The sequence below is a fragment of the Hypanus sabinus genome, chromosome 17, assembly GCF_030144855.1.
Source record: "Hypanus sabinus isolate sHypSab1 chromosome 17, sHypSab1.hap1, whole genome shotgun sequence".
Classification (NCBI taxonomy): Eukaryota; Metazoa; Chordata; class Chondrichthyes; order Myliobatiformes; family Dasyatidae; genus Hypanus; species Hypanus sabinus.
The window spans coordinates 66532764-66604852 of record NC_082722.1 but is presented as its reverse complement, the minus strand read 5'-3'; the positions used below and the strand labels follow the sequence as shown (position 1 = coordinate 66604852).

Sequence of the window (72089 nt, the reverse complement as noted above, 5' to 3'; positions counted from 1 at the left end):
AGGTGAAGGGTGGTGGCAACTAGGGTGGGCACAATGATACAGCCCTGTTTGACTGTTGTCTTGGCAATGGGGGTTCTGATTCAGCAGCACAGTTGCTGAGTACTGTGACTGACATGCCATCATGCAGTAGCTTCAGTGTTTGGAAGTACTCATCAGGACAGCCGTGTCTTGACAGTATATGCCAGAGAGCTTGGTAGACTACCGTATCAAATACCTTCGTCAAATCCGTGAAAGCCAAGTACAGGGGTTGCCCTTGTTCACAGCATTTTTCTTGGAATTGGAATGCTGTGAAGATCATATCTGTAGTACCTCAGTAGGTTAGAAACCACATTGTGATTCAGCAAGTACTTCTTCAGATAGCAGAAGGAATCAGTTGACAAGGATGCGTGCAAGCTCTTTGTCTGTTGTTGACAGGAGGGAGGTGCGTCTGTAATTGCCACAAGCTGCCTTATCTCCTTTCTTTAGAACAGTCACTACTAGAGCATCCTGAGCTCTGAGGACTGTTGATCCTTTTCCCAGACTTCAGGAGCAAGGTGTGCATGTGGTAAAGGAGTACTTTCCTTAAGGATCTTTGATGGGATCCCATCAGAGCCAGTGGCTTTGCTACTTTTCAGGCATCATGGACCTCTCTCACATTGGAAGGTTTCCCTATATCTTCTCTCACAGGTCTCTGGAGGAATTGGTGAGTAATCTCTGGTTTAGCCATATTGTCATGGTTAAGGAGTTCTTGAAAGTGCTCTTTCCATCAATCATTGATATCTGTCCGATCCTTTAGCAAGTTCTTCCCATCTTTTGATCACAGGGTATTTAATCTGAAGTGACTTGGATCATAAAACCATTGGTGGCACTGAAGAACCCTCTCATGTCACCTGAGTTGCCAGTCTCTGGATTCCCGAGACTTTTAAATCCACCAAGAATTCTTTAGCTCCCTCACCCTGTGCTGGACACTTGTCTTGACGCTAGAGTAAGCTTATCTTTTGGCCTTGCTGCCGATGTCAATCTGCCATGCACAAAAGGCATACCTTTTCTTGAAGATATGTACATGTCTTTATCATCAAACCAATCCCAATATTTTCTGGACTTGTACCCCAAGATGTTTTTGCAAGTATTGAGGATTGTGGACTTAAGCAGACCCCAGTGCTCTTTGATATCATCCGAATATTCCTGTTGGATGTTTTTCCCAAGTAAAGCCTGAAGGTGCTATTGGATGGCAAGCTCTCAAGTTTTTGTCTTGGCCGGTCTGTTTCTTATATAACCTCTTCCTCTTTTTCATGAGTCTGATGGACATGATGGAGCAGATCAGGCGGTGATCTGTCCAGCAATCATCTGTGTCAACCTTGGGCCTTGTGATGCCGATATCATGGCAGTCCCTCGCTTGCAAATTGACAAAGTCCATGAGATGCCACTAATTAGATTGGGGGTGCTGCTAAAATGCCTTGAATTTGGTTTTCTCTCACAAAGAGAGTGTTTGGGATGATAAGATCATGTTTAGCATATTTGGTGAGAAGTAGTTCTCCATTTGAGTTGATGTTGCAAATGCCTTCCTTTCCTATGGTACCCTTCCAAAGTTTGAAGTCCCAACTGACCCTGGCGTCGAAGTCCCCTAACAGAATGATCTTATCCTCCTTGGGGATGCTTGTCAGTGTCGCGTCTCAGCAAGTGTAAAGGGACTCTGTTTCCTACTCACGTGAATCCAGAGTCAGAGCATTAGCACTCACGATGCTTGCCATCCAGTAGTTGGCGAGCACTGAACAGATTGCCATGAGACATTCGCTTCCTACGGGAAGTTCAGAGAGTTGACTAACAGGCTGGTCCTTTAATGCAAACCCAACACCGTGGATCCTGGGCTCGTCAGCTGCCTTCTCTTTCCAGAAGAAGCTGTAACCACACTTCTCCACACTCAGTCACCCTTCGTCTTCCAGACAGATTTCAGAAAGACCAGTTTGGGCAATCGGGTATCTCCCCTGCATTTTCTGCTAAGGGCCACATTGTGGCTGCCCAGGCATCAGTCTCCTCCTGTTAAACAAAGCCATGCACAGGCACTCTCTGTTAAGGGAATCCACCCCTGGTTGCTATCAGAAGAGGAAGGCACACTTGGATTGTTTTCTCATGGGTCAGAGGCCAAGGGATGATGTGACCGAAGTATGTGAGAGGTACAGATAGGGTGGATAGACACAGTTTTATCCCCCCAGGATGGCACTATCAAGTACTAGAGAACGTAGCTTTTAAGGCAGTGGGAGGGGGAGTGGAGAAGTTTAAAGGAAATTTGTGAGGCAAATACTTTACAGACAGTGGCGGTAGGTGCTTGAAAGCACTGCTGGGAAGTTGGAAGAGGCAGATATGATGGCAGGATGTAAGAGGCATTCAGCCAGACATTAAAAAGTAAGCGACCACGTGCAGGCAGATGGGATGAGCTAGATTGACAGCATGGTTGTCACAGACATGATGGGCCAAAAGGCCTCTTCCTGCGCTGTACTGCACAGTCTTCTGTGTTCTAATAGCACACGCGTTTCTAACATTAGAGTGGGAGGCCACTTGATTTAAAGCTGAGTCATTCTGAATGTTACGTTGTCACACAGGTCAGAAGAAGGAATACACTCTGAACTTTACTGCGTCTTGGTTGATGTAAGGACAGTGACCCAATAATTTTGTCATCCTCACGCAGTCAACATGATGACAGACCCACCAACAAGACTGACTTCATTGCTCTTCAGTACATGGCAATTAAGAATGGATGATAAATGCTCGCTTTGCAAGTGAGATCCATGTCCATATCTCATCAGTGAATAAGATGGGACAAATCAGGAGCTTATCTAATTTACATTATTTTAATATTTTATTTTAGTAGTTGGTCTTTTGCAGTGTTTCAAGCACATCCTGGAAACCAGTCTCTCTGCTATGGTCTCTGTCCATACTTCAGTAAAGCAGCTAACATAATCAAAGATCCCACCCACCCAGGACATTCTTGCCTCACCCTAGTACATTATGTGGAAAATTCAAAGGCCTGAAAGCACTTTCCACCAGGCTCAAGGACAGCTTCCATCCCACTGTAATCAGAATCTGCGTTATTATGACCTTGCTCTTTATTGCTGACCAGCATTGCACTTTTTCTGCAGCTTTTACACTTTATTCTGCATTGTTATTGTTTTGCCTTATTCTAGCTCAATGCAATGTGTAATGATTTGATCTGCATAAACAGTATGCACAAGTTTTTCCACTGCTTCTTGGTACACGTAACAGCAATAAACCAAAACGAATACCAGTTCAATTCTGGATGCTAGTCCGACAACCTCACTCAATCAAAGGTCACTGTGGATGGTGGTGAAGCTGTAACACAGATCAAAGCAAGAGAAATAGCAATCAAATACCTGCGTGTTCTTAAACAATCAGAAAATGCTGAACTGAGAAATGTTTTAAGATTCGCCTGCTGTTCTGAGCTTCACTCAACACAAACAGAATTTCCCGGTACAATGATCTTTGATGTAGTGTCAAATCAAGTTCTATGAAATGGACTATCAGTTCATACTAATAATTATCAGCTACTTGCACTAATGAAGCACATTTCACAATACAAAGTGTCTCGAGATCCTTCACAATAGTATCTTCAGACTTGGCCTTGACAGACAATTCACAAGAAACTTCTTTAGCTAGAGAATGATAGGAATGTTAAAACAAATCATTTTAAAGTAATTAAGGAGACCCTTAACATGCTAAAGAGATGGAAAGAAATGGAGGAAACACAGGAGGAGACTCAGGGGTGCAGAAATGATAGGGGGGAGTTGTTGGGCATGGTAGCGTAGTGGCTAGTGTAATACTCTAGTGATCGTTCAATTCCCGTTGCTGTCTGTAATGAGTCTCTGTGCAATTGTGCGGGCTTCTTCTGATTTCCTCCTGAATTCGAAAGGCATATGGGTGAGGGTTAATAAGTTGTGGCAAGGCATATTGGCACCGGAGGCATGGCTACACTTGCAAGCTGTCCCCAGCGCATCCTCGGACTATATTGGTCGTTGGTGCAAACAACGCATTTCACTGTATGTTCCGATATACATGTGACAAATAAAACTTCCTTCCTTTCTTCCTTCCTCATCATTGACTGGTTGGGCCAAACCAGACTGTCTAAAGAAGTGGGCTTTAAGGAATATTTCTAAGGGATGGGGAGAGGCTGAGAACCTTATTCCAAAGATTCGGGGACAAGTTTTTAACACTGTCAGCTGCAAACTGGTGTGGAGACAGTGAGCATGATGGTCATGGACGAACAGGACTTGGTGTAAGTTTGAATGTGAACACAGAATGTCAGACACATTTTGATAAATTCTACACCAGAAACATGATCAATTCAATGGATGGATTTCTAGTTAGCGAAATGGAGTCAATGGCAATTTGGAGAGATGAATCTAATTATGTTGTGAATTTATGACAAACATTGTGCTGAAAATGTGGCCTCGGGCAAGTTGCCTTAGGGCAGTACAAGCAGCTTTGGTCTCAATTTATGTATTCCTGCATCTCTTAAAGTGTCATATCTGAGCAGACATTTCCTGGTTATTAGTTCTTTTAACAGGCATTTTCAATAACCTGAGGAAGCCTTAATGTGTTCCATGTTCAATGAAGACCAAATGTAGATACTCTCATAATGCAGGGAAATGTAGCAGATAATTTTCGCAAAACAGTATCCCACAAATGTTGTGACACGCAGTACTGTACAAATGTATTAGGCACATATGTATAGGTGGGGTGCATAACACCACATGGACAGATAGGGAGGGGAGAGGTATGGACTTTGTGCAGGCAAATGAGATGAGTTAGATTGACATCATAACCTGTATAGACATTGTGGGCTGAAGGACTACTTCCCGTTCTGTTCTCTTTGATGAACCTTTTGAGTATTGAACTTGCACATTAACAGCCAAAAATGAGAGGCAACCTGTATTTAATCTCAAGTCTTCAAAATGGGACGACTAAAATTGGTATCAGTCTACACTAAACCCACTTTAAAAATGAAGTTACAGACACTTTGGGCTGAAGGACCTGATTCTTTAAAATCTAATGCACCCTAACTTAGAAGCAACATTTTGACTCCAGTGTTGTGGATGTCAGAACCGTAGTGCGTGGAAATAAGGCCATGTGTCTGTTATGCTCACACTGACCAGTGGGCACCTGTCCATATTGATCCCATTTTCCAGTACTGGACTTACGACCTTCTTTGCCTAGGTGCTCTGAGCACTCATCGAGGCACCTGTTAAACGTTGTCAGTGGTTCTGCTTCCACCACGGTCCCTGGGAGTTCATTCCAGGTGCTCTCCACACGTCGTTGAAAAAAGATGTTTCTCAGATCCTCTCTAACTCTCTTACTCCTTCGCTGAACTCTATGGCCTCTCGTTTTATCTATCTCTGATAAGGGGAAATGTTTCCTGCAGAGTGCCCTACCTATACACATCAAAGTTTTAGAACATAATTATGTCCATCCTTAACTGAAGAAAATCAGACCAGTGCCTCTTTATATGATCCATTCCAGGTAGCATCCTGGTGAATCGCCTCTGCACCCTGTCCAACACTACCACATCTTTTCTATAGTGTGGAGACCTGAACTACACTCAATTCTGAGGTCAGACCAATGTTTTGCAAAGATTTTTGTCAACGTTTTGCAAGCACATCTACATGAAATGCTGTTGCAGGAAAGCAGCATCCATCATCAAGGTCCCCCACCATTCAGGCAATGCTCTCTTCAAGCTGCTGCCATTGAGAAGAAGACACAGGATCCTCAGGACACACACCATCAGGTGCAGAACAGTTATTACCCCTCAACCATCAGGCTCTTGAACCAGAGGGGATAACTTCACTCAATGTCACTCCCCCATCACTGAACTGGGCTCATTTTCAAGACCTCTTCATCTCATGTTGATATTTATTGTTTATTTCATTATTATCATGTTATTTTTTTCTCTCTTTTTGTATTTGCCCGGTTTAATTTTTATTTTTTTGCATATTAGTTATTTCTCTGTCCTGTTGGTGTGGTCTTTTACTGATTCTATTGTGTTTCTTGCATTTACTGTGATCGCACACAAGGAAATGAATCTCAGGGTTATATAAGGCAACATTAACAGTAAATCATGAACATGAAAAAGTCTGCAGATGCTGGAAAGTTGGAATGACACATACAAAATTCTGGAGGAACCCAGCAGGTTAGGCAGCATCTATGGAAATGAATAAACAGTCAACGTTTTGAGCCAGGATCCTTCTTCAGGACTGAAAAGGAAGGGGGAAGATACCAGAGTAAAAAGATGGGGTGGGGAGGGGAAGCAGGCTAGGTGGGAGGTGATAGTTGAAGCCAGGTGGGTGGGAAAATACACCTTAGTTAATAAATTTACTTTGAATTTTGAAGCTAGGCTTGTATTCAATAGCTTTACTAATGAAGGCCTCCTTGATCATTGTTATCTACCTGTGCTGCCACCGTCAATGATCTTTGGACTTGAACACCAAGGCCAATAATAGAACAAAGCAAACACCTGTTTGTACATCTTATTTACGTTGGATTTGAGGTCACATTTGAGAGAATAGCATTCAAGATTCTTTGCTTAACTTATCTATAAAAGGAGTTATATTACATTTAAAAATAATGGATCATGAGGAAACTTGCATATGGGTATCTTTTCTTCAGACAAATGCTTGACTAGCAGATTAGGGTAGGGATGAGACCCTGGGTACCCAATTTCCTTCCCCAAACCAACAGGAATACAGGGCTTTAATATGAGCTGTCAAGGAAAGTGGCGTGGGGTCCAATGCCTGTATACTCCCCAAACAGTAAATGCATAATGGGAGTGGTAGAATTCTCAGAGGCCTCTAATAGCTTTTAAGACTCCCACCCCACCCCACCTTTGAGGCCTGAAGAGCAGAAATATTCCTCTGAAAATCTTAAGAGCCATAGAGTCATAAAATTATACAGCAGAGAAAACGGCCCTTCGGTCCAGCTGGCCCATGCTGACAAAGATTTCCATCTAAGCTAGTTACATTTGTCCATGTTTGCCCATATCCCTCTACATGCTTCCTACCCACACATCTGTCCAAATGTCTTTTAAATGCTGTTAACGTAACTGCCTCGACCACTTCCTCTGACAGCTCGTGTCTTCTGGCCTGTCTTCAACCGACACCCGCAATTTTTGTGCCACCGCTAACTACCCCCCACCCCTCAAGACTTAACTGCCAGCGAGTCACGGGGTGTCTAACTGGCACTCGCAGCTATCCAACAAAACGTTAACGTGACCTGAGGGTTGTGCGGAGATGGTTCATCAACATCGTTCACCTCTGTGTCCAAGTGATAAATACTGACCTCTGTGCAATGGGTTTCACAAGTCACCACAACTGTGTGTTTGTATAAACCACACTGATTGCCTTCCTGAGAGGAAACATCACTGAGTTATTGCAGTCAATTGGTAAATGCTCCCTGGGACTTATAACAGATTCACTCTGGATTTCTTGAGCTATGTAAAGCTACAGAATCACAGATGGCAAGTGATAAATGTAACACATAATTAGCCTTTTGAAAGCTGTTGAGTTTATTTCATTTCTAGTACCCTATGAAAAAAACATCAATATGAAGGGAAAGGACCAGAGGGCAAAAGTAAAGACATGAATTCTAAATGTTTGATTATTTCTAGAAAAGCAATGAATCTAATTGAAGTACTTATGTGGGAATTTATGATGAGTTTTATCTCCTACCCCTCCTGGTTTGTTGCCTGGCTATTACCTGAACAATAGCCCCCAAGATCTTCACCACACTCTCAATCAATCAGCAGTGAGGAGGAGCAGGGAAAGAGCCCTGATATAGTCCTTCCTTTGATATTTTAATCTGTTTACCGATACAACAATATGGCCCTGCCGGGTCCATGAGGCACTCAGTGTCAGCGAAAGCTCCACAAGCCTTTCATGAGTGATGCGGTGGGGGGGGCCCTTTCTCAGACCGACAGAGTGGGTGACCTGATGGCATGAACATTGATTTCTCAAGCTTCTGGTAATGCCCCCACCCCCTTTTCCCTCTCTCACTTTATCTCCTTGCCCACCCATTGCCTCTCTCTGGGGTTCCTCCCCTCTTTTCCTTCTTCCACAGTCATCTCTTTTTTTCTCTCCGGTCCTGCTGAAGGATTTCATCCCAAAGCATTGACTGCAGTCTTTTCCATAGATGCTGTTTGGCCTGCTGAGTTCCTCCAGCATTTTGTGTGTGTTGCTTGGATTGGAAACAGTGATATTATACCATACACTGTTATCGCATTGCTATTTTAAGAACACTTAGTGGATTCGGACCGGTACATTACAAGTAAAACCTTCCTGACCATTGAGCACATCTACATGAAACATAGTCGTAAGAAAGCAGCATCCATCACCCAGGCCATGCTCTTTTCTCGCTGCTGCCATCAGGTAGAAGGTACAAGAGCCTCAGAACTTGCACCACCAGGTTCAAGAACAGTTACTACACCTCAACTATCAGACTCTTGAATAAAAGGAGATAACTACACTCACTTGCCCCATCACTGAAACGTTCCCACAACCAATGAGCTCACCTCTCTTTATCTCATGTTCTGGTTATTTATTGCTATTTATTTATATTTGCATTTGCACAGTTTGTTGTCTTCTGCACCCTGGATAATCTTTCATTGATCCTGTTATAGTTACTGTTCTATAGATTAGCCGAGTATGCCCACAGGAAAATAAATCTCAGTGTTGTACTTAATGACAAATATGTACTCTGGTAATAAAATTTACTTTGAACTTTGAACACTCCGCATGTTTCTATTTCTCCATTAGCATATCAGAGGAACTGTCCTCGGATCAGCATGGACATACCATCACAAGCAAGGCACAACAGCTCCTCTGTTTTCTTAGAAGTTTGCATAGATTTGGCATGTCATTTAAAACTTTGACAAACTTCTATTGATGGAGAATATTTTGACTGGTTGCATCACACTGGTATGGAAACACCACAGCCCAGGAACGGAGAAGTCTACAAAAAATGGTAGATACAGCCCAGTCCATCACAAGAAAAGGCCTCTCCATCATTATCAAGGGCCATCCCCATCCAGGCCATGCCCTCTTCTCATTACTACCATTGGGTAGGAGTTATAGAAGCCTTAGGTCCCACAATGTCAGGTTCAGCAACGGTTCTTACCTTACAACCATCAAACTCCTGAACTGGCACAGATAAGTTCACTCACCGGAACGCTGAACTGATCCAATGACCCACGGACTCACTTTCAAGGACTCCTTACAACTCAGGTTCTCAGTTTTTCTTTAATTTGCCCAATCTGTCTTTGTTTGTGCTTTGATTCTTCTCGGTCTTTGCTTATGTATAGTTATTTTCTGTAAATTTGTCATTCTTCATTTTCCTGAAATGCCCGCAAGAAAGTGAATCTGAAGGTGGGATACAGTAACATATTCTTCCACTGATGATAAATCTTACGCTGACTTTGGACACTTTCCAGCTCAACAGAGTGAAAGTTGTGATGTTATGCCATACACTGTTATCACGTTGACCTTTTTAGATCCTCTATGTGCTTCTGCTTTCTGTTTTCAGTAGGAAGGTCACCTACCTTCAGGAAATGTATCAACAAACTTGAAAGAGTGCAGAGAAAATTTACAAGGAAGTTGCGGGGACATGAGAACCACAGTTATAGTGAAAGTTTAAATAGGTTAGGGCTTTATTCCCAGGGGCTTATGGGAATGAGAGGGGAGTTCTTATAGAGGTTATGAGGGGCATAGATAGGGTAAATACATGCCAGCTTAATTCCCCTGAGGATGGTGGAGACTAGAGCTAAGAATCATAAGTTTAGAGTGAAAGATGAAATATTTAAAGGGAGTCTGAAGGAGAAACACGAGTGTGGAACAAACTGCCAGAGAAAGTGGTAGATGAGAACTTGTTTGCTACATTTAAGAGAAATTTGGATGAAAGGGATATGGGGAGCTCTGGTGTGTGTAGATCAGGGGTTCCCAGCCTGGGGTCCATGGTATAAAACATTTGGGAACCCCTGGTGTAGAAGGATAGACAGAAAAAAGCAGGTCAGCATAGACTAGGAGGGCTGAAGCATCTTGTCACACTCTACCAACCCTGCTCAGTAGATCAAATGTGGTAATTGACAGGTGTCTTTCCATCCTCTCGTTGGTGAATCAGTGTAAACAGTCCAGATGTGAGGGCTAAAGGTGCAATGCTTACTTTAGTGATCAATGTCATTAAAGCTGAAATGGCCTGTGGTGTCCCCAACAAACCGAGCCCTCTCAGAGCTAAGCTGGTTTCAGTTAGTGCAGCCTACTTACTTTCAAACAACAGGAGCCAGGTGCAGCCATCTATGATGCAAACGGAGAAAGAAATAATTGCCCCACTCTGGTTGTTGTGAAATGTAATCCATTCACAGTGGAACAAAGAAGTACAATATAATCAATAAAAAAACTACACACAAAGACTGACTAGAAACCAAAGTGTACAAACCGTGCAAATACAAAAAATAAACAAGTAATAATAAATAGATAGATAGATAGATAAAAGCAAGTCATTAAATAATGCTGAGAACATGAATTTCAGAATCATTGAAAGCGAGTCTGGAGGTGGCACGATAGTATAGTGGTTAGCGCAACGCTTCATAGTACCAGTGGCCTGGGTTCAGTTCCCGCTCCTGTCTGTAAGGAGACTGTATGTTCTCCCTGTAACCACATAGATTTCCTTTGGTGTTCCGGTTTCCTCCCACACACTGAAGACATACGAGCTGGTAGGTTATTTGGTCATTGTAAATTGTCCCATAATTAGGCTAGGGCCAAGTCGGGGGATGCTGGGTGGTGATGTAGCTCAATAAAAAAAATAAATAAATGATCTAAACAACACACACAAAATGCTGGTGGAACACAGCAGGCCAGGCAACACCTATAGGGAGAAGCACTGTCAACGTTTCAGGCCGAGACCCTTCGTCAGGACCCAGGACCAAATAAATAATCTCCTCTCACAATGTACAGTGTAAGCCTTATCCTCACACCTGGAGCTGCCTGAAACTACACTACACACCCAGCACCTCCTGATACCACCGAATGGATCGGCCACCCCAACACTGAGCTGGAGAGACTTACCAGGTGCTATTCAAATGCCACAGGAATAAATAACTCACAATTCAGAAACTGAAAGAGGCAGCTGCAGAAGAACGGGGAATGGCAGAGGTAAGTTCACACAGAGTGGTGGGTACGTGGAACACACTGCCAGGGTTGGTGGCAGATACGTTAGGGGCATTTAAGAAATTCTTAGATAGGCATACGGATGATAGAAAAATGAAGGGCTATGTAGGAGGGAAGGGTTAAATGGATACAGATTATAAGGTTGGAACAACTCATGGGCCAGTGGGTCTGTAGTGTGATGCTACATTTTAGGTCCCATGTTCTATGTTCTAAATCCAGATGAAGACTGCAGACTGATCTGCTTTTGTCTGCCTTGTGTCAAGACACTTCAAGTTTAATTCTCAATCAACCATACATGAATACCCATCGACACAGTCATACAAAACAATGTTATTTTGGGACTATGGTACAAAACAGTCCCTCACATATAAGATACATTTAAGATAGTAAGCACACACAAAAAATAGCCCAAGATACTGAGTCCATGAATGTTGCAGGAGACTCCAAATCTAGTTCTCTCTTTCAGCTGATTTTGCATGACCTTCCAAATTAAATAGAATGGACAAACAATGGACCAAGTTTTCCATACATCAGCATTCCTGCAAGACTTAGAGGTCTGCTAAATTATTATGGAACTTAAGATGTTGATATAGCTGATAGAACAAACAGCCCACTGGAATGCCTTCTTAAAGGGGCCTCAAGCTTGTCCTTAAAACAACTTTGTATGGCAACTGCTCTGCACATGACCACAAGAAATCCCAGGGAGCTGTGGTCATGGGTTAGCACATCATGGAAACCAGCCTCTCCTTTACGTCCATACTCCTTGCAGTCTCAGCAAAGCAGCCAGTATAATCAAAGACTCCACCCACTGGACACTCTTTTCTGCCATCTCCCCTCAGGCAGAAGATACAAAAGCCAGAAAGCACATACCATCAAGGTCAAGGACAGCTTCTATCCTCCTGTTATCAGACTTGGGTGATAAGATAGACTCCTGACCTCATGATCTACCTCGTTATGATCTTGCATTTTATTGTTTACCTCCACTGTTCTTTTCTCCGTAGTTTTTATACTTTATTTACATTGTTATTGTTTCACCCTGTTCTACCTCAAAGCTCTGTGTAATGATTTCATCTGTATGAACATTATAGAAGATTTTTACTGCATCTGGGTGCATGTGACAATAATAATCCAATAAACCAATAACAATTAACCTCCAGATGAATCGAGGGATGACTGCACAAGCACATGGACGTCAGCGAGTTGGACTGGCGTGAAGAGTTTAAAAGGAGACAGATGATTCTTCAGCGGTTTGAGTGAGGAACGACTGTGCAAGTGCATGGACGTCAGTGAGTTAGACTGGCACGGAGCTTAAAAGGAGACTGCATTACAGAGTGAGCACCCAAGTAGAGGGAGATGGTGATAATGGTTCGAGGCCACGTAGGTTATCTGTGAAGAATAGAAACAGGAAGTATGTCTGTGAGGCTGATGTTCTGTACTGGGTATCAGATGTGGGAAGTCTGGGAGACTCCTAGCTTCCCGGAAGGCCACATCTGCGCCAGATGCGTCGAGCTGCAGCTCCTTAGGGAACAGGTTAGGGAACTGGAGCTGCAGCTCAATGACGTCCGTCTGGTCAGGGAAAGTGAGGAGGTGATAGAGAGGAGCTATAGGCAAGTAGTCACACCGGAGCCATGAGAGACAAATAAGTGGGTAACAGTCAGGAGAAGGAAGGGCAAGGGGCAGATACTAGAGAGCAGCCCTGTAGCTGTGGCTGTCCCCCTTAACAATAAGTACTCCTGTTTGAGTACTGCTGGGGGGTGTGGAATGGCTTTCCTGGGGGAAGCAACAGTGGTTGCACCTCTGACACAGAGTCTGGCACTGTGGCTCAGAAGGGTCGGGATAGGAATAAGGCCTCAGTAATAGGGGACTCTATACTTAGGTCTTAGATATACTGAGATTTCTGGATCATTGGGACCTGTTTTGGGGCAGGTGTGACCTGTACAAAAAGGATGGGATGGAATCCCAGAGGGACCAATATCCTGGCAGGGAGGTTTGCTATTGGGGAGAGTTTGAAGTAGAATTGCTGGGAGTGAGGGAACCGAACTGAAGAGACAGAGGAAGGAGCTGTTTGCTCACAAACAGAGAAAGCTTGCAGACAGTGCAAGAGGGAGGATAGGCAGGTGATGGAGAAGGGATACACTCAGACTGATGGTTTGAGATGTGTCTATTATAACGCAAGAAGCATCATGAACAAAGCGGATGAGCTTAGAACATGGATCAGTCTTAGGAGCTATGACGTTGTGGCAACTACAGAGACTTGGATGGCTCAGGGGCAGGAGTGGTTACTTCAAGTGCCAGGCTTTAGGTGTTTCAGAAAGGACAGGGAGGGAGGCAAAAGAGGTGGGTGCATGGCACTGTTGATCAGAGATAGTGTCATGGCTGCAGAAAAGGAAGAAGTCATGGAGGGATTGTCTACGGAGTCTCTGCGGGTGGAAGTTGGAAACAGGCAGGGGTCAATAAATCTACTTTTTTATAGACCACCCTGTAGTAACAGGGACATCGAGGAGCAGAAAGGGAGACAGATTCTGGAAAGGTATAATAATAATAATAGGGTTGTCGTGGTGGGAGATTTTAATTTCCCAAATATTGATTTGCATCTCCCTACAGAAAGAGGTTTAGAAGGGATAGAGTTTGTTAGGTGTGTTCAGGAAGGGTTCCTGACACAATATGCAGATAAACCTACAAGAGGATCAGGTATTGGGAAATGAACCTGGTCAGGTGTCAGGTCTCTCAGTTGGGGAGCATTTCAGAGATAATGATCACAATTCTATCTCCTTTACCATAGCATTGGAGAGGGGTAGGAACAGATGAGGAAAGCGTTTAAATGGAGTCAGGGAAAATATGAAATTATCAGGGAGGACCTTGGAAGCATAAATTGGGAACAGATGTTCTCAGGGAAATATACAGCAGAAATGTGGCAAATGTTCAGGGGATATTGCATGGTGTTCTGCATAGGTATGTTCCAATGAGACAGGGAAAAAATGGTAAGGTACAGGAACTATGGTGTACAAGGGCTGTTGAAAATCTAGTCAAGAAGAAAAGTTTACGGAAGATTCAAAAACTAGGTAATGATAGAAATCCAGCAGATTATAAGGCTAGCAGGAAGCAGTTTCAGAATGAAATTAGGAGAACCAGAAGGGGCCATGAGAAGGCCTTGGTAAGAAGGATTAAGAAAAACCCCAAGGCATTCTACAAGTATGTGAAGAGCAAGATGATAAGGATAAGATGTGAGAGAATTGGACCAATCAAGTCTGACAGTGGAAAAATATGTATGGAACCACAGGAGATGGCAGAGATACTTAAAGAATACTTTGCTTCAGTATTCACTGCGGAAAAGGATCTTGGTGATTGTAGGGATGGCTTACAGTGAATTGAAAAGCTTGAGCATATAGACATTAAGCAAGAAGATGTGCTAGAGCTTTTGGAAAGAATCAAGTTGGCTAAGTCTCCGTGACTGAACGAGATGCACCCCAATCTACTGTGGGAGGTGAGGGAAGAGATTGCTGAGTCTCTGGAAATGATCTTTGCATCATCAATGGGGACAGGAGAGGTTCTGGAGGATTGGAGGGTTGCAGATCTTGTTACCTTATTAAAGAGACAGCCCATGAAATTATGGATCAGTGAGTCTTCCTTCAGTGGTTGGTAAGTTGGTGGAAAAGATCCTGAGAGGCAGGATTTATAAACATCTGGAGAGGCATAATATGAATAGTAATAGTCAGCATGGCTTTGTCAAAGGCAGATCATGCCTTATGAGCCTGATAGATTTTTTTGAGGATGAGACTAAACACATTGATGAAGATAGAGCAATAAATGTAGTGTATATGGATTTCAGCAAGGCATTTGATAAAGTACCCCATGCAAGGTTTATTGAGAAAGTAAGGGGGCATGGGATACAAGGGGCCCTTGCTTTGTGATCCAGAATTGGTTTGCCCTCAGAAAGCAAAGAGTGGTTGTAGATGGGTCATATTCTGCATGGAGGTTGGTGACCAGTGGTGTGCCTCAGGGATCTGTTCTGGGACCCTCACTCTTTGTGATTTTTATAAATGACCAGAATGCACATAAATGTCCAGAGGGCATTTAAATAAATGCATAAAAACCAGAATGGCCAGGATGAGAAACAGTTTCTTACCCCAGGCCATTAAGCTTCTGAACTCCTTGTTGCATCATATCGGAAGTGTCACTGGATAATCTGTTCCATAGCTTACAATAGTTAATATTGATTACTTAAATTTGTTATTTATGTGTGAGTCATCTGTAGATTTTATTCTTACCTTCATAAACTATTGTGCATAATGTGCACTACTGTGATTTATTCCCTGGTTCACAGAAATGCTGTCTCAATTCTATATACATTCTATGGTTATATATGTTATATACATGCATATAGTCAAATGGCAATAAACTTGACTTGATTTGACTGATGACTACAGGGTGTAGAGTGTGATTGAATGGGAATCAGAATCACCATATCAGAATTGATTGTGGTTCGGTGCCAAGCATCAATAATATATCAGAATCAGGTTTATTATCTCCAGCATGTGACGTGAAATCTGTTAACTTCCATAACAGACATATACCATATCATACCACAACAGACAACACAATAGCAACCAGCAATTTACAAAAGAATAGTGCAATCAGGCATGAGTCCTCCACAATTAGCAGAACTTTCACATGTGCTATTGTCAATAATCAAACTTAAACACATTGATGAAGAAAGAGTGGTAGATGTAGTATATATGGATTTCAGTAAGGCATTTGATAAGGTATCCCATGCAAGGCTTATTGAGAAAGTAAGCAGGCATGGGATCCAAGGGGACATTGCTTTGTGGATCCAGAACTGGCTTGCTCACAGAAGGCAAAGAGTGATTGTAGACGGGTCATATTCTGCATGGAGGTTGGTGACCAGTGGAGTGCCTCAGGGATCTGTTCTGGGACCATTACGCTTTGTGATTTTTATAAATGACCTGGATGAGGAAGTGGAGGGATGGGTTAGTAAGTTTGCTGATGACCCAAAAGTTGGAGGTGTTGTGGATAGTGTGGAGGGCTGTCAGAGGTTACAGCGGGACATTGATAGGATGGAAAACTGGGCTGAGAAGTGGCAGATGGAGTTCAACCCAGTTAGGTGTGAAGTGGTTCATTTTGGTAGATCAAATATGATGGCAGAATATAGTATTAATGGTAAGACTCTTGGCAGTGTGGAGGATCAGAGGGATCTTGGGGTCCAAATCCATAGGACGCTCAAAGCAGCTGCACAGGTTGAGTCTGTGGTTAAGAAGGTGTAGAGTGTATTGGCCTTCATCAATCATGTTGCTGACTATGATGTTCTGATGTTCTGGTTGCCTCACTACAGGAAGATATGGAAGCCATAGAATGGGTGCAGAGGAGATTAACAAGGATGTTGCCTGGATTGGGGAGCATGCCTTACGAGAATAGGTTGAGTGAACTCGGCCTTTTCTCCTTGTAGTGACGGAGGATGAGAGGTGACCTGATAGAGGTGTATAAGATGATGAGAGACATTGATCATGTGGTTAGTCAGAGGCTTTATCCTAGGGCTGAAATGGTTGCCACAAGAGGAGACAGGTTTAAGGTGCTGGGGAGTAGGTACAGAGGAGATGTCGGGGTAAATTTTTTACTCAGAGAAGGGTGAGTGAAATGGACTACCAGCGATGGTGGTGGAGGCGGACACGATAGGGTCTTTTAAGAGACTTTTGGATAGGTACACAGAGCTTAGAAAATTAGAGAGCTATGGTTAAGTCTTGTAATTTCTAAGGTAGGGACATGTTCGGCACAACTTTGTGGGCCAAAGGGCCTGTATTGTGCTGTAGGTTTTCTATGTTAAGTGAGTGTGAACATATGAACAGATTATGTGATTATCAAGGAGAGCAGGAACTTGGACAACTGGAGTGTTGCTGCTTCATTTATTATTATTTAGTGATATAGCACGGAATCGGCCCTTCCAGGCCTTTGAGCTGCATCACCCCAGCAACCTCCAATAAACCCTAACCTGATCACAGGACAATTTACCATGACCAAATAACCTACCGTATTCATTTCCCAGCATGTCTTTAGCCTGTGGGAGGAAACTGGACCACCCAGGGAAAACCTGCTCTTTCCATAGGGAGGAAGATTCCTTACGGAGGACACTGGAATTGAACTCTGAACCCCAACACCCCGAGCTATAATAACGTCATACTGTCTGCTGTGCTACTGTGTCACCCCTTTCAGGGTGGTAAGCAAATGAGAAGTATTTCTTCATACATTAGCAATCTATATTTAATACCATTATCTGATACAACTTCTACCAGAAGACTGTGGCAAAGGTGGATTGTACTTTCATGTGTTCCATGACAATGCATAACACTATGTGGCTTATTACTTATCATTACTCAAAATGACTGTCATATGACTTAAAAGTTAATTATAATATTTTTGCAATTAATAAACCATTTCTGGACCACCTTGTACTTCACTTCCTGAAGCCATTGGAGAAAAATTAGGTCATTTGGCCCACTGAGTCTGCTCTGCGATTCAATCACGGTTTAAATTATTTTCTCCATCAACCCCATTCTTCCCTCTTCGCCCTGTAACATTTGACACACTTGCTAATCATGAACCTATCAACCTTTGCCTTAAATATACCCAAAGATTTGGCCTCCCCAGCAGACTGTGGCAATGTATTCCACAGATTCACCATTGTCTAGCGAAAGAAATTCTTCTTCCTATCTGTTCTAAAGGGATGTCCTTCTATCCTGAGAATGTGCTGACTAAGGCTTCCAATATCCGATAGGTTTTAATGAGATTCCCCTCATTCTTCTAAACTCCAGCGAGTACAAGCTCAGAACTATCAAAGGATCTTCATGCATTAACCCTTTCATTCCAGGGATCATACTCATGAACCTCCCCTGGGCCTTCTCCAATACAGATAAGAAATGAGAGAAGGAAGAAAACATCACAAAACATGTTTCTGCAATGGCCATTATAGTATCAGTTAGAAAGGCAAGTCAACATTATAAGACTTAGGAACACAATTAGGCCATTCAGCCCATCAAGTCTTCTCTGGCATTCTGACATGGATGATTTATCCCTCAGCCCCATTCTCCTGCTTTCTCTCCTATCAATCTCTGCTTAAAATGCACCAATGACAAGGTCCCGCATGGGAGGCTGGTCAAGAAGGTTCTGCTGCTCAGCATTCAGGATGAGGTAGTAAATTGGATTAGACATTGGCTTTGTGGGAGAAGCCGAGAGTGGTGGTAGACAATTGCCTCTCTGATTGGAAGCCTCTGACTAGTGGTGTGCTGCAAGGGTTGGACCTGGGTCCTGTGATGTTTGTCATCTGTATCAATGGTCTAGATGATAACATGGTTAACTGGATCAGCAAATTTGTGGATGGCACCAAGATTGGGGGTGTGGTGGACAGCGAGGAAGGCTATCATGGCTTGCAGAGAGATCTGCATCAGCTGGAAAAATAAGCTGAAAAATGGCAGATGGAATTTAGTGCAGGGAAGTGCAAAAGTTTGCACTTCAGTACGACCAGCTGGGGTAGGTCTTACACAGTGAATGGCAGGGCACTGAGGACTGTGGTAGAACAAAGGGATCTTTGAAAATGGGGTCACAGATAGATAGGGTCATAAAGAAAACTTTTGGCATATTGGCCTTCGTAAATCAATGATTTGAGTACAGGAGATGAGATGTTATGCTGAAGTTCTATAAGATGTTTATGAGGCCTAATTTAGAGTATCATGTGCAGCTTTGGTCAGCTACCTACAGGAAAGATGTAAATGAGGTTGAAAGAGTGCAGAGAAAATTTACAAGGATGTTGCTGAGACTGGAGGACCTGAGTTATAAGGAAAGACTGAATAGGGTAGGACTGTATTCTTTAGAACTCAGAAGATTGAGAGGAGATTTGATAGAGGTATACAAAATTATGAGCAGTATAGATAGGATAAATGCAAGCAGACTTTTTCCACTGAGGTTGGATGGGCTTACAATCAGAGGTCATGGGTTAAGAGTGAAAGGCGGGGAGTTTAAGGGGAGCATGAGTGGAAACTACTACTCATGAGAGTGTGAAATGAGTTGACAGCACAAGTTGTGCATGCGAGCTTGATTTCAATGTTTAAGAGAAGTTTGGACAAGTACATGGATGGTAGGGGTGTGGAGGACAATGACCCAGTGCAGGTCGAGGGGTGTAGGAAGATTAAGTGGTTTTGGCATGGACTAAATAGGCCAAAGGGCCTGTTTCTGTGCTGCTTTTCTCTATGACCCTGATTCAGTGGCTCAATGACTTGGCCTCCACAACCATCCATGGCAGTGAATTCCACAGATTCACCATCTCTGACTAAAGACATTTCTCCTCATCTCTGTCCTAAAGGGACATCCTTGTGTCTGAGGCCGTGCCCTCTGGACATAATCTCCCCCACTACAGGAAGTATCCTCTCTATGTCCGCTTTATGTAGGACTTTTTGATATTCCATACCTGACGTGGCTGTGTTTAGCAATACTGTGCATTTATGATAAGACCTTTAGATGACAAGTACACAAATCCTCTTGCCACTGCTATTGTACACATTGTTCTCAAGTGATCTGCATGGTTATTCCATTATCTCCATCTACTGTATTGTTAAATATTTACTGCAGTCTTTTTCGTCTACTTGCAGAGCTAAACAAACAGCCGTCTGCATGTTAGGTTTTTTTTAATCAACCTTATATTGATGAAGTTTTTTGCATGTTTCCTCAGAAGTAGTGGTTGCAATGAGACTAATACCCTAATGGCTCAGATAGTGTGGGACTCTCTGTAGCATAATCCATTCTACTCTCCATGTCTCCATAATCAGTCTGCAGAATTTTCTTTGCCATAAAATGAATATCACATGTTATCAAGTTGGTTGCTATTGGCTAAGGTGGAAGCTTGTGAATTGTCTGGTATCCCTAAAATTCATTCATACATTTCAAGATGGTGTAGATGATACACAGACAAGTTTTGTAGGCAGCTCACAAGACTACTGGTCATGCTACTAGATGTATGCTGCTTATGAACCACAGTCACCGCAATATGCAGCCTGTAATTTCCCTTCAAGAAATGTACTTTCAAGAGCACAACCTATGAACTCACTTTCAAGGACTCATGTTCTCAGTATTAATTTTTTTGTATTTGCATAATTTGTCTTCTTTTTGCACATTGGTTGCTTGTCAGTCTCTGTGTTGTGTAGTGTTTCATTGGTTCTATTGCATTTCTTTGTTCTACTGTGAATGCCTGCAAGAAAATGAACCTCAAAATACTGTAGTGTTGGTGACAAACATTGTATGTACTTTGGTAATAAATTTACTTTGAACTAGGTACTTTAATTCTAGCTTCGGGAATGTATTTGCCTGATCTACATATTAAAGAAAAATCTTTCAGTCATTATAATTCTGCATTGAACTTGTGTGTTCACTGATTATTTTGTCAGGTTTGGAACATTTTTGCGATTACTCAACATAATGTTGTGAAATTCATCTCTGCCAATAATATGTGTTACTGCTTTAAGCACTGGGACATTTGCACTGCTTTGTCATTGTAAACTGTCTTGTGCCCTGCCTCCCAGCAACTCACCTATTTAACCCTAGCCCAGGCATGGGCAAACTACGGCCCGCGGGCCATATGCGGCCCGTTAAGCTTTTTAATCCGGCCCGCAGAACTTGATGAAATTATATTAATAAACCTTGTTAACATTTTCTCCCCGTAATTCTGGCATTTTCCCAATAGATGATGCACTCTATATACATTGACCTTTGTTGAGGTGCAGCGTATTACTCCACATTTGCACTTTACTCTTTGTTCGGCTCAACCTATTTGTGTGAACAGGCGTTCAGCATCATGAACATTAACAAAGCCAGCCACAGAACCAAGTTAACTGACCAACACCTCAGATCCATCCTGAGAATCGCCACAACAAAACTAAATCCAGACTTTGATGCGCTGGCTAAAAAGGGAGACCAACAACACTGTTCCCACTGAAATTAAAAATAAGTTTCTTCATTGTGTTATGTAAAAAATGCTTTTGAAAATATTTTTTTCAATAAGCCTTACATGTTACATGTCATTTCTGTTAAGTGATGGACATGAGTAGTGCGCAGGTGCACGTACGTTCTCAAAATAAAAAATGCACTCCAGATCAAATAACGTGCTCCGCATACTGGCGCGCTGTCAGTGTTCTGTCTTTGTGCTGGTCGTTGTTGAGTTTTGGCACAGGGGACAATTGAATAAGAAGGAGCAGGACAAGTAGACCTGCATCTCCTACCGTTTTTGAAATAAAGACAGTCAGGAGGAGAGTGATGATGATAATATCTTGAAGGATAACATAATTTTCAGTGCTTTAAAATAATAACTGTTACTATTAAAAAAGCTGTATTTTATTCATTTAATTTTCAGTGTTTTAAAAGTCATTTCAATAAATAGCTAAATACCATGGGACTTCAAGACAGATATTTTGTTGTAATGCATTTGTTCATTTTCAATTGAAATTAAAGCACATGTTTTCTACATATCCCATGATATTTTATTTTCTCTTATGAGGTGTATTATCAAAACACTCGGTCCATCTGCTCCTGGTCCAGCCCCCCTGTCAAATTTTAGAACCCTTTGTGGCCCACAAGTCAAAAAGTTTGCCCACCCCTGCCCTAGCCTAATCACAGGACAATTTACAATGACTAATTAACCTGCTAACTGGTGCATCTTTGGGCTGTGGCAGGAAACTGGTGCATCTAGAGAGAACACTGCGGTATGAGGGAAGAGCATACAAACTTCTTACAGATAGTGCTGGAACTGAGCTCCAAATCCCAGAACACAACAAGCTGTAATAACATCGTCCCAACCACGACGCCACCATGGCACCCCATTTCAATATGGAAACTCCACACACTAATCACATCAGTCATTCATTGACACTATCATTCAATTTCTACAATAACTAATGAGCAGTCTGATCAAGGCCAAAGTGTTTCACTTGTGTATATGAAAATGTGAAATGATATCATGCATACTCATTTCACTAAGCTTGTTAGCAAGGTCTATTTTAATCACATGAAATTCTAAATTATAATGCATACTTTATCAATTTTGTGTACTTCAAATTAAAGTTTAGTGTTTCTTGATTTTAGAGTCTTACATTTATGGGTTTCCACTAATTGGTAAATTGTTTTATAATTGTTACATATAATGAGGTATATGTCATCCATACAAATCATTTCATTTCCTCAGTGCACAGAGGTCATGCAATGGAAAGGAATCACAAAATGCAGAATAAAATGTTACAGTTACAGACAACGTTTAGGCAGGCAGTAAGGTATAAGATCGTAACAAGGTAGACTGTGAGGCCAAGAGTCCATATTATTGTACTAGGAAACCAGTCATTTTATTGTACTAGGGAACTACTCAATAAAAACAGTGAGGTAGAAGCTGCAATTAAGCCTTGTGGAAAGTGCTTTCAGATTTTTGTATCTTATGCTCAATAGGAAGATAGAAAAGAAAGAATTTAATCGAGTTATATAGTCTTAGACCACTAGAGTGCAGAAAAAGGCACTGTGGCCCATCTAGTCTATTCCAAACTGTTATTCTGCCTAGTCTTATCAAACTGCAGCTGGACAATAGCCCTTCATAACTCTCTCATCCATGTGTCAGTACCACGGAATCTGCCATGGAGCCTGGGCACACAGATGGGCTGCTGAGTGGGGTCCGCAAACACCCTTGTGAGTATGCCATTGCAGCCAATTAGTGCTTCATTGTGGTGGTACTTAACTCCTTTCTTCTCGTTTCAGTCTAGTCAAATCTTGACCAACACACAGCGATGTCAAAGTTCCATGATTAGCTTTGCTCTTGAACTGGGAAAAAAGACTACAGTTTAGATTGACGTTGTAAAGAAGTGGAATTTATATAGTATTAAGTTACTGCTCCAAGCCACAGGGTCAGCAATAGCTTTTAGATTGAGAGATTTAGTCAATGGCCTGTTGACCTTGCATTCATTATTTTCCTTCTGTTCTGCACAGTTCTTATTAAAATTCCGTGAACTGTTCAATTCACTTCAGTGACCCTTCCTCTGCACTTGGGCCACAAAGTCCCACTCAGTCAGCAAGACTTGACCACCAAAATGGACCCAGCGGAGAGAGAACAACTGATAATGGTCCTGACATTTGTTGGTTGGGTAGGAGAGAAGTTAAAGTCAGTGGAGGCTGTGTTGGCAGAGGTAGCTCATGCAGTGTGACAGCTACTTACAGATTGACAAGCCCAGCCATAATCAAGGTTCATGGAGGAGAAGCTAAAGTCACTAGAACTGGGTTGGCAGGAGTATCTCATCCAGTGTGTTAACTGCTCTCAGAGTGGCAAGCCTAGTCTAAGCAGGAAGAAGACGTTTCAGCCCTTGCAACAACAGTTCAGCAACCTACCACCGACAGCTAGAATCAAGCAGCACCTATTACCACTTCCACGGCCGCAGTTCAGGGGTATTACTACCAACAGCCAGAATCAAGTGGCAGCCATCGCTGTTCTTGTCATAATTCAGTAGCCATCAGCCAAGTCAGTCCCACTCCTAGAATCTTCCACATCCTTCTCTTTAATGGTCTCATCAGGCTCTCCCACTAATGCCCTGACTCCCATGACAGAGCCTGGACCAGAACCGAGTATTCCTCCTCAAGACAGATACTCTGATGACCCCTATGGCTGCTGACTTTTGAAGCCCAGCCAGGTCAGTTTGATGATGATCTACTTAAATTGGCTTAAGTGGTGAATCTCTTAGACAGACCCCCATTCAACCTGTCCAATGCTCTATGAGAACAAGGTTCCCCCACAGCCCAATCTTTCCAGCAATTTGTAGTCAAATTGAAAAGTATTTGATCTTTCAGAATGGGTCAGGAGGCAGCCCACTAATTCCTGGACCTGAGCCAAGGGTAAGGGTCAGTGAGGGACTATGCAGCAGAATACTGTATACTTGTGGTTGAAATGAGACGGAATAAGAGGTCCCTCATCACTCGTTTCCAGCGTGGGCTGAGTGCAGGGGTCTGGCATGAGATTGCAGTGTGTGATGAGCAGGACAGCCTGGGTGACCTGATAAATCTGTCCATTCAAAATGACAACTGGACTATTGAGTGGCAAAGAGAAAGAACACTACATGTTTCCCACTCTTAAAGTAACCGTCTGTCTTCACACTTACCCTCATCATCTGGTCCATGCAAGAGCCTATGTAGGTGGGACACATGCACCTACCTCTGGAGGAATGAGTTTGAAGCAGGAGAACAGAATCAGAATCAGGTTTAAGATCACTGTTGTGTTTTGTGAAATCTGTTGTTTTGCAGCAGCAGAACATTGCAATACATAATAATAAAAACTGTAAATTACGCTAAGTATATATAAAAAAGAAAATTAAATTAAATAAGTCGTGCAAAAAGAGAGGAAAAACAAGTACTGAGGTGGTGTTCCCATGGGTTCATTGCCTGTTCAGAAATTTGATGGCAGAGGGGAAGAAGCTGTTTCTGAAATGTTGAGTGTGTGTCTTTGGGCTTCTGTACCTCCTCCCTGATGGTAGAAATCAATCATACAGGTTGCAACCTCTAACTCGATTAGCAGGAAGGGAAACTCTGACAGGTCGATTCCCCCTACAAGCATCTTCCCCTAATCACATAATGCTCCCAGTTTCCATTACATGGGGATCCCAGACCCATGAGCTTATTGACTCCAGGGAAGTTGGGAACCTCATGGATATCTTTTTGGCTTAAAAATGGAGAGTTCTAACTGAGCAATTGAGAGAGAATATCGATTTCAAAGCTCTGGTTGGTCAACTTCTAGGCTCCAGCAAGATTCCCTTTCCAAAGAACCCATCCAATGTGCCAGAAGGCAACCTATGTGGTCCTGTCTGGTGTCCTTCCCTAGTTATCTCAACATAACCCACAGATTGATTGGTCTCTATAGGCACTCTAACAGTGGAAATCGGCATGCCTGTTTGGGTCCAGCTCAAGCGCCTGTTGTTGTATTCCCTCCTATGCCAACTGCTAGCGTGGACCTGGCTGGAGTTCGGGTTGAACATGCTGACCATCTTGAGGTCTTCAGTAAGAAGCAACCCATCTCCCTGCTTGCACACTGGCCATACGAATATGCCATTAACCTCTTACCAGGTGCTAGTCCTCCCCAGGGCTGCTCTTTGCCCTCTCTCTTCCTGAAACAGTTGCCTTGGAAGAATTCATCAAGGAAGCATTTATCTGTCTGTCAACTTCACCAGCAGGAGTGGTCCTCTTTTTCTGTGAGCAAGAAGGCTGGAAGGCTCCATCCCAGCATTGATGATCAGCCCCTCAACTGCATCGCAATGAAGGACCGTTACCCTCTTCCCCTGTTTGCCTCAGCATTCAAAAATCTCCAGTAATGAACCATATTCTCCAAGGCAGATCTGCGGAATGCTCACAGCCTGGTTTGCATCCGAGAAGGTGGTGAGTGGAAGACAGCACTCAGCACCTCCACTGGCCACTGTGAGTACCACGTGTTACCTTTTGGTTTGGCCAACACCCTGCTGTTTTTCAGGCCCTGGTTAGCGATGTGCTCTGGGACATGTTGAAACAGTTTGCTTTTGTGTATTTGGACAACATTTTTCTCTATTCCTACTCTTGCCAGGAACACATCCTACATGTTTGAGGGTTCTCAGATGGCTCCTCAAGAATAAACTTTACGCCAAGGCAGAGAAGCGTGAGTTCCAGAAAGAGCAGGTGTCATTCTTGGGCTACATCCTTATCACTTCCAGTGTTCAAGTGGACCCATGTAATGTTCCGGCAGTCTCAGAGTGTCCCAAACCATTTACAGTCAATCAGGTGAGGCAAGCGCTTCATGGGGTTTGCAAGCTTGATTTGCCACGTCATCAGAAACTTCTCTTCTATCATAATTGCACTCACCAGGAAGATTCCTTTGGACTTGAAAGCGGACCAAGCATTCTCGCAACTGAAGTGAATCTTCACCACTGTCCCCATGCTGCACCATTCACTCATTCATTCACCCTACTTTTTCATCGTCAAGGTTGATGCAACATTGGAATTGTACTCTCCCAGTACTCTTCTGTGGATATGCTTTTCTTTCCCGTCACTTGACTCCTGCAGAGTGTGACTACAATGTCAGGAATGGAGAACTTCTGCTTGTCAAAGAAGACCCTGAAAGCATGGTGACACTGGCTTGTATGGACAGATTAAAAGAACCTCTCCTACATTAAGGAGGGCAAGCAATGCATCACCTGGTTTAATTTCACCCTCACCTACCATCCTGGCAGCAAGAATACTAATGCCGATGCTCGCTACCATCAGATTGACATTTCTGAGGAAAACGACAACCCAGAGCTCATCCTTCCTCACTCATGCATTGCTGCTCTTGTGATTTAGGAATAGAGGGAGAGGTGAGGACTGCCCAATGGTCAGATCCAGGCCCAGGTGAGGAACTTCCCAACCTGCTGTTTGTCCCTGTCCATGTGTCCCCAGAATGTTGGAAAAGGGTCACTCTTCCAGTCTGGTTGGCCGTCAGGAATTAAGTGGTCCCTGGAATTTATAGAGAGATGATTTTGATGGCCATCTATGTTCTAGGATGCCCACGACTTCACCTCACCCAGTTTCACTCAACTTCAATTGAAAAGTCTACTTGCATTTACCATATCTATACCTCTCATAATTTTGTGGAGAGGGAAAACTCCGATTTCAAACCTCCACTGCCTTGCAGCTATATCTGCTTACGGGAAAGGCTTCCGGATTAAACCCTGAGGAAAAATCCAGGGTCGGAGTCCCGGAGATGGCTGACTGCTGTACCCAGCACCGGCACGGCAACTCCTGCGATGCTGCTGGCACCAAACTGTACCGACTTTCGTCGTTCCTTTGGAGCCGCCGTCAGCATGGAGGGGGGGGGGGGGGGTCCCACTGCGTGGGCAACAGACGGATCTCCATATCAACTCCGCCCTGGCTTGTGCCCTTCAGCGGCCACTCCAGCTTTGCTTCAGTGACCCCCAGAGGTGCAGTACCCATGGTCAACCATGACCAGCTGAAGCCACACATATAATTTTGTATATGTCTATCAAATCTACCCTCAACCTATCCTTCAGGGAATAAAATCCTAACCTGTTCAACTTTTCCCTACAACTTAAGTCCTCAATCTCGGCAAAATCCTTGTACTCTGTACTCTTTCAATCTTATTGGCATCTCTCCTGTAAGTAGGTGACCAGAACTGCACATAATACTATAAATTTGGCCTGATGCAACTTCAACATAACATCCCAACTCCTTTAGTCAATACTCTGATTTATGAAGGCCAATGTACCAGAAGCTCTCTTTATGACCCTATCTCTCCGTCACGCCACTTTCAAGGAATTATGGATCAGTATTCCCAGATCCTATCGATCTAAAGCACTCCTCAGTGCCCTCCTGCTGTCTGTGGTGGGAGGGGTCTTTAATTGTGTCAGCGTTTTATCAGTGTAGGTAAAGTTCAAGGAGGGGAGAATGTTTTCTGTGAAATACTGTGTCTACAACTTTCTGCAGTTTCACTATATGAGTGAGAATATAGTATTGAACAGAGTTACCAATAGCCAGTATAGTATTTCAACAATAGTTGTAATATGAACTGATTTAAATAAACATAATGTAATAGTTTTAGTAGGAAGTGTATTCTGTTACACCTGACAATAAGGGATCTGAATTGAGGTGTCCTATTTCATAATGATATAGCAGGAGGACATTCATCCCATTGAGCATGTGCTACATAATGAACGGTTACACTAAAACTGCAGTTTTTAATGTAATTTGTATCATAGTGAATCATAATTATGGTATAGCAGCATGTATCTCTACTGAAACTTGGTGATGCAGCAGTTATTTCTGCTGCATCACAGCTCCAGGGACCTGGATTTGATCCTGATCTCAGATGTTACTGACTTCACTTTCTCCTTGGGATTGTGTACGCTTCCATCAGTTGCTCTGGTTTCCTCCCACCTCTCAAAGTTAATTGACTATTGCAAAGTACCCTTCAGTGTCGCTAAGTGCCAAAATAATCAAAGGGGAAAAGGATAGGAAGCAAGGGGGCAGAAGCTGGAATAAGGTGGGGGCAGGGAAAGAAGTGCAAAATGGCAGGTGATAGGTAAGACCAAGTAAGAAGGTGGGGTCCTCATCACTTCATTTTGGCTTTTGCCCCCTGCTTTTCCAGTCCTGATGCAGAGTCTTGACCCACAACATCGACTGTTTATTCCCCTCCATAGCTGCTGCTTGACCTACTGAGTTTCTCCAGGATTTTGTCTGAATTCTCTGGAGGAATTCTCCTGAGCTCTGGCTGCTGTCCCTGTAACTTAGCCACAATACCACTGTGACCCATACTGCTGGTGTTCTACACAAGTATCTCAAGAAACATGCAATCTATAATTGAAAAGTAATCTCTGTAGCTATTACATTTGTAACCCGTCAGAATAAGAGAATGGATACACAAGAAACTGCACATGCTGGGATGAGGAGCAACAAACAAAGTGCTGGAGAAGCTCAGCAGGCTGGGCAGCATCTGTGGAAGGAAATGGACAGTTGGCATTTTGGGTTGAGACTGAATAAGTAATTTTTTTTCTGCAAGCTAGCTGCAATCTGTCTGAAAATAATTTTCTCTCTTTCTCTCATACTCTTCTCCAAAAAGATGCACATTTACCCTATATTGTTGACTTTGTTGTGGTAATTTTTCATTTGTCACTGTTTTTAGTGCCATTCTGATGGAGAAGAACAATTGTCCATCAATAGGTGATGTTTGCTATGATAGAGATAATGTAGATGGCCTTAGATAAAGCATCCTCTGTTCTCAATGGTGTATCTGCCAATGTCTGCTGGTAATTGACTAGATTATCTGTCCTTGAATGCAATGACATTATAGCTGAGATGGCTTAATTTCAAGCTTGGAGTCCATAAACTATGAAGAGCTATTCTCTCCTCTTCTCTTAACCTGAGTAAGCAGAGCTGTCCCTTCTCTACCACTACCCAGTCTGATGTTTATATTGCCTTAAAAATATGTAATTCTGAATTTCAAGTTGTTGAAGTACAGGAATAGTTATGAAGTTACTCTTACAGTAGAATTTTGCTTCAAGTGAGAGAACACAAACAAAACTTCCTACCACATCTATGTTCTTTTGTTGAAACAAGTTAACCACACTTTGTCACAAAATGGATTTTTTTAAGCAAAGCAGATGTTTCCAGCTCAGGCTGTGTTCAGTTTGGATAACAGGTGCTCTTATCATGGCTTTTAAACTCAACAGTTTCATATTATTAGATTTTATATACTGTTCAACACCAGGCATTTGGAGCAGGCTTATTGCTGTATTTTGAATACTGTGTTCTAAGCTAGTGAGAGTCAAAAACCACAGGCCAAGCAGAAAGGGCAAGGATAAACTTAGTAAATCTTTTGCCCTCTGTGCACATGTTCACGTCTTTCCTCTGGGTGTCTGGTTTCCTCCCACAGTCCAAAGACATACTGGTTGGTAGGTTGATTGGTCATTGTAAATTGTCCCCCAATTAGGCTAAGATTCAATAGGTGGGTTGCTGGGTGGCGTGGCTATGGTCTTCAGTATGCCAAGGTAATTGTTTGCACATGAGAAGAAAAATGCTTAAAGACCAAGATCTCAATACAGAGTGTATAGTCTACCAGGCGACAGGGATCCCTTTCTAAACACTTCAAAGATATGCGCTATCCACATAAGGTGCCTCAAAACACTCGAGGTGCCATTGAAACTACCTTTGTAAAATTCTCCAGACCTTCTGGCAGAATATGTGAATCAGTCGGTGTCTACTCCAGACTAACATTCTCAACATTCAGGATGCACCATTCACATACCTGACACCCAACTCACAAAATAGACATTTTAATCCGTTCTATCACAGTAAGAGATTATTAGATGAAGAGCGGGAACAAATCAAGGATGTCTTTCACAACATTCTTGAAAAGGCATGGAGTTTCTTCAATGTCTGAGAAGGTTTGGCTTGTCCACGAGGATTCTTTCAAACTTCTACAGCTGTGTTGTAGAAGATATCCTGATAGGTTGCATCTCACAGCCTAGTATTGCAGAGAGTGATAAATACTGCATATCCGTCACAGGCTTGCTCCCTCCTTCCATCCAATCCACTTTCATGCTGCATTGCATACAGACGAAAACAGTATCGTCAAGGATACTTGCTTTTTCCTCTCTTCTGCCTTCTGCGAGAAGGTGTAGGAGCTTGAAAGTCCAGATGATCGGATTTAAGAGCAGTTTTTCTTCCCCACTGCTATCAGACTTCTGAACCAATCAGATCTGTCTCACCCTCTTCTTGGTGGAGCTGCCTTGTTCTCTAACTCCGAATACTACCTCTGTTATTAATTCCTGTATTGTCACTTCAGCATTTCTTCTTCCACTATTATCTTTGAAATACTCTGTTTTAATCTATTTAGTATCACAATGGGTACTGCTTACTCTGAGCGAGGTATTTCTTTGCACTCTGGTGTATATGACAGCAAACAAATCCAAATTCACATCCCCAACAAGGTGGGGATTTCTGGCCAATGAGCACTGAGAATGGAGAAAGGAATGACTTTGAGAACATTGAACCCATTCATCAGGAGCAAACAAACGAGTCAATGGTGCACTATTTTGTCTCACCAAGTATCTATGACCTCACCATGAGCAGTTCTGCAGAATTTCATCCACCACTGCAGAATGCACAGAGCTGAACTGGAAGCAAGTAATTTCAGTCCAAGAGACTACCAAAGAAGAGAGTGATAGCAATATGTTACCAGTTCCTGTATCTGATCTAACATGCAAAATTAGTGGTTATTGTGTTAAATTCCGAAAGATGCTGCTGCTGAAGAAAGGCCCCTGTCATTTTGGTCATCCGCTTCTTAATATTTCTTGGTAGTTATCGGAAACCAGCATTATTAATTGGAACTTACGAAGAAACTTGTAAGACCAGTTCCAACAGCTTTGTTAAACATAGAATATTATACAACAGTTCAGGCCCTTTGAACAAAAGAAAATAAGAATGAACATATGAAATAGGAGCAGGAGTAGGGCATCTGGCCCATCGAGCCTGCTCCGCCATTCAATAAGATCATGGCTGATCTGGACATGGACTCATCTCCACCTAGTTGCCTTTTCCCTGTATCCCTTAATTCCTCAACAATGCAAAAATCCATGATATTGTGTTGATCTTTTAACCTATTCAAAGTTCAGTCTAATCCTTCCCTCTCACAAAGCCCTTCATTTTTCTTTCATCCATATGCCTATCTAAGAGTCTCTGGACCATCCTTAATGTATCTGCCTCTACCACCACCCCTGGCAACGTGTTCCATGCACCCACCATTCTCTGTGTAAGATACTTACCTCGGCCTCCTCTCATACACTTTTCTCCAATCATTGTAAAATGCCCCCATTGTAATAGCCACTTCTACCCTGGGGAAAAGTCTCTGGCTGTCCACTTGGTCTATGTTCTGATCACTTAACAATCTTGAAAGGCTTGTTGAATATTTTACAAGCTCCCTCTCCTTTCCACCCCAACTCCACTCTCAGTGAGTCGAGAAGGAGTGTTCTCTTTTCAAGTCCACACCACAACCTCTTGTATCGCTAACCCACCTCCTTGGCATCTGGCCTGCCATGGATACGTAAGTGGTGATGAAGCTGCGGAGCCTAATCCAAGACACCACTTTAGATAAGATTTTAGCTTCTAGTTTTTATTATTGTGGAAAATCACCTTTTGGGGACCGGAAGGTGGACCCATACCAAAATCTGCCAGTAGCATATTGTCCCACATTTAGAATCAGATTCAGATTCATGTATTTATCACACGTACATTGAAACATACAGTGAAATGCATAATTTGAGTTAACGACCAACACAACCCAAGTAAGTGCTGGGGGCTGCCTGCAAATGTTGCCACACATTCTGACGCCAACATAGTATGCCCACATACAAGTATATATTAAAAAAATCTCTTATGTCTCACAGGACAAAATTGCACTCCTTATTTAATCTTTTAAATATATTTTTCTTATTTTAATTTATAGTATGAGTTATGTCTTGCACTGTACTGCTGCTGCAATGCAACAAATTTCACAACCTGTATCAACGATAATAAACCTGATACTGATTCTGGTCCCGGCTATTAAAATCCTTTGATTAGACTATCAGGAAAAAGGCTGCTTTCCCTTCTCTTCTTGTTGAATTATCCAGTTGTTAGGTGATTTTAGAAGAGACAAAAGTTACATTGCATCTTATTATCCTTGGGTGGAATTAAATACAGTTGATTGGTTTCCCAACTGCTGACCTAACATGAAGACTTACCATACGTACAATCAAGCTGGATGAACTCAGCAGGTCAGGCAGCATCCGTTGAAATGAGCAGTCAACGTTTCGGGCCGAGACCCTTCATCAGGACCCCACGCCCAAAACATTGTCTGCTGGTTTCAACGGATACTGCCCAACCTGCTGAGTTCATCCAGCTTGTTTGTACATGTTGATTTGACCACAGCATCTGCAGTGTACTTTGTGTTGAAGATTTACCATAGCTTTTAACACAGACAGGAGAAGATTATTTGTCACTTATACCAAACAGTGAAACAAGCTGTATGCATCAAAGCAAATCAGTGAGGATTGTGTTGGATAGCCCACAAAGGTGGCCATGATTCTGCTGCCAACATTGCATGTTCATAACTCACTAACCTTCACCGTATTTCATTGGAATGGAGAGGAACCCATGCAGTCACGTGGAGAATGTACAAACTCCTCACTGCCAGCAGCAGGAATTGTTCGTCTATCTTACTACTGGTGCTGTCATAGCATTAGGCTAACAACTAGCTACCATGCCACCATATTATATTCATAATTTTACAAGAAATCAATGGGAAAGTACACAGAATTTTTTCCCCTTGGCTAGTTATGACAGAGTCGAGCATGTAAGTTTACATCTGACTCTGAGCAGTATAAGTGAAATCTCTGTGGTGGCTGAGTGGTTGGGAATCAGGTCCTTGTCACAGACTGCCATTTTCATAAAGAAAGTATTTGCATCAACAGCTGGCACTGCTCAGACGCATTGACGCTGTTGTGTCTGTGACTGTGACTGGTTACACAACAAAACTATAAATAAAAGCACTAGAGACTGGAGTTAAGTTAAGTTAAGTTAAGTTAAGTTAAGTTAACAGGGGTTTTCTTTACTTACGGAACACAAACTAAACACATATATACAGATCAATACGCGCCTAATAGCGCATGCTCAATAACGTGTTACTACAACATAAAGTATTTCCATATCATACAGTAGGATACATGGTACACTCTTTCCCTTTCATTTAAAAAGTATATCAACTTATTTTTACATTAAACAAATACTGTATGTGTACCTTTAATATATAAACGCCCACCCACTCTTTAATTAGTAAATTAATAATATGAAATTATAATAAGGTAATGTAATAATAATAATTATTATAATTATAACTCAAGTCTCTGGGGGAGGTCTTCTCTGCCCCTCTGAGTAATGTCTGTCAATAAACTTGTTTGTTTTAATACAGATTTCCATATAAAAGTCATGAAAAGTTGACCTCTGAGTATAGGGAGTTTCCATGGTCTGCTTCAAAGATGACTTGCCACCAACAAAAGAAGTGGTTGGTGATCTGCTGTCTCTAATAGTTATTCAAAAGTCAGGGAAACCCAATGACTCACAGAAAGATCAGTACTTTACCAGTAATCTTTCACCATTTGATGCAGCAGTTGATCGAAATCCTGTTGTTTGTTCCATTGCTCTTAAACTGCTGTTAAAGTACAGTTTTGCTGATATATATTAAAGATAAGGATAATCTGCAATGCTATCTTTCTGGCTCAACAGGGGGAATTCCTTCAGGTGCACATTCAGCCCAAGTGTGAAAATACAACAATAAAAACCTTCCAGTTTGTTGCCAGAATTCGCCTGTTTTGATACTGTTTCCCAACTTCTTTGTGAAAAGCAAGACACATTGGCTGAGGATTCAGAATATATACACGCAAAAGAAACTTTCCTGCAAGGGATTAAGTGTATGATTCTCAGTGGAGGAAATGACCGGTTCAAGATTTAAGCAACACACACACAAAATGCTGGTCGAACACAGCAGGCCAGGCAGCATCTATAGGAAGAAATACAGGTGATGTTTTGGGCCGAAACCCTTCATCAAGTCCTGATGAAGTATCTGCAGATTTCCTCGTGTTTGCGGTTCAAGGTTTACCTTGTCCGAAAGTGGTTCAGTTTGAATGGAATTGATTTTGTCCTCTGTTAGGTTTACCTTCTTCCCCAGCAACCTGGTTTTCATTTATTTCACCACCTTCAGTAATTTCTCCCTGAGGCTGGTTGCTTTACTGTGGGCGGTGACCATAGTGACGACAAACAAAGTAAGGTGGGTAACGCCGTCTGCTGTAAGGAGGGCAGTGGTGCTGATTTTGATAACCTTGGTTTTCTCCATCTGTTGCTGTCTCTGCTCCATCTCCTTTCTCTCCACCTTCAACGTTCTGTTGGTAATTACGTGGTGGACCTCGCCGGCGAGGGTTGTAGCGATAACGATTTCTGTCCGTGGCATATCGGATTCCTTGGACTGGAACTCCTCCAGGACCAGTTACGTTTGCTGCTTCTGCATCCTTTTCACCTTCCACTACGTCGAACCCCACAGTTCCACCATCTCCAGCACTGCGGAGGTATTTCCGTGGGTTATTCTTTTCTATAGCAGTCTGATGTACAAACACATCTTCCTTTGTATTATTCTTGTTCATGAATCCATATCCATTTCGTACATTGAACCACTTTACTGTTCCAAGAACCTTTGTTGCGATGACTTTCTTCTCCCCGGGGGATTTGGGTTTGTCTGGCTTTTGCTGTTTGGATTGCTGCTTCATCTCGGCCTCGCTCACTGTGTTGACAGGCTGCGTGAGATGATTACGGCTCAGGCCGGTCTGAGGTGGAGGCTCCCGCGCTCTCTCCAGTTCTTTCTTCTCTCTAATATAATTCCTTTCCACTTTTTCTGTCTCCAGTTGCAGAAAAAGCTCTGTATTTCATATTCCCTTGTATTGTTGATCTAGTATCTTCATACTTTTCTAAGACTCCTGCAAAGTGCCTTCCTGTAACTGCTGTCGCTGTCTTTTGAGAAATGTCAATTTCTCCTGCTATGTCTGCTCTTTTACTTCCAGGTAGTCTTCATCATCCAGCTCATTGGCAATATCTGTCTCTTTCACACTGTGAAGTTGTAGACAAGACAATTCACTTTCGTCAGAGATGTTTTCATCAGAACTGCCTTCTTTCATTTTATGTAGATTATTGTACTTTCCTTCCTAAGGTTTCTTGTTTCTCTGTATGTTGCCCTTTTCCTACTGTTTACTAGCTTTGCATACTCTGCCAATGTGGCCCTGTTTGCCACAGTTCCTGAATTATTTGTCTTTAAACCAACAGTCCTCAGAGTCATGTGACATGTTCCCACAATGGTAACATTTCTTTCCTTCATTTCTGCTCAGTGACATTTTATTCGAAGCATATTCCAGAGATTTTACTTGTATCCCTGCAGCACCTTGTGCAGCTGATTCTAATGATATTGAGATGTTTAGTGCTTTCTCGAATGTAAGGTCTTTTTCACACAGCAGCTTCTTCTGTGTGGTTTCACAGTACATGCTATCCCTCAATGCATCTGATAGACCTGCTCCAAACTGTCAATGTTCTGATAATTTGCGCAATTCCGCACAATATTCAGAAATGCTTTAATTTTTGCTCTGATTCCGATTATATAATTTAAATCTTTCAGTAATGACCAGTGGTTTGGAGTTTAAATGCTGTTGGAGGATGTCCACTATTTACAAACGGTACTTGAACGTTTTGTCAGCTGGCTTTTCAGGGGTTAACAAGCTCCGTAGTAGGCCGTATGTTTCTGCACCCATTACGCTGAGTAATACATGGGCTTCCTCATTAACATCATTAGCATCACAATATAACTCTATTATTTCAATGTAAGTTGCCCAGTCTTCAATGACACTATCAAATGCTGTAATGGTTCCAATTAATGCCATCCTTGTTGTGTTCATTTATTCTTGTTATGTTAATTCAGCCTGTTTTCCCCTTATTTTCTTTTTGACCAGCTCCTGGCAGTCACTGCATGTTTTGCTTTACTCATGTGACCTTTTTTTTCCCAGTGTCCTGAGCGCCTTCTGTTTAGACGTATGTTTCACTCTTTTTTATCTCCCTCCTGAGGCAGGCAGCCCCTCAGCCCCTGGGGTCAGCACCAACTGTGGTCTCGCCTGAACATTTCCAACCTGCGGCTATGCTTCCATTCCCTTTTCAGATTCGCGGCCTCGCTTTCTTCTTCCGAGTGCTGTTATCAATTAAAATACAGTGTTCCGATACGATATAGGTTCATTAACCTCGTCGCCAATTTGTTGTGCATGTGACTGGTTACACAACAAAGCTATAAATAAAAACACTAGAGACTGGAGCTAAGTTAACAGGGGTTTTCTTTACTTACGGAACCCAAACTGAACACATATATACAGATCAATACGTGCCTAATAGTGCATGCCCAATAACGTGTTATTACAACATAAAGTAGTCCCATATTATACAGTAGGCTAAATGGTACAGACACAATTTGCAGAAGAGCATTTGTCAAGCAAAAGAGGCTGCTAAGAAATGTGTATCTTCTTTTGGATCTTTTCTATTGAATGCATTCCCTGTGTGTTGCAATGGTGAAAGAATTATGCCAGTCAGCAAAGGAAGAAGGCAAGTGATATGAGCTGGTTCCAGCAATACATGGGTAGAGGTGCATGCAATTTTAATATTGAAATTGCACTTCAATACCTACCTGGAAATTCCATTGTTTTAGACATGACAGACTGGGAGGGATTAAAAGAAGAGGGGTGGCATTACTAGTCAGAGAAAATGTCATGGCAGTCCTTCATCAGGACAGACTGGAGAGCTCATCTAATGAGGCGTTATAGGTGGAATTGAGAAATAAAAAAGGTATGACTACATTAATGGGGCTATATTACAACCACACAACAGTCTAAGAGATTTAGAGAAACAAATTTGTATAGAGATTACAGACTAGCATGAAACATAATGTTTTTATAGTAGGTAATCTTAACTTTCCACAAATTGACTCAGACTTTCATACTGTAAAACGACTAGATGGGATAGAGTTAGTCAAATATGGTCAGGAAAGTTTTCTTAATCAGTGTATAGAAGTCCCATTGAGAAAGCGTGCGATGCTGGATCTGCTATTAGGGAATGAGACAGGGCAGGTGACAACAACTTGTGTACGGGAAGACTTTGTATCGAGTCACCACGATGCCATTAGTTTCAAAAAGATTGGTCTAGTCTGCAGGTTAAGATTCTAAATTGGAGAAAAGCATGGGAAATGAGATGGTGGCATGGAAGTGTAGTGGTTATCCTAATCTATGGTATCAGAAATGATCAGGCAAGTGTGGCTTGGGATAGGTGTGATAAATGGGAGGGCTAAATAAGTGAAATTTTGAGAGTCCAAACTTGTCCGTGCCTGTAAAGCTAAAGGCAACAAGTGTAGGCAACCTTGGTTTTCAAGAGTATAGCAGGTATAGCAAGTAAGAGCAAATGAAGTGAAGTGTAAAAAATGCAAAAGAACACAAGAACAAAATCAGGAGGGCTAAAAGAAGGCATGAAGTTGTTCTAACAGACATGTTGAAGGAGAATCATAAGGGATTCTACAGATATATTAAGAGCAAAAGGATTGCAAGAGTCAACATTAGTCCTCTGGAAGATAAAAATGGTAATTCATGTGTGGAGCTAAAACAGAAAGGGGAGATATTAATTTTTTTTTGTAGCTGTACTAACTCAGAAGACAGACATAGAGTCTATAGAAATGAGGCAAAGCGGCGTCAACTTCATGGACCCTGTACAGATAACAGAGGAGGAGGTGTTCGCTATCCTGCGGCAAATCAGGGTGGAAAAATCCCCAGGTTCTGACAGAGTGTTCTCTCAGACCCTATGGGAGGCAAGTGCAGCAATTGCTGGGTTCCTAGCAGAGATAGTTAAAACATCCTCAGCAAAAGGAGAGGCATCAGAGGATTGGTGGATAGCCTATGTTGTTCCACTGTTTAAATAAAGCTCAAAACATAAATCAGGCAATTGTAGGCTGGTGAGCTTGATATCAGTTGTGGGAAAGTTATTGGAAGGTATCCTAAGGGACTTGATATGTAAATATTTGGATAGACATGGACTGATTAAGGGTAGTCGGCATGGCTTCTTGTGTGGTGGGTCATGTCTAACCGATCTTCTGGAGTTTCTCAAGGAAACTGCCAGGAAAGTTGATGAAGGCAAGGCAGTTGATGTTGTCTGCATGGACCTCAAGAAGGCAATTGACAAGGTCCTACATGGGAGGTTGGTCAAGAAGGTTCAGTTACTCGGTATTGAAGATGAGATAGTAAATTGGATTAGGCACTGGCTTTGTGGAAGATGCCAGAGAGTGGTAGTAGATGGTTGCCTCTCTGACTGGTGGCCTATGAATAATGGTGTGCTGCAGGAATCGGTGCTAAGTCCATTGTTGTTTGCCTTCTATATCAACGATCTGGATGATGATGTGGTTAACTGAATCAGCAAATATGCAGATGACACCAAGACTGGGGGTGTAGTGGACAGCGAGGAAGGTTATCATGGCTTGCAAGAGGGATCTGCATCAGCTGGAAAAATGGCAGATGGAACTTTAATGCAGACAAGTGCAAGGTTTTGTACTTCGGTAGGACTAACCAGCGTAGGTCTTACACAGTGAACAGTCGGGCACTGAGTACTGTGTTAGAACAAAAGGATTTAGGAATATAGGTACATAATTCATTGAAAGTTGCATCACAGATAGATAGGGTCATGAAGAAAGCTTTTGGCATTGGCTTTCATAAATCAATGTATTGAGTACAGGAGATGGGATGTTGTGTGGAGGTGTATAAGACGTTAGTGGGGCCTAACTTAGAGTATTCTGTGCAGTTTTGGTCACCTACCTATGGGAAAGAAATAAATAAGGTTGCAAGAGTACAGAAAAAATTTACAAGCATGGTGCTGTTTTTGGGGGGACGTGAGTTATTAGGAAAGATTGAATAGGTTAGGACAATAATCCTTAGAGCAAAAAACATTGATAGATTTGTGGAGACACACTAAATTATGAGAGGTTTAGATATGGAAAATACAAGCATGCTTTTTCCACTGAGCTTGGGTGGGACTACAAGTAGAGGTCATGAGTTAAGGGTGAAAGGTGAAAATTTTAAGGGGAACATGAGGAGAAACTTCTTCACTCAGAGGGTCGTGAGACTGTGGAATGAGCTGCCAGCACAAGAGGTGTATGTGAGCTCGATTTCAACAAATTAAGCAAAGTTTGGGTAGCTACATGATAGTAGAGATATGGAGTACAGATTGATGGGAGTAGGCAGTTTAAATGGTTTCAGCATGGACTAGATGGGTCAAAGGGCCTGTTTCTGCACTGTATTTCTCTATTATTCTATGACTAAATGTCTGTGGAGGCCATGTCTTCTGGTGTATTTAAAGTGGAGGTTGATAGCTCTTGATTTGTTCAGACTGTCTTTTGCACATTGGCTGTTTGTCGGTTTTTGTCTGTAGTTTTTCATTGTTTCTGTTGTATTTCTTTGTTCTACTGTGAATGCCTGCAAGAAAATGAATCTCAGGTTTATCCAGAGTCCAATATATTGATACAATTACAAAGAAGTCACATCAGCAGCCATTTTTCATGATGAGTTGAGGAGGTTTGGTATGTCACAAAAATTCTCACCAATTTCTACACATGTACTGTGGAGAGTATTCTAACTGGTTGCATCACCATCTGGTATGGAGGGGCCACTGCACAGTGTCAGAAAATGTTTGGAGATCTTCTAGAAACATATAAAATTATGAAAGGGATCAATAAGATAAAGGCAGGAAAGTTGTTTCCACTGGTAGGGTGAGACTAGAACTAGGGGACATAGCCTCGTTTTGAGGGAGTAAATTTAGGACGGAGATGAGGAGGAACTGCTTTTCCCAGAGAGTGGTGAATCTGTGGAATTCTTTGCCCAATGGAGCAGTGGAGGCTACATCAGTAAATATATTTAAGACAAAGTTGGATAGATTTTTTCATAGTAGGGGAATTAAGGGTTATGGGGAAAAGGCAGATAATTGGAGATGAGTCCACAGCCAGATCAGCCATGATCTCATTGAATGGTGGAGCAGGCTCAACGAGCCAGATGGCCTACTCTTGCTCCTATTTTTTATCTTCTAATGCAAGAAGTTGCAAATACAGCTAGGTCCATCATGGGTACTAGTCTTTCCAGCATTGAATGCATCTTCAAAAGGGAATGCCTCAAAAACGTGGCACCCAGAACATGCCCGATTCACATTGCTACCATCAAGGAGGTGGTACAGGAGCCGAGGACGCACTCTCAATGTTTTTAGGAGGAGCTTCTTCCCCACTGCCATCTGATTTCTGAATGAACGATGAACCAATGTACACCACCTCACTGTTTTTGCTCTCTTTTACATTACCTATTTAATTATATATATATAGATATATAATTATTATTTGTTACTGAGCTACCGCTCAGAGTAAGCATTACCTGCCTGTTGAGGATGCTGTCCAGCAATTCATGGGACAATTTATAATGACTAAACATCAATCTTGCTGAAGGGTTTTGGCCCAACACGTCAACTGTACTCTTTTTCATAGACGCTGCCCAGCCTGCTGAATTCCGTCAGCATTGCATGGGTGTTGCTTGGATTTCCAGTATCTGCAGATCTTCTCTTATTTACAATGACTATATATGTAATCCTACCACCACAACTGGTCCACAGCAGCTGCCATTCCATTGGCTCTTCACTCAACCCTGGAACATCTGGACAGCAAATCTGCATATATCAGGATGTTCTTTATTGACTACAGCTCGTCATTCAATACCATCATCCCATCAAAACTAATCAATATGCTTCAAGACTTTGGCCTCAATACCTCTTTTTTCAATAGATCCTTGATTTCCTCATTTGCAGGCCCCCAGTCAGGTCGGATTGGCAACAACATCTCCTCCACAAGCTCCATCAGCACAGGGGCACCACAAGTCTGTATGCTTTCCCTCTTGCTCTATATTGGGGCATATTCTGGAGTTAGAGTATATAGCAAAATATTAACTCCAGGAACCAATCTTTGGACCTGAATGTGGATTGTAGATTAAATTTAAAATGCAGCCCTGGACAATATTTTCCTGGAGCTGTGGACAGCAATTAATTGAAAACCAGATGATGCTGATTAACATTCATTTTAGGTGTCTGGAGTGTGGGCACAAATAAGGACGTGTGAAAATTATATGTAACTCAAAGGAAGGAGTGTAGATACATTGTAACTATAGAATTGTCCTGCTGCTACTTTGATCTTTAGCATATAAAATGTCATGTAATATTGGGTCAAAAAAGCCTCTTCCTCTGAGAGTATCTCATTTAGTTGAATAAAACACTTCTGTATCCACTAACATCAGTATTCCTCTGGTAACTTTGTTCATGATACGACATTTGGGGGCTCGTCTAGGATGCCTTGAGTACCCATTGTGTGGCCTTCGATCTCTAAGTGGGTGAGTATCTTTAAAGTTAGCACCACTCACAGTTGGTTCTGTTCATGTCGCTGACTATGGGATCATGAGGTAACACAAACAAGGCAGAGAGTTGCTCTAGTAAATATAAAAGTAGTGTTGTGCAAGTGTGTTTATGTAAGAGAGTAAACATTTGTGTTTTAGTTTGGTGAGACAGGGCCACCACTTGCGAAAGGATTGGGACACCTGTGGGGTGCATGTATACTCATTCTGGGAACTCTATTTTGGCAGACATTTTTGCAGATGTGGAGTGTGTGTGTTTTAAGAATACATCTGTAACCTTGGTGTAACAGTTGTAATTGAAAAGGAATACAATAGACATTATGAGTTTAGTTGCACATAAGTGGCAGATTGCAGAATACATACTCTGTGGTTTAAGCATGTACTGTTTAATTTTTATTCGACATTTATATTTTGCCTGAGTGTGGAGATATTTGAGGGAGAGTTTATACCCATATATGCAGTATCTGTTGGTATGGCTCTGATTGAGTCCTGAGCTCAGCCCACCAGGAAGTTGTAGATTTGGGGATAGTGGTGGGATTGACCTACTCCACAATAGTGTCATGGGCTGGTGAGATGGATCAGATGAGGGGCAAGGGAAGTGGTTGCAGTGAATGTTGCTGCTGTTACTCAACAGAGAACTTGTTTTGTGTGCCAGCAGCTGGGATACATAGCAAAGAACTACTGGAATAGACATGGGAGGGTAAGGGAGAGGATTTGTTATGGTCGGAGGCAGTGTCCTGAAAAAAGAGGGAAGTATGAAAATCACTCACCAAAGCAGTAGAATCCACAGTAATGCCCTCTCTTTCCGATTTGACTGCTGACCGGATTGTCGAGCTGGTGAGGTCAGATAAACAGCTGATGAAAGCCTCTATTGCAAGTGGTGGCCATCCACGGATTTTCACAAGAGGTTTATTCAAGGGCTAGCAATGTGAAATGTTAGTGGATGTTGGGCTATCAGTATCGATAACTGATCTACTCTTGCCCATGAGTGGAGAGGTGATTTACATTACCAGTGCGGGAGGTGAAACAATGAGAGTGGAGAGAAGTCAGCACCAGGTACTTGAGATTGAGGGAGTGCAGCCTCCTGTAGTTTTCTGGGTGTGTCCAAACAAAGAAGGTACTATCCTGGGGATCGGCACCCTGAGTAAGGCAAGTGCTATTATAGGCTCAGGAAAAAGTTGAAATAACATGGACAAGACAGGGATAGCAAACATGTGTGACCTGCAGAGCAACTAACATGGCCCACAGAGAGACAACAGCCCCAACCAGGGAGGACAGACAGGGCGACGTGTGGGAATCATGTGAGGAGGTCCCAAAAGGAGGGGCTGAAGACAGTCAGGAGCTGTTCGAAGTTGTGCAGTTGCCTGAGGAGGTAGCAGTGATTAAAGTAAAGGCTCACCAGAAAGAGGAGAATAAGGAGTTCAAAGGGTCAGACATCAGTGTGAGGAGGGCAGCGGAAGAACAAGAAGCAACAGAAATTACAAGTGTACAGGAAGAAACTACAAATAGCAATTTAGGAAGATTACATGAAGAAGAGATGTGAAGGACCACTGTAACCAGGGTAACACATTGAGGGATTGAGCAAAGCAACAGCAACATATTGCAGATCAGAGAAAGCCAGAGTGAGAGAAGGTAGTCCTCCCATAGCCAGGTGACCAAGCCATGTTAAGGAAGCTGGTTGAAAGGACAAGTTTCACTCCGAGGTGGATAGAACCACAGGTGGCGCTCCAGACGAATGACACCTGTGTTGGGATACAGACCAGGTGAGGCAGCCAGTGGAAACGCTGAACTCAGGTTAAACTGTATGATCCACCTTGTAGTCACCCTCACAGACAGAACGGGAGATTACCGTAAATTCCAGACTATAAGCCGCTACTTTTTTCCCACGCTTTGAACACTGCAGCAACCCTGTGGCCTATACTACGGTGTGGCTAATGCATGTTTTTTATTCATGCCGCCAAAAAAATTTTGCCTCGTAACAGTAGACCAATAAAATTGTTGAGTAGTTCACAGAGGTCCAATGAAATTGTATGATAAATCAAGCGCACTTTCACAATTAAATTATTGTAAATCAGTCATTTGTACTCACCCTCATCAACATGGAAAACACTCGAAGAAAAGCATATGATGCAGCTTTTAAGTTAAAGGCGATCAATCTGGCAGTTGAAGAAGGAAATCGAGCTGCTGCACATAATCTTGGCATAAATGAATCGATGTTGAGACGGTGGAGACGCCAGCGTGAAGAACTGAGTCAATGCAAAAAGACGACAAAAGCTTTCAGAGGTAATCATAGCAGATGGCCCGAACTTGAAAACTTTCTTGAAGACTGGGTTAACACACAGAGAGCAGGCGGTCGCGATGTTTCCACCGTGCAGATCAGACTGAAGGCTAAAGCAATCGCCGCCAAAATGAAAATCGAAGATTTTAGAGGTGGGCCATCGTGGTGTTTTAGATTTATGAGACGAAAAGGCCTGTCCGTCAGGGTACGCACGACTCTGTGTCAGCAGCTCCCTCCCAACCACAAGGAAAAGCTTGCTAACTTCCGCACATTCACTCAAACAAAGATAGCGGAGGATTCCATCGGGCCAGATGATATCATAAATATGGATGAAGTACCTTTGACGTTTGACCTGCCTCTCACTCGGACTGTTAATAAAAAAGGTGACTCGTCCATCACACTGAAAACAAGTGGCCATGAGAGAACGCATTTTACTTGTGTTCTGAGCTGCACAGCATCTGGACTAAAGCTTCCACCGATGGTGATTTTTTAAGCAGCTGACAATGAAAGTTCAGTGAAAGCTGCCATCAAGAGTACAAACTCAATTCCAGCTGTGATTCCTGGGGGCACCACGAAGTACTTGCAGCCACTGGACATCAGCGTGAACCGGGCATTTAAAGTGGTGCTGCGCGTTGAGTGGGAGGCTTGGATGACGAGCAGCGAGAAATCCTTTACCAAAACAGGACGCATGTGAAGAGCATCTTTAACTCAAGTCTGCCAGTGGATCCTAAATGCGTGGAGCCGTGTCACAACATCCACCATCACCAGCAGGTTTCGAAAGGTTGGACTGCTGCGTGATGGAGAGGACCGCGTGCGCTCAAGTGAGAGCGACAACGAAGAGACTGAAGTGAATGACGAGATCCTGAGGTTTTATTCAATTCGGACACTGAAGAAGAGGACTTTGATGGTTTTAGTGCGCAGGAGGAAGATGAAGAAGGCGATCAATAACTTTTCCTGGTAGGCTGCAGTATATATACTTTTTTACCAGTCGTTAGGAGATATTGGAATGTTGTTCGTGCACTGTTCAGTAAAAAAGTATACGCAACATAATTTGTGTGTTACCGATACGTATGTATATTTAAAAGTAGCTGTGTTACAGGCACTGTTCGAAAAAAAGCATTTGCAAAATATATTTGTTTATGTTACCATACGGATTTAATTAAAAGTTAAAAAATTCTCACGTGTAATATCTTTCTGTGTAAATATCTCATATTACAACGTGGGACAACTGCGGCTTAAAATCCGGTGCAGCCTGTACAAGAACAAAATTGATTTTCTTTCTAAAATTAGAGCGTGCGGCTTTTAATCAGGTGCGCTCTGTAGTCCGGAATCTATGGTAAGTGTACCTGGTAAGAGTGTCATTGCAGAGAACCTAAGTGGTGAACATCAGATGACAGCATCAGACCTGACCACAGCTGATGGAAGCAGACGCACAGTAAACATGAAGACAGAGGACACCAAGACAGCGTGACAGCAAGCCGTGAGTATCATGTTAAAGCATAATGGTAACAGACCTCTGTAATGAAGGCTGTTTGCTGAAGGCAGACGATTAGTTACATTGCTCAGTATAGAAGTGCATTTGGGAAAAGTAGATGGGAAGGGTTCCGAGTTACAGCAGAGACATCAAGTTTTCCAACTTCGATGGCATGGCCAGTGATCGACTGGTCAGTCCAGATTGGGGGCCACTGGGGTGAGGTCCTTGCAATCATACAACTAGAGACCAGCCCAGCCCCTCCTGTACATCAATGAGAGGGTATGAGATTAGTCATTGAGATTCTGACGATCTTTTGTCATGACCTGGAGTGTGAGCCTGATACATGAAGAGGGGAAGATAAGGAACGTGATTAAGCTACAGTCGGCCAGCAGGGAAGGAGGCAACAGGCTTACAACTGACATAGCTGCATTTTAAAGTCTGGTGGTCAAATTTCTGGAACAATCTCTGCTTAGAATAGGCAGCCATTGAGGATAATGGTGGAGATGTAGGGGCACATGATAAGTAATTTGGGAAGGGTTTCCAATGTAAAGAGCATTTTTACTGCCCAATTTGATTAGGTCTTCTTTAAGGTTTGGCCAGAGGATTGGAGGATAGCCAATGTTATTCTGCTCTTTAAGAAAGGCTCTAAACATAAGCCAGGAAATTATAGGCTGGTGAGCCAGTTGTGAGAAAGTTATTGGAAGGTATCCTAATGGACCAGATATTTAGGTATTTGGATAGACATGGACAAATTAAGGATAGCCGGCATGGCTTTGTGCATTGTAGGTCATGTCTTATAGATTTTTTTGAGGAGCTTACTGGGAAAGTGAATGAAGGCCAGGCAGTAGATTTTGTCTACATAGACTTTTGCAAGGCACTTAACAACGTCCTGCATGGAAGGTTGGTCTGGAAGGTTCCATCGCTCGGCATTCAAGAAGGAGATATGGCTTAGAAGGAGAAGCCAGAAAGCAGTTGCCTCTCTGACTGGAATCCTGTAACTAGTAGAGTGCTGCAGGAATCAGCGCTGGATCTATTGTTGTTTGTCATCTATATCAGCAATCTGGATGATGATGTGGTTAAATGGATCAGCAAATTTGTGGATGACACCAAGATTGGGGGTGTAGTAGACAGCGAAGAAGGCTATCATGGCTTGCAGAGGGATTTGGATTGGCTGTAAAAATGATAAATGGAATTCAATTTAGACAAGTGCAAAATGTTGCATTTTGGTCAGATCAATCAGTGTAGATCTTACATGGTGAATGGTAGGGCACTGAGGAGTGCAGTAGAACAAAGGGATCTGGGAATTCAGGTCCATAATTCATTGAAAGTGGTGTTACAGGTAGATAGGGTTATAAAGAAAGCTTTTGGTGCATTGGCCTTCATAAATTAAAGTTTTGTGTACAGGTGATGGGATGTTATGTTAAAGTTCTATTAGACATTAGCGGGGCCTAATTTGGAATATCGTGTGCGATTTTGGTCACTGACCCAATAAGAAAGATGTAAATAAGGTTGAAAGAGTACAGAGAAAATTTATAAGGATATTGCTGAGTCTGGTGGACCTGAGTTATAAGGTACGATTGAATAGATTAGTAGAAAATAATAGAATACTTTATTCCTTAGAACATAGAAGATCGAGAGGAGATTTGATAGAGGAATGCAAAATTATGAGTGGTATAGATAGAACAAATGAAAGCAGGTTTTTTCCATTGAGGTTGGGTGGTACTACACTCAAAGGTCATGGGTTAAGGATGAAAGGTAAAAAGTTTAAGGGGAACATAAAGGGAAACTTCTTCGCTCAGAAGGTAATGAAAGTGTGGAACAAGCTGTCAGCAAAAGTGGTGCACACAAGCTCGATTTCAACACTTAAGCAAAGTTTGGATAGGTACATGGATGGTTGGGGTATGGGTGGCAATGGACCCAGTGCAGGTCGATTAGAGTAGGCATTTTAAATGCTTTTGACATGCACTAGATAGGCCAAATGGCCTGTTTCTGAGCTATGCTTTTGTATTTCTTTATTACTACATTCCTGAGCCAACATAGCATGCCTGCAGAGATCAGCAGAGTCGCACGGAACACAACAAAACAGAACATATCGGGCAACAACAGCAAGACAAGCCCCGATCCTCCCTCCCTCCCTCTCACTCACTCACCCACCCACCTACGCACATACACAGCCCTCTAACCCCAACACGGGGTGGGTTATATAGGCCAGTATGAGGAAGAAGGAAAGTCTTGCATTTTTGCAGCTCCTTTTGCTATGTCAGGGATATTTTGCAAAAGTTTAGAAAACATTGCAAGCTATTTGCATGCAGCAAGTTGCCACAGACTGCATTGTGTTAATGAGCAGCTGTGTGCAGCTCCTTTTGATCAGCAATTTAAAAAAAATTATTGAGATACAGTGCGGAATAGGCCCTCCGGCCCTTCAAGCTGTGCCACTGAGCAAACCCCGATTTAATCCCAGCCCAATCACGGGACAATTTACAATGACCAATGACCAATAAAGTAGGTCTTTGGACTGTGGGAGGAACCCAGAGAACCAGGAGGAAACTCATGCGGCCACTAGGAGAATGTACAAATTCCTTACATATTGAGGCGGGAATTGAATCCAGTTTGCCTGTACTGTAAAGCGTTGTACTAACCACACTACCATGGCACGCTCTTCCAATGTGGTCTAGGATGCAGCCCATCCCTGGGTGGCCAACACCCAGTATGTCAGTGAAGACCTGTGTAGCATCGGGCCTATCTCACGGCAAATGGCCCATTCTGCCTCTGCCCTCTACGGCTGTCAAAGCTGTCACGAGACTTGTTTTGCCTTCACTGTGAGTTTCCAATGCATAAGAGTGGGTTCGAAGGGTTTCAAAGCACTTGTTTGCTAGCAAAGCTGAATGCATAACACCCAAGCCAAATACATTGTATTTCTACGAGATCCAATCTGGATTGTTCCATTTGCAAAGTATCATGTGAACTCCCTCATGCAATGACACTACACAATATCCAAATACAGGAATACAGAAGTGAATGCTTCTGAAGGTCCGTAACAAATATCTAACAAGACTCAGTCACTATCACACCAAGTAAAAATAATTTTAAACGAGTTATAATTATTCAGCAAAATTTTCAAATTAAAAGGTTGGAGAACACTTGCTCCTCTGAAAGACAATTAGATGTATTAAAATTAACTGAATTTAATCAAATTAAAAGGTCTAATTACTATTTAATCAATAGTAATTTCTATCCAATTAATTTGCCAGTGCCACTTGCACTCGTTGGCTTTAAGTTGGTGCAGGCTCAGCAGTTGAATTTCCCAGACCTAAAGGAATTTGTTGGCGCGTGGCAGCGCTCTGGTGTGATAGGTTAACTGGAGTGTATCTGCCGACTTTTAAGCAGAAAACCTTCCAATCTGTTCCAGATGATGTACAAAGGTCAGTGGAGCTCTTATCCTGTTTTATGAAGGGAAGCCTTGTAAAAATTTACAGGCTTCCCTCTGTAAAGCCTGATAATATAATGAGGATGTTGCCTGAACTGGAGAGTGCCTTATGAGAATAGGCTGAGTGAACTTGGCCTTTTGGAGCAACAGGGGATGAGATGTGACCTGACAGAGGTGTCTAAGATGATGAGAGACATTGATCGTGTGGATAGCCAGAGGCTTTTTCCTAGGGCTGAAATAGCTAACCCAAGGGGGCATTGCTTTAAGGTGCTTGGAAGTAGGTACAAGGGGATGTCAGAGGTAAGTTTTTCACACAAAGAGTGGTGGGTGTGTGGAATACACTGCCGGCAACTGTGGTGGAGGTGGATATAATATGGTCTTTTAAGAGACTCTTGGGTAGGTACATGGAGCTTAGAAAAATTGAGGCCTATGCGGTAGGGAAATTCTAGGCAGTTTTTAGAGAAACTTACATGGTCAGCACAACATTGTGGGCACGGATTGTAATATGCTGTAGATTTCTATGTTCTGTGTTCTATGTTCATATATGAAATCAATAGAAAGTATTGTACAAATATTAGACCACTTTACCAAATTCTCTTTACTAAAGCAGGGCAGGCCAGTGGTGTGGCTGATAACGCTCCTGCCTTAGAATGCCAGGGACTGGAGTTCATTCCAGGTCTGTCTGGAGTTCATTACTTTTTGGTATCTCAACGCAGTAGTGTTATAGCAGTGATCCGGGTTCAATTCCACCACTGTCTGTAAGGGGTTTCTATGTTCTCCGTCACCGATGGGTTTCTTTTGGGAGCTCCAGTTTCCTCCTATATCCCAAAAGGCACAAAGGTTAGTAAGCTATGGGCATACTGTATTGTTGCCAGAAGCACCAATATAGCATCCTGTCCTGATCCTCAGACTGTGTTGCTTAATGACGCAAACAAAGTATTTCAATGTATATTTTGGCGTTCGTGTGGCAAAATAAAACTAATCAAATCCCAGTTTGATTTCTTTCTTTGGTGTGACCCTCACACCCACATCCTTTCCAGTCGCAATTATTCCCCCTCAAATAACTTCTCAGTTGGAGGTTCACCATTTCAGATGTGATGAACATTTCACTATTATTGGAACACAATTAAGCTGGGAAGAGAGGGGAGTTTTGTAGAAAAATTACTTTGATAATGGTGTTCTGCCAAGTTCATCTTAGTCAATCCAAATATTTAATACTAATTCCACCAGTTAAATAATAGTCTTTGAAAACAGCAACATCCCTGTGATGTGTGGAGAGCCCTAAGCCTTGAAATTCATTAGTTAATATACTCTATCATATTAATTGGGATAAATTAAGCCTGTTTGCCCTGCGTGATATTGCACTGTGGAATTCTGTAATATTTTAAATAAATATCTCCAGACACCTGTCGAAAACAGCTAAAGAAAATAAATAATCCTTTGGAGATTAGGAGAACTGGGAGTGATTTTACTGAAACATTAAAGATTCGTTAGGGACAGGGCAGAGTAGATGTAGAGAAGTTTCCACTGGGGCATATATACAATATTAAGAGGTAAAAGGTCATTTAAAACCTGAGGTGCATAGGAGCTTCTCGTAGATCGTAGTGAATCTCCGGAGTCCTCAGGGTTGTGAAGGCTATATCATCTATTTAAAGAGTATGTAGATACATTTTTTTTTTAAATCATGAGTTAATGGCAATGTAGAAATAATACAGATGTTAGGGTCTATTTTGGGGTTATGGTATATAGCAAATACTAATTTTAACAGCAGTCAGTCTCTAGACCTAAGTGTGGATTATAGATTGAATTTAAAATGCAACCCTGAACAATAGTTTTCCTGGAGCTGTGGACTGGAGTTGATTGCAAACCAGACAATGCTGATTAGCATTCATTTTAGATGTCTGCTGTGTGGGTACAAAGAAGGAGGTGTTTGAAAACTATATGTAATTCAAAGGAAGCATTGTAGATGCATCGCCACCATAGGATCATCCTCTGTTACCTTTGTTCTTTAGCATATAAAATGTGATGTAATATTGGGTCAAACAGGCCCCTTCTTCCAGGAGTGTCTCAATATGATGCCTGTTGCTAATCTTTGTTGAATAAACACTTTAATATCTTCTAGCTTCAGTGTCTCTCCATAGACTTTGTTCACGAAACGACAAAGAAAAGGATTTGAAGCCTGGGGTGGATTGGCCATGATGGTATTTGAATGGTGGAGCAGGCCTGGTGGACTGAGTGGCCAGTCACGGCTCCCATATTTTTATAAATATGATGACACATGACTTCACAATGTCTTGGAAGGTGGGGGGGCTCTCAAATCTGAAAGAAAACATGGACGAAAATATATTCTTCGTGCCTTTAGTCTAATTACCATTCATTTGACTTCATATTCATCAAGTATAGAATGTCACCAGTCAACAGACCTTCCTCAGATAAGAAACAATTTTCTATCTCAGCTCATTCAAGCTTTTCATGCAATTTCCAACCACAATTTTCTTTCAAAAGTATTTCCAAGATGTGTACTACCTGCAAGGAATATTATGGATTTTATACTCCAAGTTCACAGGTTCATCCATCAAGAACATTTCACACATCCTACTTTTTTCATCACCATTACACAACAATAGTTTGCAACAAGAGTGAAGGAAAAAAAAGCATGAAAAAATGGTTGAAGTATAGCTTTCATGGTTGACAGTGATTTATCCCAACCAAGTAGCCATGAAAAATCTCCTTCCTGTGCAAATAATTTAGATTTGACTTGAAGTCAGAGTTGTGCAGCATAGGAACTGGCCCATTGGCCCAACTTGTTCGTGCTGACCAAAATATCATCTAAACTAGTTTGTCTGATCCCTACAGTTCTGCACCTTCCCTGTCCATTTACCTGTCCATATATCTTTTGTATGTTGTTATTGTACCCAGTTCAACCTCAAGCTCTTCTTTTCATAAACCTACTACACTGTGTGAAAATGCTTCTTTCAAGCTCCTGTTAAATCTTTTCTTTCTTACCATAAACCTATACCCTCTAGTTCTTGATTCCCCACCCCAGGGGAAAAAATGCATGCATCCGCACTTCCTATGCCGCTCATAATTTTATGCACCTCTATAAAGTCACCTCTCAGTCTCCTACCCTCAATAAATAAAATCTTAGCAGGACCAACCTCTCCCTAGATCCCAGTCTTTTAAGACCTGGCAAGGTCCTTGTAAGTACTTGTGTGTTCTTTCCAGCTTAATGGCACCTTTCCCACAGCAGAATGACTAAAGCTGAATGCAATACTCCAAGTACAGCCTCACTAACCTGACTTGATGACCTGCACATGGTATAAGACCATTGGATATGGGAGCAGAATTAGACCATAAAGTCTGCTCCGCCATTCAATCAAGGCTAATTCATTTTCTGTCTCAACTCTCGCCTTCTTCCCATAATCTTTGATAATTTTACTAATCAAGAACCAATCAACCTTTGCTTTGAATATACCCAATGACCTGGCCTCCACAGCTACACACACAGAATGCTGGAGGAACTCAGCAGGCCAGGCAGCATCTACGGAAAAAAGTATAGTCAAAGTTTGGGGCCGAAATGCTGACTGTACTCTTTTCCATTGATGCTGCCTGGCCTGCTGAGTTCCTCCAGCATTTTGTGTTTGTTGCTCGGATTTCCAGCATCTGCAGGTTTTCTCTTGTTTGTGACCACTACAGCTGTTTGTGGCAATGAATTCCACAGATTCACCACAGTCTGGCTAAAGAAATTCCTCCTCATCTCTGATCCAAAGGTACATCCTTGAATCCTGAGTCTGTGCCCCCTTGTCCTAGATTCCCCCACTACTGGAAACATTCTCTCAATGTTCAATCCATCTAGACCAGGAGTTCCTAACTTTTCTTATACTATGGACCATTACCATTAAGCAAGGGGTCTGTGGACCCCAGGTTGAGAACCCTTGATCTGGAGAATAAAGAAAAATAAGCCCTAAAATAATTTAAAAATGAGTTTTAAAGGCGAAATATTTAAGGGAAGCCGAGGGGGATCTCCTTCACTCCGAGAGTGTGGAACAGACTACAAAAGAAAATGGAAGCTGTGTGTCTGATTGCAGCATTTAAGAGGTTTGGATAAGTAGGTAGATGGGAAGGGAATGGAGGGCTACGGAACTAGGAAGAATAACAGACTAGATGGGATGAAAAGCCTATCTCGGTACCACAGTGCTCTGTGACTCACTGATTTTGCCTCTGGAAATTCACAGTGTGGATGGGGCTCTCACAGGCCACATCACCCGCCCACACGCTGCTATTGGCTGCCTATTTGTGCTGTAGAAATGGGCAGCAACAATGGGAAGCATTGTTCATGCTGCTGCTTTACTGAAGGCAGCGGTGTGAAATAAAAAAACATCCCATCTGGATAACTTCAAGAGAAGGCCAAGCCCATCTACTCGGCAAATAAATATCTACAAAGCAAAACTTGCACAAGCAATTATCACCAATAATGTCTTTGCTGAACCTAAGGACGGCTGCCCTAGAGTGGAGTAAATCAGCTTATTTGGTACGTGTCCAGGGAGCTGTATTAGGCATTGAGATCTGACTTTGGAACAACAGTGTATGCTTCTGTTTAGATCAGCACAAATATATTTAGAACATTTCTTGCTTCACTGTTTCCTTGGGCAAGTGACCCCTGCTCTAACTCATTCCTCTTACTCTGGAAACTTCCTGTGCTGAATCCTTGACTGCATCTGTCACAAAACACCAAACATAATGTGTCTAATGAAGCTGTGGAAATAACAGCACGTTACACCCCCCCTCCCCACTATAACTTCCTCTCGTGTTTAAGCTATATCGTCTGCTCTATAGCATTGAGGGTTGTACTAATTTTGGCAGAAATTAAACCAAATATTCTTGTTGGTGACTGAGAGGCTTTTATCTTAATGCTCAAATAGCTGAAAAGGCAATGACGGTTACGTTTTAGCAATTCTGATTATACATAATCATGCTTCATACTCAACAGCACACATCATTACAGTCTTTCAGGAATAGTCAAGTCCAGTTTATTGTCATTTAACTATGTGTATATATATATATATATATATAAATAAAACATATATAATGTATATAGAAATGGGACAATGTTTCTCCAAAAAAGGGTGTAAGCACAGTAGTACACAATACACATAGAATGCACAATAACTTATGAAGGTAAGGATAAAATCTACAGATGAATCACACACATAAATAACAAACTAAAGTGCATCAATATTAAATATTGTAAGGTATAGAGGTGTACAAGATGATGAGAGACATCATTCGTGTGGATAATCAGAGGCTTTTTTCCCAGGGCTGAAATGGTTGCCACAAGTGGACACAGGTTTAAGGTGCTGGGGAGTAGGTACAGAGGAGATGTCAGGGGTAAGTTTTTTACTCAGAAAGTCGTGAGTGCATGGAATGGGCTGCCGGCAACGGTGGTGGAGGCGGATACGATACGATAGCCTCTTTTAAGAGGCTTTTGGATATGTACATGGAGCTTAGTAAAATAGAGGGCTATAGGTAAGCCTAATAATTTCTAAGGTAGGGACATGTTCGGCACAACTTTGTGGGCCAAAGGGCCTGTATTGTGCTGTAGGTTTTCTATGTATGGAACAGATTAACCAGCGACACTTCAAATACGATGTGGCAGAGAGCTCAGGAGCCTAATGGCCTGAGGGAAGAAACATTTATCCTGACCGTTCTTGTTTTTATGCTTCAGAGTCTCCTGCCCGTTGATAAAAAGTCAAAGAGGATGCTGGGTGGATGGGTGGGATCTTTAATAATACTAATGGCTCCTGATAACTGTCCCTGATGGATGGTAGGGAGAGCCCTACGATCCTCTCAGCTGTTCTCACAGTCCTTTGTAGGGACGTCCGGTCTGATGCTTGACTGCTCCCACACCAGATGGAGAGTAAGAAAATGAAGCATTAAGGATCAAGAAGTGAGACATTTTCATGGATCAGCCACATCCAAAGATTTTTCACCAAGGATAAACACAAAAGATGCTGCAGAGGCATCGGGACTGGTTAACATCGACCGTTTATTCCTTTCCGTCGATGCTGCCCGGCCTGCTGAATTCCTCCAGTGTTTTGAGTTTGACACCAAGGAGTGAATTTCCTTTGATGTTATGAATTTAAATGCTTCACTTCCCAGAAAGGTTTTTCAACTTCCATTACGATTTTATTAGTATATTTAAAATCTCACCAAGTAACAGCAATTGCACAAAGCTAGTTATGTTTCAATGTGGCCAATATACAGTCAGCAAAAGAAGTCTTCCTCACTTATCACTCAGAGTTTGAAAATTACAAGGCTTGAACCCATCCATGTCCCCAATTCATTCTGTGCCCCTGGAAACTGATTCCATCAATCTTCAATTGACAGGGGTGCATGCAGAAATTTAAATTTGATCACTTCTGAAAGGTATGTTCTAGACAGCAGCACATTATACACTTACATGCATCTACACATATCCCATAATGTGCTTGATTAATTTTGGGGAATTGCATGTGCATCTGCACCCCACCTGCAGCCCTCCCTTTCCTTACGCATGCCACAAGTCTACTGAGAAATTAATAATGTGCAATAAACATTAAATCCTCTCCAACTCCCATGTCCAAGAACTTGTTACATTTGACCGTAAGACCATAATTCCTCTGCATCTCTGTTCTAAAAGGTTGCCTTTAATTCTGAGTCTGTGTCCTCAGGTCTTAGACACTACACCATCGGAAACATCCCCTCCACATCCACTCTGTCAAGGCCTTTCATCATTCAATAGTTTTCGATGACGTCACCCCCATTCTTCTAAATTCTGGTGAATACAGACCCAAAGCCATCAAACATTCTTTATATGACAAGCCATTCAATTCTGTGATCATTTTCATAACCTTCTTTGAACCGTCTCTGGTTTCAGCACATTCTTTCTATGATAAGGGGCACAAACCTGCTCACAATACTCAAACTGAGGCCTCACCAGTCCTCTATAAAGTTTCAACATTACATCCTTGCTTTTATATTCTAGTCCTCTTGAAATGAATGCTAACATTGCATCACAGACTCAACCTGCAAATTAACCTTTAGGGAATCTTGTACAAGGACTCCCAAGTCCCTTTGCATCTCATTTTTTGTATTTTATCTCCATTTAGAAAGTAGTCAACCCTTTCATTTCTTCAACCAATGTGCAAGACCGTACACTTCCCGACACTGTATTCCATCTGCCATTTTTTTGCCCATTCTCCGAATCTGTCTTTCCTTCTGTAGCTTCTCTACTTCTACAAAACTACATGCCCCTCTGCCTATCTTCATATTGTCTGGGAACTTTGCAACAAAGCCATCAATTTCATCATCCAAATTTATGTACCGTAAAATAATCAGTCCCAACACAGCCCTGTGGAACACCACTAGTCACTGACAGCCAGCCAGGAAAGCCTCCCTTTATTTCCACTCTTTGCCTCTATCCAATCAGCCACTGCTTTATTCATGCTAGAATCTTTCCTGTAATACCATGGGCTCATAGCTTGTTAAAGCATCCTTGTCAAATGCCTTCTGAAAGTCTAATTTCGTAACATCAACTGATTCTTCTTTGTTTATCCTGCTTGTTATTTCTTTAAAGAATTCCAATAGATTTGTCAGGCAAGATTTTCCCTTGAGGAAACCATGCTGGTATAGCCTATTTAATCATGTGCCTACAAGTACCCTGAGACTTAATCCTTAATAATCAACTTCAACATCTTCCCAACCACTGAGGTCAGTCTAACTGGCCTATAGTTTCCTTTCTTCCTTTCTCCCTTCTTGACAAATGGACTGACATCTGCAATTTTTCAGTCTTCTGGAACTATTCTAGAATATAGTGATTCTTAAAAGATCATTACTAATGCCTCCACAATCTCTTCAGCCACCTCTTTCAGAACTGTGGAGTGTTCACTATCTGGTCCAGGTGACTTAACTGCTTTCAGACCTTCCATGTTACCAAGAACTTTCTCTCTAGTAATGGTAACTTCGCACACTTTATGACCCCTGACATTGGAAACTTCCACCATTTTTCTACTGTCTTCTATAGTGAAGACTGTTGCAAAATACTTATTCAGTTCGTCCACCATTTGCTTGTCCCTCATTACTACCTCTCTGGCATTGTTTTCTAGGGGTCCAATATCCACTCTTCCCTCTCTTTTACACTTTATGTATCTGAAGGAACTTTTGGTATCCTCTTTAATGTTATTGGCTAGCTTGCTTTCAAATTCCATCTTTACCTTCTTAATGACTTTTTCAGTCACCTTCTGTTGGTTTTTGAAAGTTTACAATCCTCTAACTTCCAACCAATTTTTGCTCTATAGTATGCCCTCTCTTAGGCTTTAATTGTAACGGCGGCTGTCGTTGGAGTGGACATAGTCAGAATGGTGATCTTAAGGCGTTAGCTCTTTGAAGCTTCACTCAGGGAAAGCAAAGGAAAGAAAAGCTCTTGTTTCCTTCTCTTCTTTATATCTGCTCAGATAGGATAGTAGAGTTGGCAGGCAGGATATTGAAATGCTTCTCTCTTGCGATGTGGGAAGGCAGGGATACTTCCAGTGTTCCTGGTGAATACAACTGTGAGAAGTGCATCCAGCTGTAACTCCTAACAAACTACATTAAGGAGATGGAGCTGGAAATGGATGAACTCCAGATCATTCGGGAGACTGAAGGTGTGATTGATAGGACATAGAGAGAGGTAGTTACATCCAAGGTTCAGGGTACAGGAAATGGAGTGACAGTCAAAAAGGTGAAAAGGTTAAGGAGGCAGTGCAGAGTACCCCTGTTGGCCATATCCCTCAACAACAGGTATATCGCTTTGGATATTCTTGGGGGGGGGGGGTGACCTAACAGAGGAAAGTCATAGTGGTTGGGTCTCTGGCACAGAGTCTGCCTCTGTGACTCAGAAGGGAAGGGAGGGAAGCAGAGGCATGCTGTGGTGATAACAGATTTGTTAGTTATGGGAATGGAAAGGAGTTTTTATGGATGAGAATGAGATCCCTGAATGGTTTGTTGCCTCCCCGGTGCCAGGGTTCAGGATATTGTGAATCAAGCCCTCAGCAATCTTAAGTAGGAGGGTGAACAGCCAGAAGTCATGGTCCACATAGGTATGACGTGGGTAGGACAAATGACGAGATTCTGCATAGGGAGTTCAGGTAGTTAGGTGCTAAGTTAAAGAGAAGGAAATCCAAGGTTGTGATCTCAGGGTTGTTACCCGTGAAACATGCTAGTGAGGCTAGAACAAGGAAGATTATACAGTTTAATACATGGCTAAAGAGTTGGTGTAGGAGGGAGGGCATAAGATTTTCGAATCATTGGGCTCTCCTCCAGGGAAGGCGGAGGTGGGGGACCTGTACAGAAGGGACAGTCTGCACCTGAACTAGAGGGGTCTAATATCCTAGTAGGAAGGCTTGTTAATGTTGCATAGTGGGGTTTCCTAGAGTTCTGGGGATGGGATCCAGAATGCTAAAGCAATTGGTGGAGAGCTTGTGGAGGCAGATGTTGGTGAGATCTCAGACAACGTTAGGAATTAAAAGGTTGAGAATTCTGTGACTAGTGTCCTGAGTTGCCTACATTTCAATAGAAGAAGTATCGTAGGAAAGGCGGGTAATAGTGCTGAAGATGGGGTAGCTGGTTTACAAACAGAGGTATGTGTAGAGAGGAGAGGCTGTTGACAGGGCAAAATTGTAGTCAACAGGGTGAATTGCAATGTAAAAAAGCAGACACAGATCAAAAAGGGTGAAGACAGGACTGAAGGTATTATATTTCAATATGTGCAGAATACTGAATAACGCTGATGAACTTGCAGCATAGTTGCAGACAGGGAGGCATGATGTAGAAAGCATCACTGAATCATGGCTGAAAGATTTTGGCTGGGAGTTTAATGTCCAAGGATACACACTGTATCAAAAGGACCGGCAGAAAGGTAGAGGGGCAGTGCTGCTCTGTTGGTAAAAAATGAAATCAAATCATTAGAAGGAGGTGATAGAGGGATAGAAGGTGTTGAATCACTGTGATCGAACTGCAAGGAACTGCAAGGGCAAAAAGACCCTGATGCAAGTTGTATGCAGACCCCCAAACAGCAGGAAGGATGAGGCCTACAAATTACAACAGAAGATGGAAAATGCATGCCAAAAGGGCAATGTCAAAATGGTCATGGGAGGCTTCAATATGTAGGTAGATTGAGAAAAGTAGGTTGGTGAGAAGTTTCTAGAATGCCTATGAGATGGCTTTTTAGAGTAGTTCATGGTTGAGCCCACTAGGGGATCAGCTGTTCTGGATTGGGTGTTGTGCAATGAACCAGGATTGACTAGAGAGCTTAAGGTAAAAGAACCCGAAGGAGAAAGTGATCATAATATGATCAAATTCACCCTGAAATTTGAGAAGGAGAAGCTAAAGTCAGATGCATCAGTATTACCGTGGAGTAAAGGAAATTACAGAAGTGTGAGAGAGGAGTCGGCCAGAATTAATTAGAAAAGAACACTGGCAAGGATGGTGACAGAGCCGCAATGACTGGAATATCTGGAAGCGATTCGGAAGGCACAGATCCCAAAGAGGAAGAAGTATTCAAAAGGAAAGAGAAGTCAAAGCCAACATAAAAGCCAAAGAGAGGAACATATAAATGGAGCAAAAATCAGAGAGAAGTTAAAGGATGGAGAAGCTTTTAAAAATCAACAGAAGGCAACTCAAAAAGTCATTAAAAAGGTGTAATATCCTAATTCACATTTTTACTGTTTTGATGTTGGTACTTCATTTAGCAGTTCTGTAAGAGCAGTCTGTTCTGCTTTCAGCCTGTTTGGGATATTGTTGAAGATAAGGGGTAGTGAGGAATGTGTGCCATGCAATTAGGATGGTGGAACTGGGGGGAGGTATTTGGTGAGGGGCATTAAGGTTGGTCTTGGGGCTTTTGTTTGGTAAGAGATTAAGAGAGAACACGCTGGAGAGAACTGGTGGTAGGATTCGACCTGGTGCGGGACCGTGATTCAATTGAGCTGGGGTACCAAGATCGACTGAGGATCGTTGAATATCAGTGAAGCATGGAGCTCCAACTTGTGCACATTTGATTGTTTAATTAAAATGGGCCCTTTTCTTTTTGGTTTTCTTTACTAACTCTTAAGTTAAGGTCTGTTATTACACAGCATGCACAGAAACTGAGGTTTGGGGGTGGGAGATTCATCTCAATCTCATGGGTTTGGCAGGACCAGAGTGTGCCTTCCCTAGATTTACGCAGCCAAGGAAACCAGAGGGTTTCAACGGTATAGATGGAATATGAAAGTAAGCAGGCCAATAATATTAAAGAAGGTACCAAAAACTTCTTCAGATACATTAAGTGTGAAAGAGAAGCGAGTGTGTATATCGGACCACTGGGAAATAATACTGGAGAGGTAGTAATGGGGGACAAGAAACTTGCAGATAAACTAAATGGGATTTTGCATCAGTCTTCATTGTGGAAGATACCAGCACTATGATGGAAGTTCCAAGTGTCAGGGGGCATGAATTGTATTAAGTTACCATAACTTAGAGAGCAGATTCTTGGGAAACTGAAAAGTCTGAAGGTAAATAGGTCACCTGGACCAGATTATATACATGCTAGGGTTTTGAAAGAAGTGGCTGAAGAGATAGTGGAGGCATTAGTAATGATCTTTTAAGAATCACTATATTCTGGAATGGTTCCAGAAGACTGAAAAAAATGCAAATGCCACTCCATTCTTCAGGAAGGGAGAGAGGCAGAAGAAAGGAAACTATAGGCCAGTTAGTCTGACCTCAGTGGTTGGGAAGATGTTGAATTCAATTATTATGGATGAGGTCTCAGGGTACTTGGAGGTACATGATAAAATTAGTCACAGTCAACATGGTTTCCTCAAGGGAAAATCTTGCCTGACAAATCTTTGAAGAAGTAACAAGCAGGATAGACAAAGGAGCTGTTGATGTTGTGTACTTGGATTTTCAGAAGCCTTTGATAAGGTGCAACATATGAGATTGCTTAACAAGCTATGAGTCCATGGTATTGCAGGAAACATTCTGGCATGAATAAAGCAGTGGCTGATTGGCAGGAGGTAAAGACCAGGAATATAGGGAGCCTTTTCTGGCTGGCTGCCAGTGATTAGCGGTGTTCCATAGGGGTCTGTGTTTGGACCAATTATTTTACGTTATATGTCAATGATTTGGATGATGGAATTGATGGCTTTGTTGCAAAATTTGCATTCAATATGAAACTAAGTGAAGGGCAGGTAGTTTTGAAGAAATGGAGAGGCTACAGGAGGACTTAGAGTAGGGAAATAGAAAGGGGAATGGGCAAAGAAATGGAATACCATGCTGGAAAATGTATGGTCATGCACTTTGGTAGAAGAAATGAAAGGGTTGACTATTTTCTAAATGGAGAGAAAATACAAACAAATTGAAGGGCAAAGGGACTTGGGAGTCCTTGTGCAGGATTCCCTAAAGGTTATTTTGCAGGTTGAGTCTGTGATGAGGAAGGCAAATGCAATGTTAGCATTAATTTCAAGAGGACTAGAATATAAAAGCAAGGATTTAATGCTAAGATTCACCTGAAGTATTACGAGCAGTTTTGCATCCCTTATCATCGAAAGAATGTGCTGAAACTGAAGAAGGTTCAAAGGAGGTTCACAAAAATGATTCCAAGATGGAATGGCTTGTCATATGAAGAGCATTTGATAGTTTAAGGCCTGTATTCACTAGAATTCAGAAGAATGTGGAGAGATTTCATTGAAACCAATTGAATGGTGAAAGGGAATGATATAGTGGATATCTAGAGGATCTAGAGTCTAAGAACCAGAGAACACATTCTCAGAATAAAGGGACATCCTTTTAAAATGGAGATGAGGAGGAATTTCTTCAGCCAGAGAGTGGTGAATCTGTGGAATTCTTTGTCACAGGCATCTGTGGAGGCCAAGTCTTTATGTATATTTAAAGCAGAGGTTAATAGATTCTTGATTGGTCAGGGTATGAAGGGATATGGAGAGAAGGCAAAAGGCTGGGATTGAGAGGAAAATTGGATCAATCATGAAACGGTGTGGAGCAGACTTGATGGGTCAAATGGCTCATCCTGCTCCCATATCTTATGGCCGTACAGTCTTAATGTTGTCCTTGACTGTTCTTGTTAGCTATGGTTGTATCATGTTTCCTTTAGAATACTTATTCCTTTTCGGGATGTACGAGGGGTGATTGATAAGTTTGTGGCCTAAGGTAGATGGAGTCAATTTTAGAAAACCGAGCACATTTATTTTTCAATATAGTATCCTCCTACATTTACGCACTTAGTCCAGCAGTCATGGAGCATATGGATCTTGGACCTCCAGAGAGTGTCCACAGCAGGGGTGATTGATAAGTTCGTGGCCTAAGGTAGAAGGAGATGAGTTATACAGCACCCATTACATGCACATGCACTTCAACTCTGATTGATTATGCAGAAAGTCTGAAATTAATAACATCTCCTACCTTAGGCCACAAACTTATCAATCACCCCATGCATATATCTTGTGCCCTCTGAATTGTTTCCAGAAATTCCAGCCATTGCTGCTCTGCCATCATCCCTGTCAGTGTTCTTTTCCAATCAATTCTGGCCAGCTCTTATGGCTCTGTAATTTCTTTTACTCCACTGTAATACTGGTTCATCTGAATTTAGCTTTTCCTTCTCAAAGATCAGGGTGAATTTGATCATATTACAATCACTTTCCCCTAAGGGTTCTTTTACCTTAAGCTCTCTAATTATATTAGAGTCAATTCGCACCGCTGATTGTAAGGAGTTTGTACATTCTCCCCATGACCGGGGACTTCAGTTTCTTCCCATAGTCCTTCTGGCTGCTAGGTTAATTGGCCATTGTAAATTGTCCTGTGATTAGGCTAGGATTAAACCGGTTTATTGCTGGGGGGCTTGGCTTGAAGGGCCAGAAGGGTCTATTTCACGCTGTATCTCAATAAATAAATAAATAAATAAACAGCACATCCTATATGAATTCAATTTTTTATTCACCCGACATTGTCTTCAACTCTGTAAGTTTCTACCACTCAGTTACGTGCCAGGGGCAGTCTACGGTGGCCAGTTGACCTATTGCCCAATAACCTATAAAGACAAAAGTGACAATAAAACCTAGACTCAAGGGGTGAATTTAAAACAAAATCCTTCCAAGGAGCCATCGTGCAAGTATATCCCACTCAATATTTATCTCCCAGGCCAATTCATCATGAGTCAAATTCATCTTACCACTAATGGGAAAGGGATTTACAGATCAAACAAGCCAAAAAACTGGAAAGATTAAAAAGAAGCAAACCCAGAGAAGTAACAGTTAAACTAAAAAATTTCTGATTCAGTCTCAATTCAGGAAAGTGCAATGCTGACATGTGTAGAATATAGTTATTATTAAATAGTGCACATTTGGTAATAGTTCATGGTATTCTGACCATACAGTGGTTATTTATATCTTACTGTGCATTGTTGTCTTAAATATGCAGTGAATCCTTCAATTCTTTGGTTCAGTGGTCTGTTTCTTCATTATTAATCCGTGATGCTTCTTCCACTTTCAAAACATCTCAGAAGCATTTTACATTTGCTCAGATTTATTCCAAGTGTGCCTGTTATTTAAATCTTTCTCCTGAGTATTGACTCCCGATCAACCTATGCAATTACATGGTTTAGCAAGGTCATGGAGCATTTGAGCAATGATCTGGCAAGATATCACACCAGACTTAGAACAAAGTTACATTCCCATTGTCTCGTTGAATGCATTTACTCTGAATCAGGTATTCCAGAGGGATTTACGACTGAGATGGATGAGTTATTGTCACTGGTATTTTATGTACATATTTAATTATTCAGAGATACAGTGCGGAGTAGGCCCTTCTGCCTCTCCAAGCCTCTCCACCCCAGCAACCTCCGAGGAGCCTGATTAGCCCTACCCTAGTCAATTTACAGACCAATCAATCTACCCAATACGCTTTTGGATTTTGGGAGGATACGGGAGGACCAGAGCAAGCCAACACATTCCATGGGAAGGATGCACAGAGAGTCCTTACAAAGGGCCCTGGGATTGAACTCCAAACTCCCGAACGCCCTGTGCAGTAATAGCGTCACACTAACTGCTAAGGCGCCCAGAGTATCTCTGCTCCTCAGATGTTAAAAGCCACAGAGGCAATGAGTTTTCCCATGACTGACTTTTATCACAAAATAGCTGGCTGACACAGTTGCTTGATTTTTATTATATCATTACATAAAGTTTAGAAACTGTTTTAAGAAAAGATTACATATATCTTAGGGATGAGAAAGTCTGCAAATGCTGGAAATCCAAGCAACACACACATTATGCTGGAGGAACTCAGCAGGCCAGGCAGCATTTATGGAAAGGAGTACAGTCAATGTTTCGGACCGAGACTCTTCATGAAGATGGGGACAAAATGATGAGAAGTTAGAGTGAGAAGGTGAGAAGAGGGATGGAAGAAGTACAAGGTGGGAGGTGATAGGTGAATCCGGGAGAGGGGGAGGGGTGAAGTAAAAGCTGGGAAGTTGATAGGTGAAAGAGATACAGGGCTGTAGAAGGGGGAATGTGATTAGAGAGGATGGAAGACCATGTAAGGGAGGGAGGAACACCAAAGGGAGGTGATGGGCAGGTAAGGAGATGAGGTGAAGGAGGGAAACAGGATTGGGAATGGTGAAGGGGGGTGCAATTACTGGAAGTTCGAGAAACCGATGTTCATGTTGGAGGGTACCCAGACGGAATATAAGGTGTTGCTCCTCCTTCCTGAGTATGGCTTTATGGCAACAGTAGAGGAGGCCATGGACTAACATATCTTAAGGAGATACCGATAACATAATGATATGTATAAATAGGGTGAATACGCACAGTTCTTTCCCTCAGGTTGGAGAAGCAAGAACTAGAAAGGACCAGGTTAAGGTGAGAGGAGAGAGATTTAATGGGAAACTGAACGGCAACTTTTTTTCGTATAGAAGGCATTTTGCATATGGAATGAATTACCAGAAGAAGTGACGAAGGCAAGTATATTTTGAAAATAAGCTTTTAAAAAACGGGTTAGTGGGGATTTAGCAGGCCAGAGGACCTACTTCCATTAAAAAAACAGTGGGAGAGGTACATGGATAGGGAAGTTTTAGAGCAGGCATTCCCAGCCTGGGGTCCATGGCATAAAAAGGTTGTGAACCCCTAGTTTGGAGGGACATGGGCAAATGGGACTAGCTTACATGGGCACATAAGAGATGGCAGATGCTGGAATCTGGAGTAGCATACAACAAAATAATGCTGGCGGAACTCACTGGGCCAGGCAGCAATTATGGAGGGAAATGGGCCGTTGACACTTCAGGGCGATTCCCTTCTTCTAGATAAAGATAAAGGATTCAGATATAGAGCCTTGACCCAAAATATCGACTGTACATTTCTCAGATGCCATCTGACCTGCTGAGTTCCTCCAGAACTGGATGTGTTACTTGAGCTTAGGTGGGCATCTTGGTTGACATTGTTGAGTTGAGCTGGAGGGCTTGTTTCTGTGCTGTATAATGGGCTTGTACGATAGAGCAGATCCTCTGCTGAAAAGCCCCCAGATCCATTCTGATTGGCTGGATTTTGAACACACAGCCAGGCAGAACCTTGCCATGGCAATCATTTGGGAGATAGCCACCCAGCAGAAAGCTGCGCCCAAAGTCACTTCGGAAAGAACAACCTGGCCCAGGAGGAATTTGAGTCGCAAGGTCATCACAGCTCACCTCTCAGTGGATTATCCAGTTTAATACTGCCTTGCCAATAAGACTGTTAACAGCATTTGTGTTGCTAATGCTCCTATAAATTGCCTTGGGGCATCTTACTTCTTTATAGGTGTGTGAGATACAGGTTCACTAAATAGTCTGTCACTCATTTGGGTATCGTTTAAGTTTTTTTTGCGAGGATGAAAATTAAAAGTGAAAGTCTTGAGAATTGAAGAGACTGTAGTGGAAAATGCAAATCTCCATAAGGCACAATTTAATTCATGTGTCCTTATTTTTAATTTCAAATTCCTTCTGATAAAAACTCTTGTGGCGTGCCATGAGGCATTCTCCTAAGTGGAAAGCGCACTTGAAAATAAAAGATTTTGTTGCAGTTACTTCCCTCATCAATTCAATCCAACTTCACTAAAGACTGTAAAGGAATAAAGCTAAATCAGAATGGGAATAGGGGCCCTTCCAGCTGCTGCAAAGCTTCCTTTTGTTTTCACCTCTGGTGTGTGGTTGAATGTTGGCAAAAAAGTGGAAGTTTTCAAATTGCCTGTCACTGGGGTACAATTATCCTTCCATATTCTGTCAATTTATTCAGAATGGATGCAGTGTTATTATATTTTTAAAGAACGGTTGCCTTTTAGATCAGACAGAGTCCTTGAGGTTTAGAAAGGAAGCAGGAAAGAAATTAAAAGGGGAGCAGGAGGGATAAAAGTGCCCATGAAATGTTCTTGGTGAGTTGGATTAAGGCGAGTCTCAAGGCACTTTACAGAAAGGGTTAAAAAGGGCAAATAGTGAGAGGGCAGGACCACTCTCAAGGATAAGGAGGGAGTTTATGCCTGGAGCCAGAGGAAGCTGGTAAGATACTAAATGAGAACCTTGCATCAGTATTCACCAGAGAAGAGATGGAGGATATTGAGGTCAAGGAGGATATGTTGATGTCAAAGAGGATGAAAAGATGGGGTCTTCTGAAGAACATTCAGGTGGCTAAGCACCCTGGGCTAGATAGTATCTATCTTAGGTTATTGAGAAAGGCAAGACAGAAGATCGCTGGGGCCTTGATAGAGATCTTTATATCCTATTTAGCTCACAGACAAGGTCCCAAAAGATTTGAGAATAGCCAAATTTTCTTTTGTTTAAGAAGGGTAACAGAGACAAAACAGGTAAGTCAGTGTTCTGAGGTACAGAAATTATTGGAGAAGATTCTTAGAGATAGAATTTACACACACCTGGAAAAGTATGGACTAAACGGAGATGGTCATCCTGGTTTTGTGTGGGAAATAACACCTTACAAACACAATTCAAGTTTAATTGTCATTCAACCATACATGAATATTCATGAAACAGCCACACGCGAAGGGTTACTACAGGGTCAAGGTGCGAAAAACACATTACCAACACATGTGAAAACACATTCATGGATAAAAGTGTCATGCACCCCCTCCACCGGCGACACCTCGGCTCGACGTAAAGTTCTCTCACGTAGAAGTCAACAAGCCCATATAGAATATCAGTAAAATATAATGATACAGAGTATATATATGTGTGTCTATATATAGTCCAGACCTCCCTACCAGGCCACCGAGATCATCTGATGACCTGCCCCATTGCCCGGAAGGGACTACCACAGTTTAGAGGCCCAGTCCTCATGTATACAGGCATGTATAGAATATTAGTAAAGGCACATTCAGACAAATCTGTTGTTTATATCCAGACCCCTCGGTCCAATTGAAATATTCGTTTGACTACAAGTGTGACGGCTTAGTCCCTGGTGGCTGAAAAGCATGTGACCCTCACAGCTTGAGGCCCGAGTCCATTGAGTGCTGCCAAAAATAATCAGCAGTTGACCACAATGGAGCTTGTGTTCTGCGAGTGAAACCCTCAGAGGGGCAGCGTCACCTCTGTTCTGTACCCAGCGCTGCACCGCCCCCAGTGAAGCGCAACAGCTGCATCCCCTCACTCTGGCAGCGGCAAACAGATGACACCGTGGCTTCAGGCCTCGTCCTCACTATAAACAAGGCCATGGAGTCCCCCGCCATCCGCCCCTGCTCACATCCAATAAATCAGCAAACCAAACTTGTAGCATAACAGATTAACAATATCCAGAGGGGTCTTGCAGTCACAAGAGAAGTGACCATGACAGCCACTTGTTATTTGACTAATTGAGTTTCTGTATTTGCTTATTTATCTATCTACTTATTTATTTGTTTGTTTGTTTGTTTGTTTGTTATGATCTGGATGATGGGGTGGTAAATTGGATTAGTAAGTATGCAGATGATACTAAGGTAGGTGGTGTTGTGGATAATGAAGTAGGTTTTCAAAGCTTGCAGAGAGATTTAGGCCAGTTAGAAGAATGGGCTGAACGATGGCAGATGGAGTTTAATGCTGATAAGTGTGAGGTGCTACATTTTGGTAGGAATAATCCAAATAGGACATACTTGGTAAATGGTAGGGCATTGAAGAATGCAGTAGAACAGAGTGATCTAGGAATAATGGTGCATAGTTCCCTGAAGGTGGAATCTCATGTGGATAGGGTGGTGAAGAAAACTTTTGATATGCTGGCCTTTATAAATCAGAGCATTGAGTATAGGACCACGAGTGAATCTGCAGATGCTGGAAGTAAATAAAAACACAAAATGCTGGCAGAACTCAGTAGGCCAGACAGCATTTTGTATTTTCATTGAGTATAGGAGTTGGGATGTAACGTTAAAATTGTACAAGGCATTGGTAAGGCTGAATTTGGAGTATTGTGTACAGTTCTGGTCATCAAGTTATAAGAAAGATATCAACAAAATAGAGAGAGTACAGAGAAGATTTACTAGAATGTTACCTGGGTTTCAGCACCTAAGTTACAGGGAAAGGCTGAACAAGTTAGGTCTTTATTCTTTGGAGCGTAGAAGCTTGAGGGGGGGACTCGATAGAGGTATTTAAAATAATGAGGGGGATAGATCGAGTTGACGTGGATAGGCTTTTTCCATTGAGAGTAGGGGAGATTCATACAAGAGGACATGATTTGAGAGTTAGGGGGCAAAAGTTTAAGGGTAATACGAGGGGGGAATTTCTTTACTCAGAGAGTGGTAGCTGTGCGGAATGAGCTTCCAGTAGAAGTGGTAGAGGCAGGTTTGGTATTGTCATTTAAAGTAACATTGGATAGGTGTATGGACAGGAAAGGAATGGAGGGTTATGGGCTGAGTGCGGGCCACTGGGACTAGGTGAGTGTAAGCGTTGGCACGGACTAGAAAGGCTGAGATGGCTGTAATTGTTATATGGTTATTTGGAGATATTGAATAGGCTTTTCTGGCCCTTCAAGCCGCACTGCCAGCAATCAACCAATTTAACTCCAGCCTAATCATAAGAAAATTAACAATGACCAATAATCTACTAACCAGTATGTCTTTGGACTGTGGGAGGAAACCAGAGCACTTGGAGGAAATCCATGTGCTCATGGGAAGGACGTACGGACTCCTTACAGATGGCATCCAAACTAAACTCTGAAGCCCTGAGCTGTAATAATGTCGTGCTAACCACCTTGTTACCATGGCACCGCTGAAGATAATTGCTGATGATAGGGCACTGGATGTTGACCACTTTAGAACAGCATTCCATAAGGTCCCTCATGCTAGGCTGACCTACAAGCTTAAGGCACAGGGGATTCACAGAAATTCGATAGACTGTATTCAAAATTGCCCTGGCCATTGAAGGTGGAGGGAAGAAAAGGGGTTTTATTCGGGCTGGAGGTCTGTGAACAGTGGTGTACTGCTGGGATCAATGTTTTGGATGAAAATGTAGGTGGGTCATTAGTAGTTCTGCAGATGACACAAAAGTTGGTGGAGATCTGGTGAGAGAAGAAGATCGTCAAAGGATACAAGGGGCCTGAGCTGGAAATATGGGTGTTGAAATAGTAGATGGAATTTAGTCAAGGTAAGTGTGATGTGTTGCACTTTGGGAGGTCAAATGTAGGCAGAAAATATACAGTAAGTAGTTGGGCCCTGAGGTGCACAGATATGCAGAGGGTCCTGGGGTGCTCTCTGAAATTGGCAACACAAGCTTCAAAGTTCAAAGTACATTTATTATCAAAATACGCATGCATGCATACACCATACAACTGTGAGGTTTGTCTCCTTACAGGCAGCCACAAAATAAAGTAGATAGGTTGGTAGAGGCATACGGCATTCTTGTCTTCATCAGTCAAGGTATTGAGAGAAAAAAACAGGTAGATATATTGCAACTGTCAGAAACCTTGTTTAGGCCACACTTTGAGCAGTGTATTCATTTCTAAATATTATATTGCAGAAAGGATGTGCAAGCTTTTGGGAGGGTGTACCTTTTGGGAGCTACACCAGGATGTTCCCTGGAATCGAGAGACATGTTTGTGAGATTTTGGACAAACTTGGATCACTTTCTCCAGAGCCCCCTTTCTCAACCTGGAGGAACCCTTGAAATAATTTTCAGGTCTCAGCGAACCCCTCCATATGAATTATTATACCTACAGCTCAAGGTATGTTAGCATGATCAGCAAGTTGTAGATATAATAATCTAAAAATAATTGTCTTTTGAGTAGACAATGAATTTTTAGCCAGCCTTACTTGAAAAAAAACACAGGTAGCTAAGCTTACCTTACCTTTCTTGAAGTTAATCTTTCTTTCCCTTCCATAAATTTTAAAAACTTGTAAGGCAAACATATTAAGATTCTGTTAAATAGGGGCTTAAGCCAAAATGGGATTTAATTTTTCTAAAGGTAGGCTTGATAGATTTAATTTAAATGTTGTAAATTGATTTCAATTAATGCTACTTACAAAATTAAAATTTATTAACAGTGTTATTAAAAACCATAAGCCAAAGTTCAAAAAAACGATGATTATTTTCTAATCTTTCTATCGTGGAATCCCCCATCGATCTCTTGCGGAACACTGGTTGAGAAATTCCGCTCTAGAGGATCAGAGCTTGGGCACATATATAGTTTGGGTGCATAAGACTTTTGCACAGCGCTGTAGTAATTTTAGGTATTGCTCTGTACTGCTGCCGCAAAAATAAACAAATTTCATGACATATGGAAGTGATGATAAACCTGATTTTAATATGGGTCTTGATTGTGGACTGAGAGTGGGAAGGGGGCAGGGAGAGGGGAATCATGGTTGGGGAAAGGGGAAGGGAGAGGGGAGGGAGCGGGAAGCACCGGGGAGATATTCTGTAATGATCAATAAACCAGCTGTTTGGAATCAAATGATTTTGCCTGGCGTCACAGGGCTGGGTGTGACTGCAACTGCGCCACAAACCCCATCCCTGGCACTCCTTCTCTGCCACCCATCCCACACCCTTCCCACAACACTCCACCCTCACCATTCCCAACATCCTTTGCTTCTGCCAGATTCACAAACTCGCTCTCCAGTTTATATTGACAAATACCGTACTGCGCAAAGGTCTTAGGCACCCTAGTTATATACGTTATATATTAGTTATATACCTAAGATTTTTGCACGTTGCTGTATTTTGCAGGATGGGAAAATAGTACACAAGAAGGCAGAGCTTAAAGACGAGGGAAGGGGAAAGTTTAAATGAGAGACGCGAGGTAAGTTTTTTAACACTGACAATTTTACTGTCTTGTCTGCTTCTACTGCATATGGAATGCATTGCAGGAAAAGAGGTGGAAGCAAATACACTCAGTGACCACTTTATTAGGTACTCCTGTATACCTGTAGATGCAAACATTTAATCATCCAGTCATGTGGCAGCAACTCAATGCATAAATGCATGCAGACATGGTCAAGAGGTTCAGTTAAAGGAGCGTTGGAAGACTGTTAGGAATGTCACAAGAAGAGTGTTTTTAGTTTTGGGTGGCTGGGTTCTTATCACACTAGGAATATGGGTTTGTTGGATAATGTCCAATAATGTAAATAATAAAAATAATGTAGCTTTCTCAATATTTCCATCTTGATTTTTTTTCCATTGACTTTAATTGATTTCAGGTTACATGATTTAATAAAACCCAAGGATTCTATAATGCCTGCAAGTCTTTTGGTTCATCAATATATTAAGGAAAATTATTCTGATATGCTAACCATTGTTACAGATGGTTCAAAAGTTAATTTTACTGGGAATGTGGGTGTGACTGTTTTTGTGCCTGAATTACAGGTAACAATAAAGAAATGTCTTACTAACCATTAATCAGTACTGTATATAAAGCAGAATTGCTGGCCATCATTATGGGTTTACAGCGGCCGTACATAATTTGTCCTTGCAAAGTTGTAATCTGTTCAAATTCCTTTTTTGGTTTTGATGGGTCCAGCAATAGGTCAGTTTTACTGCTGGAAGCTCTTCAAACTTTATTTCATATTCAAAGTGCTGGTTTATGTGGATGGCCTTCTC

General features: G+C 42.1%; 1 pseudogene; it reads right to left on the bottom strand.

Annotated features, from left to right (window-relative positions):
• Nucleotides 1–34444: 34444 nt before the first annotated feature.
• LOC132406638 (Y-box-binding protein 1-like) lies at nucleotides 34445–35494 on the bottom strand (annotated as a pseudogene).
• Between the last annotated feature and the right edge of the window lie 36595 nt (nucleotides 35495–72089).